This window comes from Rhyacophila brunnea, unplaced genomic scaffold (assembly GCF_057557595.1).
Source record: "Rhyacophila brunnea isolate RB1 unplaced genomic scaffold, BYU_Rbru_1.0 scaffold_13, whole genome shotgun sequence".
Taxonomy (NCBI): Eukaryota; Metazoa; Arthropoda; class Insecta; order Trichoptera; family Rhyacophilidae; genus Rhyacophila; species Rhyacophila brunnea.
Window position 1 is genome coordinate 28,982,879 of NW_028232785.1, and position 72,089 is coordinate 29,054,967.

Consider the following 72,089-nt stretch of genomic DNA (forward strand, 5'->3'; position numbering starts at 1 on the left):
GCAGCGATGTGAAGTTGCTGCACATTATTTCTATATCAGTTCATTTTATGAAGCTATCAGTGAAGTTTTACAAGCAAAACTGTATACAAAAAGTACCTATTTTATTAGAGGTTAAAGTCTTTTAGGTCTACGTTTTTGATAACTTTAACCCAAATTATGAGTTCCAGAAGTAAAAATGCAATTAGCATTGAAACCAAAGAGATTGAAGACTGTCAGAGGAGTCCAATCTCTTTGATTGAAACTAAATAAAAATCAAGAATTGTCGGTATGTATAAACCTATAATTTTAGATTCTGTTCAAGATAATGGAAATATTCTAGCGACTGAGATAATAGAAAGGTATATCAATGATGTAAAAAGAAACAAAAGCAAAGTGCATGGAAACGAAATATATCTGCAAATAATAGAATGAAAGAACAGGAATACCAGGGCCGAGTTAAAAGACAATATCAGTAAAAAACATTATGTAAAAATAAAAACAAACGAAAGCTTGGTCCACGTTGCATCTCACAAGCATGTGTCTCATCTGGAAAGCGGTTTTTCTCACAGATATATCAAGAAACCCAGGCACTTCAGCCACTTTTGGTTGAATATGTAATGGCCACAGAGAAAATCATACGTTTCTTTACTAATAGATTGTATAGACCCCAATCAGAAGCTATATAAGAACTCTGGAGGTAGGTAGAAGGGAGTATATTATCTATCATTACCATTTAAAGATGAACGAGGAAAGAAAATAAGTTTGCCGATAAATGTTCTGTAGGTAATACTTTCGCCATATGAGATTAGAGTGCTAGAAATCAAAACCAGCATTGCAAGGACAATGAGCGAAATGTTCATACTTGGAAAAAATATGCTGAAGAATTTATCGATTCACTACCACGAATGGAGTCACATTAATGCCATAAAGATCCATTAAGACTTTTTCTTGAACCGGTGTTTCGTAAGAAAATGTGCCTTTGTCGAGTTTACAAAGATAGATGTAATGAAACATCAAATAAGGCATTGTCATAGTTTACATTTGATGAAGTTCACTTATAAGAAGACTTACAAGCTCCGACATTTACATCTCTTGATTAATCACCTCACAAACCTCATACAAAATTAGAAACCGGTCTATTAAAATATTGAGCAATGGGTGCGTGTGTCAAAATAAGAAAAATGTTCTTGAAAATTTAATGCACTCCTCGAATTGGCAGTAAAATATCAATTCGAGATTAGGTAGGCACTTTCTCAAAAATATTTGGAGTTGGGCACAAGTAAATGGAGAAAGATTCTGTACATGCTGCAATCGAAAGAAAATTGAAAAACAGGGAAATTCATCTGCCATCTGATTATGCAGTGGCTAGGTACATGAAAAGCCATAAATATGTCATTTCCTTATAGAGCGGGCTATGCAACTCGTAATGTACTAGTGACTTCGGTACACGTTAGTAAGATCCAGAAACAAAATAGGGGATCCAATTGTTAACGATGTGTGTCACTTGGCTTACCTTCCAAATGGAAAAATCTAGTACAGAATTAATTTTAGTCATGATCTTAAAGAGATACCGAGACGACCGAAGATCATAACAGTTCCAATTGTTTATCCAAGATTGCACGGATCAAGAAGAAATATCGGCCAACAAGTTGAAACACCTGCAGAAACTAAAATGTGTGATTCCAAGAGACTATTTACCACATTTATAATTTAAATAATTATATAATGTATATTATGTTACAATTTAAAAAAATCTTCATACATAACTATGTTGGGTTTGATTCCATTGGTTATTTATAAACATTTACATTAGTTAAATATTCATTATTTGTATTAATTAATTAACTATGCAGCCATTAAATATTTAACTCGTATGTCACGCAAACTGTTTCATTATTTTTTAAATAAAACTTATTTACTTTTCTCATAAAATGTAATGTAAAGAAAAACCTCCTATGTCAAATATTTTAACAAATCTGAGTGCACAATACTTCTATGGCATGGTAAATGTAATACGGCTTATGTTAGTTACAAATAAAGTTATACAATCTATTAAAAATACAAAAACATTAGACTTTATATATTTTTTTTAAATAAAAGAATACATTATCAAATAAATCAGTTTTCACCTTCTCCTGTAAAATCGTATTTTTTGACTTGGAAGGTTAGTGATCTGCAACATGGATGTGCCACACTATCAAAGGTCCGGGAGGGGTACCAGATCCTACGTCAGACCCTCCCTCATTCTTTCAGAGATGACACTAGGTACCTATCTGATAAAAGGTGTTGTATACATAACTAACAAAATAATATATACCACTAAATCAATTATTGAATTGCCATCTCTACTTCAATGGTCAATATTGCTAGACCACAGTTTCAGATACATCAGGTACCTACATTAAAAAATACTACACCTGACAACTTTCAAAACTCGCGAGCGAATGACAAAAATATTTAGGTAAATTAAATAGGTACCTAACCATGTACCAACCTATTATTAAAAAATGTCCACGTGTCATTGCTCAGCTTGCTTGCACAACGGAAGTTAACTAGACGACGCGAACCCGTCAAAAATTAAAGTCTTGTTAAACCTTTTACCTATGTTAAGTTTGTTTCTAACCACTGGAATGAATTTTTTAATGGGATATTATTTTCATCTAAAGTTTGGGTAGGTACCTACCTATCGACCTGTTTCTATATATAGGTACCTAATGATTATCCTAGATTTGCCGCAGTATTGAATCAAATATGATTTTTGACACCTAGTAGACACGCATATAGAATCGTACAATTTCAATGATTTCAGATTTACTTACATAACATACAAGGTCTGTCAGAATATTTTCGTTGGTAGGTAATTTAGAAAGTTTTATAGAAAATGTGTGCAAGCCGAGAGAATACTATCCCGAAAGAAAAAAAAGCCCTTGACTTTATTTTAAAATGGATTTTATTGAATTCGCCATTGAGCAATTTTTGTCAGAAGTGATCCATAAATGCCCTCGGAATTTCGCAAAAGCTCTTTTTTGTGCGAGAAAAAAAAATAAACTCATTTGTACATTTTCAACAAAGATGGAAACGCGCACTATAATAATAATTGCCGAAATACTATAATTTCTTGGATGGGCTAAATAAATTTCGATGAGAAAAAGATGGCAACACTGCGCGAAAGTATCTATTGCTTGGAAAACGTTGGTACGAAAGTGTATGTCGTATGTACTCTCGCAAACATGGATGTAAAGCGAGAATATTGTGATGGAGACCAGTATAATGCAGAGGATAAACCTTGGATTGATGCAGCAATGATTAAGCATCCATATAATCCTGACGCCAGCACTTATGTAAAGCAAGAGAATAGAGACGATCCTATTTGCAATTTCGAGGTTAGTTTTTTTACTATTAATAACAATTAGCTTTATACCACGTTTACACGTAGGTACATTGATTTACTGCTGACAGTACCTATTATCGCGGCCATAAATAGAAAATGCTCATGTAAACATGTACTATCGTGCAAGATGCAAGATTCCTTGCATGAATTAAGTTCGCTTCTGAATTTTCACGCGACAGTTGAGATTTGTTTGACATCTTCGTCTACGCAGTAGAGCGACAGTGGCAAACTTGCTGAAAAAAAAAACAAATACACCGCTGAGTCTCATTTTGAGGTTAACCGATTTTGACGACATGCCAAAAAGTAGCATAAAATGACAACATCGCATCAATACAAATCTTGCAATCCATTTTTCACTAACTTTCCGATTAGCTAGACATTTGAAACTTTTATAATGTATCAGAACACGATTACAATGCATTATTTTAATACAGCCATCTTTAAGCAGAATTGAATTAATTTTCAGTTAATTCTGTTTTGTATGGAAAGTTATTTCGGAAAAAAATCGTTAAAAGTAATACACTTTTATTGTATGCGAAGAGGGTCCTAGCAACTAAATTATTAATATATACATGCGTTACTATGAAAATCAATAGGAAATGTCAAAATGACATTTCAGTATTCTATATTTATTCAGTACTTATATTATCTATCAAGTACAAAAAAAAGTATTTATTAATACATTGAATTGTCAAGTTTATATGATTCTACAGAAAATTTAAAACCGTGGTATATAAAAATTTCTTTTTATCTTGTAAGTAATTATTATGTATTTAATTTTATATATTGAACATATTATTCAAAACATTGATTTTGAAAACACTTCTGACAAAATATATAACAAACGGAAGAAATCTTTTTCAATGCCTACTTTGATTTAAAATACAAAAGCCGATTGGCAATAGTAACCCAATTTGGAAAGCGCTTATTATTAACTGCGACATTATGGTTTAGTTTAGGGAGGGTTTCATGGAATTTTGAAAAGTAATTTAATGAAAACAAAATATAAGCAGCACTCGAGCGGAGCGCTCGTTAATTTTCTGAAAATATTAACACAGTTATCTAATTTTGTGTTTGATTTTTTGTTAAATGGCCATTCTAGCTCAAACGGTAAAATTATTTTTTCCGCGAGACGCCGCGACAATGCTGCCGATTTTATGACCCGGAACGGCGCTCCGGTCCATTTCGATCCCTGTATATAAATATGCCTCATAATGTTTAGTGTGCACTATTTATGTTTGATTTGAACAGCCTACTTCCACCTAGATAATAAAACTTTAATTTGTTAAATGTAAATATTGACAACATGTTATATGAAACGTTGTTTATTTCAGTTCGCTGCGACGGGTGTCACTGGTATCAAAGCTGAGACTGACATAAAGCGCGAATTCACTGAAGATAAAATGCCACCATTTTCTGATGAAGATCCTCAACCCGGATGTGCGCATTCAGATTACACACAAGGACATGGGGTATATTCAATTTTATATATTGTATCATTTCTCTTCTCTATTCGCCGATTTTTATCGAAGGTTGACGCTTAAAATTTCAATAAATCTCCGTACTATTCCTAGCCAATCGTATCGGCTATGATTATATCAGTGGCGAAGTGTGGAGGTAGGCAGTTAAAATCCGTTATGAATAGTGGACATTTTCTTTTTTTTAATATTAATAACCAAGCCCTTGCTTTTTCGTGTAAGGTGGTTGGGTGGGTTAGTTGCATTGCCGTGGGGCTAATTAGGTTCCTCCATTTATATCTTTAATTTTCTTTTTGGCCAGGATTAAATATTTTGTGTAGTGTTCTATTGCTTAGTACTTCGTGAGGCTTTTGGAAGTCAATTTCATGATTATGCTGTCTACACCGAGTCCTGAGAGTCCATCGCTCCCTTTTTAGTATAGGGCAGTCGTTGATGACATGATACACAGTCTGAGATGTGTTGTCGTCACATGGACAACAGTCATCATCTCTCAATTTGAATCTTTTTAATGAGCTCGCACCGCTCCGTAGCCTGTTAGAATCTGTGTGATATTTTTAAGTTCCTGCCAAGAGTGATGGCAGAGTTTATGTTTGGAATAAATTTCTGCGTTATTGATCCTGTCGCGGATGTTGTGTTTTCGTTTAGTTTTTGTTTTGCGTAACTTAGAGGGAAATGTGTGTAGGTTAAAGGTCTATTATCTGTTGTGGCTTTTTTAGCGTATTTATCAGCTTCCTCGTTTCCGGCTATCCCTGTGTGACTTCTTATCCAGAAGAATCTAGGGTTTGTTCCTATCATTCGAAGCTATATTGATAGTGTTAAAATGTCTCTTACAAGTGGGTGTGTAGATGATGGATTTTGGAGAGGTACCAGACCGGATTGGCTATCTGAGAATATGTTAACATAGTCGTATCTGTGGAACTTTAACTTTTTCAGTGCCCACTCGAGAGATTCTTTGATAGCAAATATTTATGCTTAGTAAACAGTGCAGTAGCTTTCGAGCTTAAATTTTCGGGGGGTTATTAATGTTCCATTTTAGTAGGCTACAAAAGCTGCCCCTACTTTGTCATCGATTAGACTGCCATCTGTGTAGTAGATCTCCAATCCTGTGATATGGTATTTTGTTTTAGTGTCTTCGTCAGCTGTTCCTATGCGTTCTATATTTTCTAGATATCTGATACCAGGGTGTGGAAGTTGTGTGTAATGTATTTTGTTTTCGAATGTTCTATATGTAGGTAAGTGTCGGGGAAGTATGTGGCTTGTTTTAACTTGGTATATTCCTGTAAGTTCTTGTATTTTTATATCTAATGGCACTTTGCCTGCCAGGACTTGTGCTGACGTTAGTGATATGGTGCGATATCCCTTGCAAATTGATATTGCGAAAAGTCTTTGCGTGGAATTCAGTCTTTTTTGGATTGGATAGGTTGGCTCCACATCTCCATGATATATCATTGTCAAAACTTCAGGAGATGCCCCCCAAGTGGCTCTTGCTATTTTTAAAAAGAAGTTTCCCATTTGAGCTGCTTTCTTACATATGTAGTCGACGTGTTTCGCCCAATTGATGTGCCTGTCTAGTATTATGCCAAGAATTTTAACTCTTTCGGTTTTCCTTTCCACTGGATTTCTGGTGTCCGTATTTTTCTTTTGTTGATAAACATTACATTTGTCTTAATATCTGACAATGATAGTTTTGCGTTTTCACCCCACGAGTTTACTTTTTGAAGCACGCTATTCGTTTTTAATTCCAGTTTGTCGGTATCTTTTGCTGCTATCTATATAAATACATCGTCAGCAAAGGTTTGTATGTGTGTATTGTGGGGTAAGAGTATTGTTAATAGACTGTCTAAAGCGATATTCCATAGTGTTGGGTCACAAGTTTAGCCTTGGATGCAACCTTGGGTTTGGTCTTGTTTTATTTCTTCCCCTGCATACTTTAGTTTTACTTCCCTATCTTCTAGATAACTGTTCAACAGTTTGTACAAGTTAGGTGGTGTTGACTTGATTGCAAGGGCGTTTTTATGTGTGGCCACCATGCATTATCAAATGCACCTTGACTATCTAAGGAAATTGCTATAAGTGATTCTTTCAATTCGAGATGCGTTGAGATTATATGTACGGCTTTGTTAAGTGGGTTCTGTTGATGTCTGAGGGGTAAAGCCAAACTGTTTAGTGCTCAATTTGTTGTTTTTTGTAAGATGCCAGTGCACTCTCTGAATTGCTAGTTTTTCTGGCACTTTTCCGAATACGGGGAGGGGGCCGATAGGCTTGTATGATTTTGTGTCCATTGCATCCTTTCCAGGCTTAGGAACGGCCTTAATGATCTTGTGTCAGACATTTATTGTAAAGTAGTAGAATTTCTTCTGGGAAGTTTTTTGTGAAATTTTGGCAGATATCTAATGTGATGTTGTCGTGTCGTGTCCAGGTGCCATTTTTGGAGTCATGTTCTGTAAAACGGATAGAATCTCAGTAAGTGTGAATTGGATATCATCCTCTCCGCCTGGTATATGGTTGTCCGATGTGTATCTGATGTGGTGTTGTATTGGTGTATCTGTTGTTGGATCATCGTACGGAAAGAATTTTCCCATTAGGGCTTTTGCAGAGTCTTTTGCGGTTGAGTGGTTTACTCCTTCTGTGGTAAGTGTCGATTGTATGTTGCTTGCATTCGTTTTTTTTTTGTTATTTTGGTAAGCGAAGACCATGCTGTCATTGGCGTCTGAGATTCATAAAATAATTTGGCGCTTTTAATTTTGCTTCCTCAGTGGCCGTTGTATATGCTTCACTTTTGTCAATATGATGGTGTCACACATGATGTCACTTGAGTTTGTAATTTTCGTTTTGATCTGAGAGTTATTCTTTTCATTTTTGTTAATTCAGCGTTCCACCAGATTGGATTTTTCCTGATATCATGTTGCGTTTTTTATGGGAGTATTTTATGGCATGCGATAGAGATTGCCGAGGTGACCTTTTCCACTGCAGTGTCGAGTTCAGGAGTTGTATGTATGTTTTCAAGGTACTGTTTATCTATGTTAAGCTCGTCCATGTTTTCCCTTATCAATTCATTTATTTTTCTCCAGTCGGTTTTCTCATTTGTTTTAAAAATGCGACTTGAGTCGGTCGTGGGTGAGAGTACGCTAATTGTATTGTTCCAAGTAAAGGTGATTGGGTTGTGGTCTGAGATGGGATGGTGTTGGTCTTCTACTATCTAGTTAGCAATTTTGTGTGTTGTGTTGTGTTTGGTGAAGAGATAGTGATATCGATATGAAATTCCAAATGTTTCCCGTTCCGCCAGGTGCTGTAAGTTGGAACTGATCCTTCATCACATATGTGCCACCGAATACTGGCTAGGCAACTGATAACCTCTTCGCTTCTTTTGTCCTTTTTCGTGCTACCCCACCAGTTGCTTTTTGCATTGAAATCTCCTCCTATTATATATTCGCCTTTATCTTTTCCTAATTTTTCAATTTTTTCGAGTGTTGCCAATATTGAGGATGGTGATGGTATATAAATTGATCCAATCGTTAACTGCAAAGTTCATGATATCAAGGTTGCAAATGCATTGCACTGGTCAGATATGTCGCTTCTCCTAAGAAGGCGGAGGTTAGGATTGGAGATGATTATTACGGCTTTGCAGGGATTTTCCGCTATTCCGTCGGGGCCTGATATGTTGTTAAATTATGGAGAGATGTTACTCTGCCCATATTTCCGACGTAAGGCTCTTGAAGAAGTAATATACCATAGTATTTAGCCTGAGATATGACGTGGTCCATTGCTGAGCGGCATCGCTGAAGATTTTGTTGAAGAAAAATAATTTTGTATGCTGTAATATTCCAAGAAGTTTGATTTTTCTTTTGGTCTGATGTCCTTTGGTGGATTATTGCTCTCTGGCTATGACTGATATTGGAGTATACTAATTTTATTTTACAGCCATAAACGATTGAGTTGAGAGACTTTTTTAAATATGCTTCTTGTGCAGGGAATATTTTTTCCCCTGTCTTGTGAATAGCGGGCTTCCCGTAGCGTGTACAAGCTGCAAATGTTGGTGTTTTATTAGACTATGGACACTCGTTAGATATGAGGGTGGAAGGAGTCCGCAGACCAGTGAAATGTGTAAATAGCAGTTAAGACAGTTAAGAAAACCTAAAGATTACAACATTTTAATAATCACAATATTTTAATATATTTTATTTAATGTTTTAATAATCAGCAAAAACGCGGCCGTGCGAACTGACATATGATCGCCTCCCGCCGGCTGAAGAAATGCTTACGTGCCGGGTGTCAGTTGTCGCATCACAGGAATGAACGAGTAAACAGTGCATTCCTGTCTTTGTGTCGTGAGAAATCCATTGTTGAATTGATAACGTTTGTACCTTAATCAAATTTCGCAGACAAAATCCCAGGAATCAATCCGCAGTGTGGGAACAAAAACAATAAATTTACCCACGCTGTGGATAGCATTTTCTTTGTCTACTTTCAATATAAAAACAGACGTGACAATCCAACAAGAAATCAGTACCTTAAATTCGCTCGTCTTAATAACACGCCGCTCGCTTCAACGTTAAAATAACTTTTATCACAAACACTATCGTCGTAATCTAATTTATAAACTTTGTATTATTCCAGCTGTAAATTGAATTTGTAATTTGTGTTAAGGGATAATAAATTTGGGGCATTACTTTTATACGCATCAAAACCTTCTGATTCTATTCATCACCTACCCCTCATCACACCATCCCTTGCCAAAGATATGTGACCCTGTAATGCACAGTGGCAACAAACTTGAGGCTCTTTACAAAATTTGCTCGGATGCCTAAACATACAACACTGTGTGCTCAATGTTATACTGGTAAAATCCCGCACTCTGTCTGAAGACCATTCAAAATAGCACCGACCTTGTTCAATTAATAGGTGCCTTACTGCTGGTTGGACATAAAATACTCGGTGACATGTTGGGCCTTCTTGAGGTCCAGCAAGATGACTGCGGATGGTTGTTTTTGTGAACACTTCGTCAGGTTATTGTATTTTGCGGATTGATTGATAAATACCTTGTAGGAAGTCTACGTCCTCAACTTTCCGGGGTATGACGTAAAAGATTATACGTGGAAGTCTTTTGGGTGGGATTTTTGCTTCTAGTTTGTTTGATTTGAAACCTGGTGCGGCTGCTAGGCGTTCTGAGTCTGACTCTGTGGCAGTGTTTATTACGACCCCACGATTGTTTACAAATCGTACGCCGGTGATTTTCACTTCTCACTCTTTGGGGTTTATCGCTTCTTGTATGATGGCCTTTGTTGATGCGGAATGTTTTATTTGGTCATTTGTCGAAAAAACCAGTACCACAGGCTTGGTAGGACGTGCTGCAGCGCCTAGACGGGATATAGGTGGTGGAATTGTTGTTTGTTTTACAGCACCAGCATAGGATGAATTGGAATCTTTAAAGGCTTTCATTTTCATGAGTTCCATTGCTTGACGAACAGTTCCTTCATTCGTGGATAATTGTTGTGCTAGAATTCTAACAGATGCTAAATTTTCTGTTGATTCGGCAACTGTTGCGGCAAACAAATGCATCAGAGTATCCATCTTGTCTAAGATTATTGTTTTTTGTTGCGTTAGGTTTCTAGCTGACTGGGCAGCCAGTGCATCCTTGATGGAAATGACCAACCCATTTGCTTGGTTCAGCAGTTCAGTGGAATTTATTTTTGAGCATATCTTGGTACATTTTGCTTCTGAATAAGTTGGTGTTCTCTTAAGAAGCGTACTGGGGGTGAATGGTGAGTCTTCTCTCAATGAAGAAGAGTCATCCCGGGCGTCGCTATTTATGAGTCGGCGTCGTGGAGAACGCCGCTTCTTCAGTTCGGTGTCACTCATTTTTAATAATGCGTAATCGAGTCTGAGACCTTTGTAAGTGAAGTTGATAACCCTTGTTGTTCGACTGCTACTGCCCATTAAGTATTAAATTATTGACACTTAATGATACAACATTTTATTGCACTAGCACTTAATTGCAGATTAACACTGATTACTTAATCACACTAGCACGTTAGTAGTTTTGCTTGATATTTGCACTGTGATATATATTTTAGCTTTAAAGTTATTCAATTGTCATTAGTTTTTAACAGTTATATTGGCACTATTAATTGGTAATGATAATGGTTCACTAACGAGGCGTGGTATAACACAATGTACGTTCTACTCGCTCAGCATTTCGAACTCGAATCTAAATAATATTAAAAAATAATAATAAAAATAATAAAATAAAATAGTGGACATTAAACTTTGTCAGTCATACGTATTATTTGTTTTAATTAAACTAAAATTACGATTTGCAGATGGTGTTGGCTAGTTTTTAAAAATCAATCAAACCCTGCCTAAACCAAACCATAATAGTTTTGGTGGGCGATACGACAAAATTGTACACACGTTTTCAATCATACTTATTTGTTTTCGTTGGATTATGAATACATATTACACATATTGCCGGTTCATTTATTTTAATTCATAGCCCTGCCTAACTTAACTATAACAGATATAAAAATATTATTGTCCCTGTACAATATTCAAAGTTATGTATGATTTAATTGGATGATTATAAATATTTTATAGATAAGCGAATATGTGTTGGTATGTACTATTAACTATCGTGGCTTGGTTTCGCAGGGTTTAATTGAATCTTAAAAACTAAGCAACACCTTTATAAATTGTAGTATTATTTCAATGAAAACACATACATAGGTATATCTGTCAAAGTTAAGTGTGCTTATTTAAGGCGGATCGTAACAGCCTACCTCACCCTTTGCCACTGTAATATAATATGTTATATTGTCATTTTATACTTACGATATTATTAGTAATTTACACTATCATCTTCATGCTTTGTATATACACAAAGAACTAGTGTGGCCATGTAAATAGATTGAACATGAAGTGACGTCCCTTGACACAGTGCTGCCTTTGATATCCAGACTAACTGAATATTGCCGCCGATAAATGCTTATTTTACAACGTTTTTCTTAGCTCGTATTCTTATTTGTCCGGTACGAATCTTGCAATAGATTTTTAACTAACTAGCAAGACATTTGAAACTAACCTATATCAAAACACGATGACAATGCATTTCTTTAATACTTTTAGCCATATTTAAGTAGAATTGATTTCATTTTCAGTTAATTCTGTTTTGTCTGATGTCTTTTTTATCAATTTTTATACTATTGGTCGAGGTTACTTGATAAACTTTGAGTATAAATTCTCTCAATTTAAATATTGTTTGTGACATTGGTTTCGCCTTTCGACATCTTCTGACACTATGCACACTCTCCAATAATACACTAACACAGAAATTACTAGCTACTACACGAAGCTTACAATATGTTTAATCAAACAGGGTGCAAAACTACCTTATAGTATTTACGTTATTCTGGTGATCTTAAATTATTTTATCAAGAAATATTAGAAATAAACACAGTAAAGTGAAACCATCTCATTCAAATCAATCTAAAATGTTGCATTCAAACCTATAATAGATTTACACATATTACCAAGAGCAGTACCTACCACAATTGTGTCATTGTCTGTTTTACTTTTGATGTTACATGTAGGTGAATATTTTTAAAAACTATTTACGGATCATTCCGTAATATTGTTTGTATTTAATATCTATGTTTCTAATTTTACCATTTTTTAACGTCATTTTCATTCTCACCACGCTTTAATGTTTAAAAATACTGAAAGGCATACTCAAATAGAACAGTTTGAAAGCTAATTTATAATAATAATGGGATCAATTATTTTGGTCTTTCTAGGTTTCTACTAATGGCTTTTTCACAAAGCATCACGATGAAGACAGGTTTCAACAATCCTCGCCTGATGGAATCGAAGGTAGAATGATAAGGTATTCAAAAGTGACGATAGATGAACAAAACATCAAGAGAGAAATCTCAGCACGAGACACTCAGAAGGAACTTCGACTTATTCTGAGAAAAGTAGTACATTTCTCACGTAATTTGATTTGCAGCTTTTGCAATGCAGTTTTTGGGTGCGAAAGTGCTCTTATAAGTCACAAAGTAATTCACACGGGCTTTATTGCTGATCAAAATCAAGAAAATATATTCTCGCAACTAAATCATCTCAAAGTACATAAAATGGCTCATACAGGTGAAAAAATTCATAAATGCAAGGAATGCTCATATAGATGCTCACGACTTAGTAATATTAAACAGCATAAAATGACACACACAGGTGAAAAACCTCATAAATGCAAAGTATGCACATATAGGTGCTCGCGACTTGGTGGTCTTAAAATCCATGAAATGTCACACACAGGTGAAAAACGTCATAAATGCAAGGTATGCCCATTTAGATGCTCGCAACTTAGTAATCTTAAACACCATGAAATGATACACACAGGTGAAAAACCTCATAAATGCAAAGTATGCACATATAGGTGCTCGCGACTTAAAAATCTTAAGAGACATGAAATGACACACACAGGTGAAAAACCTCATAAATGCAAAGTTTGCACATATAGATGCTCCCAACTTTGTAATCTTAAAATCCATGAAATGTCACACACAGGTGAAAAACGTCATAAATGCAAGGTATGCCCATTTAGATGCTCGCAACTTAGTAATCTTAAACAGCATGAAATGACACACACAAGTGAAAAACCTCATAAATGCCTGTTATGCCCATATAGATTCTCGCGACTTAGTCGTCTTAAAAACCATGAAATGACACACACAGGTGAAAAACCTCATAAATGCAAGGTATGCTCATATAGATGCTCGCAACTTATTAATCTTAAACACCATGAAATGACACACACATGTGAAAAACCTCATAAATGCAAGGTATGCCCATATAGATGCTCCCAGCTTAGTATTCTTAAAAAACATGAAATGACACACACATGTGAAAAACCTCATAAATGCAAGGTATGCCCATATAGATGCTCGCAACTTAGTATTCTTAAAAAACATGAAATGACACACACAGGTGAAAAGCCTCATAAATGCAAGGTATGCCCATATAGATGCTCGCTACTTAATAATCTTAAAAATCATGAAATGACACACACAGGTGAAAAACCTTATACATGCAAAGTATGCCAATATAGGTGCTCGCAACTCAGTAGTCTTCAAAAACATGAAATGACACACACAGGCGAAAAACCTTATAAATGCAACGTATGCACATATAGATGCTCGCAACTGAGTAATCTTAAAAATCATGAAATGACACACACAGGTGAAAAACCTCATAAATGCAAAGTATGCCCATACAGATGCTCGCGACTTAGTAATCTTAAAAACCATGAAATGACACACAGGTGAAAAACCTAATAAATGGAAAGTATGCCAATATAGGTGCTCGCAACTGAGTCATCTTAAAAAACATGAAATGACACACAGGTGAAAACCCTCATAAATGCAAGGTATGCCAATATAGATGCTCGCAACTTAGTGTTTTCAAAAACATGAAATAACACACAGGTGTAAAACCACATAAATGCAAAGTATGCACATATAGATGCTTGCAAATTAGTTATCTTAAAATCCATGAAATGACAGGTAAAAAACCACATGAATTCAAGGTATGCCTATGTAAATCCTCGCAACTTAGTAGTCTTCAAAACCATTAAATGTCACACATATGCTCGCAACTTGTTTATCTTAAAAACCATGAAATGACACCTTAACTGAATAACCTCATAAATGCACATATAGATGCTCGCAACTAAGTGATTTTAAAACACATGAAGTGACATATACTGGTAAATAATCTTATTAATTCACCATTATGCTCATATAGATGTTTGCAAAGTAGTTCTTTTAAAAACCCAAAGAATGAAGTCGTATACTGGTGAAGACCTTATGACCGACGCTTATGTAGTTATTTGGGAAGATTTTCAGCTTTTGTATCGCAGTTTTTGGCTGCGGAAATGCTCGAAAAAGCTTTGAAATGATTCACAGCTGCGTTATTGCTTATCAATGTCAGGACAATGTGTTCTCGCGCAAATCAAATTAAAGAACACATACCTTTCTTTCTCATTTTGAAGTTCGTGAAATGACACTTTTGAAAACATTATAAATGCACTTTATGTCCATATCCATATCATGACGTTATTACCTTAAAAGACATCTAAGAGACCTTTTCGTAATTTTTTTTTAAATGCAATATTTTTCTCGACCATGTCCGATTCAAAAAAGATCATGTGGGCCTCCACAGAGTGGAGGTTGTATTAACAGATTTAGTTTTTACGAGACATGATGTTAGCTAGGATTCGAACCTGGGACCCACGACCCTATAGGTCGTGTCGTAAAAAATATATTACGATATTTTATATCGTACATGATATATATTCATAATATGAACGTTCGGGACGTTCTTTGCTTAAATAAATGATAAGATTCATCCTGTGTGTACCCTTATAAATGTAAGATAGGTATGTTCATATTATACTCTCTTGACTAGCGACCCCAGGGTTAGTGCATATCTAGAGTATTTTCATGAAATTGTTGTTTTCTCAGTCGCCGCCTTGTCCACCTCAATCGACTTAATAATGTCAGTAACTATTTTTTGGATGACCGGCAATAATAATTACGCAGGCATCTTTCAAATGTCAAACTTTCCCACCGCGGCCATCGGATCGCAAAAACGTACATCCTAGCGCCGCATCGCGGTGAATGGCGGCCCAGCCGCTGAACGGATAAGATGCTTAGCACCTATGTTAAGGGGGACGACCGTCAAAACGCTAAAACCAGAGAAGTCAGGTGGACGACATCCCAAAGGGCCTCCAGAATACCTTCGTCTGGTTCAACAATCCTGTCGAAATACCAGGCCAAAATAAAAACGGCGGATAGCGAAACCATGGGTCGCCATCAAAACATTCCTTACACCTCGGCGGCGCGAGAGGGGCTTTAAATCTCTCTCTTCTTCCCCGACGCCCTACGGACCACACCTGAGTCCCTGCAGAGCCTTTCTCCGAAGGTCCCGAAGCCATCAGCCCGCCGCCATACAACTTGATTACTCTTTATCTTATTTATCAATGTTTCTTTCTTTATTTTTAATCCTGTTTAATAATATCTCTCGTCGTTCCATTTTTTGTTTTACGTCAATTAATGTAAGTTTATTTCAAACTAATGCATTACATTGTGCTTGATTAATATTAAAACCGTGCCCTGTCAGCGTTAAAAATAATTCTAGTTGACATTATCTTTATTTTTAATTATCATTATTTAGTTATTTCATAGTTTATAGTTCCCTGTTAATTTTAAAGCATATTTTTATTTACTGTGTTCTTTGAGTGTTTCTCTTTTAATCGAGATCGATTTATCATCCCTAGCCATCCACATTCCGAGGAATACCTCGTGATTATTTGTAAATTAATTCTCGTCTAATTGTATTCATATCGCCGTTTACGTGTTTAGGAATTAAGATTGCCCTGTTAATGCGATGTTTAATTAAGACCCGTAATATTATAGTATGTTATATTGTGCCACGATGCGTTAATTGGTGTGTAAGTGAATAATCGCTGCATTGAATTCTCGTATGTCGTATTTATCCGGTTTGAATTTACCCCAGTAATTTTGATCTATCGAGTGTACTGCCATCTGTGAAAACCCGATAGAGGCGTATTAGCTGGGACGCACGGTTTTGTTTGTTTGTGTCTCGTAAAAAAATATTTCACTTTCATTATATTTTAATTCTACCCATTTCATTATTACATCCGGACAAATCTTCCTCAATAAATAAATAAACGACACATTGGACGAATCTCTGAGGGACTGTGCCTCTATTCCCGCCCGCAAAAGTGTATTTCATCGAACGTCATTGCTCTTTGATTGGCTAATTTTTGTGGCACCATATCTCATCAAATATAAATAGATATAGGTTTTTGTTTATTCCCGGTTGGCCTAATCGCCAATACAACCATACCTGTACGGCTAGCAAGCTTTTAACAGCTCCCAATCCTCGATTCTAAATTAATACAATTTTTCTTGTAAATATCACTGCCACCTGTGTTTTATTTACGTAACATAATAACCTTTAATATACTAAAATATTCTGCCAGAATACCAGGAAGTATCCTTTTCTCTGGAAAGGGGCTGACTTGTGGATTGGTAAGCACTTCGTGTAGCCAAATCCCTACAGGTTTGATCTGTGGTTGTCATACTGGGCATCATTGGCCCAGTATCCCCAAACAAAGCCCTGTATTGGGGCAATTAAATAGGATTAAATTACTGTATAATCTTTATAACAATAATGCTTTCTTTTTGTTTACTATTCGACGTGTCACTATTCAAATGTAATTTAATTTATATCATACCTGTGTTATTAATTGACTTTTTATGCCTGTTTAATTCCATGATTACATTTGTTTTGTTAATAATTGACTTTTTATGCCTGTATAATTCCCATTAAATTTATTTTTGTTAATAAACAATCTAACCCTATATTTCTGTCACCTATTGCAATAAACGTGTTCTTTTTTAACAGACCGAGCGTTTGATTTCTACACCCTCTTCACAGTACCTACCTATCTTCAAAATTGAAAAAAAATAATCTTGTAAATGTAGTTGGAAGCCCTGTTATATTATGAAATTTGGATATTAAAATAGTTTAAACCTTATAATATTATTCTTTTATTATAATCCACTGTAATATAACATAATCACACAACACTTTATTATTAAAAAGGTTGAATATTATATTATAATCATTAATTGTCTCCACAACCCTTTGTGGATCTTGCCCGCCTCACGAACAGGTATCATAACATTAGTTTTTACGAGAAATGGATGTTAACCACTTGTTCAACCTATTTGGTCCATACTCTGGATTTCAACAGACATGCAAAACAATATGTGAATTTTACCACACCCCGAATTTGAACACGAGACTCTCGACTTACCAAGCGGATACATCACCAATCGGCCATCGCAGCGCTCATGTTATTGCAGCTGCTATTATTGTTCAGACTCCAACAAGAGTGTCGATTTCAATCACTTTCCTAGACAAAATACCGCCCCATTTTTTATCATTTCATGACTTCAATACCCTCCTATATGAGAAAGATGTTGTATACATTACTAACAAAATATATACTAATAAATTTAATTAAAATGCCATCTCTACTTTAATGGTCAATATTAGGAGTCCACGGTTTCATTTCAACATTAAAAACACTACACCATCTGACAACTTTCAAAACTAAGAGTGATTGGCAAAATATATTTTGATAAATTAAATAGGTAAGCATGTACCAATCTATAATTCACATATATTAAGAAAATGTACACCTGTCACTGACGTGACGACTAGTGACAACGGAAGTAAACTAGACATCGCATACCGGTCAAAAACTTAACGTCTTGAAACCGTTTATGTTAATTAAAACACTTTGTTTCCAACCACTGAAATGATTTTTTTAATGGAATAATAATTCCATCTAAAGTTTTGAAAGGTTACCGACCTGTTGCTATTATATATAAGTACCTAATGATTATTCTCGATTTGCCGCAGTATTGAATCAAAAATCGTTTTTGACTATTAGCATATAGAATCGTAAAATTTCAAACGATTTCTGATTTACTTACTTGGCATGCAAGGCCAGTCAGAATATTTTCGTAGGTAGGTACTGTAGGTAGGTAATTTAGAGAGTTTTAAAGAAAATGTGTGCAAGCTGAGAGAATACTATCGTGAAAAAGATAAAAAACCCTTGACTTTGATATAAAATGGATTTTATAGAATTCGCCAGGGAGCATTATTGGGCGGTAGTGTCCATAAATGCCCTCGGAATTTCTCAAAAGCTCAGTTTTTTTGTGCGAGAAACAAAAAATCCATTTGTACATTTTCAACAAAGATTGCAACGCGCACTATAATATAATAATAGCCGAAATACTATAATTTCTTGGACCATTTAATAAATTTCGGTGAGAAAAAGATGGCAACACTGCGCGAAAGTATCTATGGTTTGGAAAACGTTGATACGAAGGTGTATGTCGTATGTACCGTCGCAAACATGGATGTAAAGCGAGAATATTGTGATGGAGACCAGTATAATGCAGAGGATAAACCTTCGATTGATGCACCAATGATTAGGCATCCAAATAATCCTGACGCCAGCACTTATGTAAAGCAAGAGAATAGAGACGATCCCATTTGCAATTTTGAGGTTAGTTTTTTTTACTATTCATAATTATTAGCTTTATACCCCGTTCACACGTACATTGATTTACTGCTGACAGTACGTATTATCGCGGCCATAAAAAGAAAATGCACATGTAAACATGTATTATCGTGCAAGATGCAAGATTCCTTGCATGAATCAAAAAAGTTCGCTTCTGAATTTTCACGCGACATTTGGTATTTGTTTGAAATCTTCGCCTGCGCAGTAGAGCGATACTGGCAAACATGCAGGAAATAAAACAAACTACACCGCGCAGTCTCATTTTGAAGTTAACCGATTTTGGCGACATGTCAAAAAGTAGCATAAAATGACAACATGGCGTCTCGCTTACTATTTAAGAATGAGATTGGCGACAGTCAGCACTTTTACGTGTAAACGGTTATTATCGCTAAATAAAAGCCCAATTCATCTGTATATTTTCAATGTTTCCCATTAGTTCTTAGTCGTTCCCTCATGGTAGAGGTCAGAGGATGGTAACCACCTTGGCATGTTAACATCTTTTGAGCGATCAAGAATTTCAGCTCCTCTCAATCCTCTGCTTCTATCAGGACAGAGTGAAGGCTGCCCTCTGTCAGCTCTTTTACTTGGTCGCTCTTCCTCCGCTTCATCTGCCTTGGAGGCTACCCAAAACTACCTGTCTCTCCAGAGTATCAGCTCCGTGCCGAACAATATGTAAAAAAACTGTAGAATTCGTTTCAGACATATTGTCGAGAGACGTTCCTTAACAGTCCCCTCTGATCGGCACCAACGATTATATGCCCCTCTGACGTCACACCTACTTGGGGGTGACAGCGTCTGATGTGTGTGGGGGTCAAATATGGCGAACTCCTATGTTCGACTAGCTCAAGTGTCGTGAGAGGAAACCACCTTAGTGAGGAATAGGAGTAGACGGTAGATGCACTCGTTGATGGTGCTCCAATATAGGCACTGATGTATGAAACTCGCTTTATTTTAATGACATTTATTGTCGATGACACGGCCCTCTTGTTTAGGGCCAAGGTCACAGTAAAATATAAAAAAAATATATAGTTTATATTAAGAATTCTACGAACTAACTTATTTAATCTTATAGACTTGTAAAAAGTCTTAATTAGTCACAGTAATAGGTTCACAAACAACCTATAGTTATTGTCTTTGGTCGGAGCATAAAGTTATAATTGAAAATAGTTCTATATGATTATTGTTAAAGTTTAAACTTAATAATACTATTTTAATTTGAGAGGAAAGCGTCTTGATTAAATTTAGAAGATCGTACGCGTATTTATTTTGTGTTCGTAGTAGAACAGCTGATCGCAACGTTGAGCACTAGTTTCGCGGTTACTGTGTGTGTGTGACGTCATAGAAGAGTGACGACTGTTTGGCGAGGAGTAAAACTCGTAGAGGTTTTTATTCGCGGGTACGTATTATACCGAAACTGTTAACGAAGAGTGCGTAGCAGACCAGAGAAGTCTTGCACGTGCTCGGAGAATATCACTGGGACGGAACTGATTTGTACAGAGATATTATCCTCTTTTATAGTGGCCCAGAGGGACATCGGGAGGGAGTTTTGCCAGAGAGGGAAAACCCTCCCGCCCCTTTTTACCGAGAAGAAAATTCGTGGGTAAATGCACCGGTTGTAATTTTCCGATATAAGGGGGAGTGATTAGATAGAGGCTGATGGCCTGTATGCATACTGCGAATTTCATATGCCTACTTCCACCATTTCTCACAGTGGACACTAGAATAATAGGAGAAGAGCTAAGAGCATACTCTTAGATGGGGGTCGGCAATTACGCAAAGATTTGCCCAAAAAAGGTATATACAAGATAGAATAAGTTTTCGAAAAAGATAGAAGATTTGGAAATAAGGTATTTTGATATCTTTAATATTCCATACAACTTCTCTCGCGATACGCGAGCCAATCAGATTTGATTAGGAAGAGTGAAGAGATACGTTGCGTCGATTAATATCTTACCTCTCAAACTCAGTGGCGCACCCAGGGGGGGGGGGGGGGGGGGCAAGAGGCCCTGTCACCCCCCAAACATTAAAATTATCATAATGATTAAATCTATCTAACACAAAGGGTTGTATAGCATCTGTTGGAACGAGAAGTCGCGCGACAATATTCGCGTGAATTTGCATGACAATAATAGTATTTGAAACGTACAGCTTTCACATGATTCTATACAATCGCAATTGCAGATTAAATTTGATCTGTGATTTCAAATTGATAATACGATAAAATATCTCAGATATATAATGATTCGCGATGTACGCGAGAAGTACCAACAAAATTTACGAAACTATTCCTATGTATTTTTTTCTATAATACCTTCTTATTTATGATTTATTCTTGACCGTTTAGGTCGACTTTCATCATCCACAGCTCACTCTGAGTAGTTGCTAAACTGATCAGTGTGAACTGCGGGACTTACTTCGGGAATTTTGTATCGGTTTTGTTGTGGGCGGTTAACGTCACTTTATTCAGCGAAAGGATTGACTACAAGGCTGAAATTTGCAGTTACCTATGTCGTTAAGATTCTACTTCTACAAACACCAACCGAAGATCAACGTTTTTGTGTTGATGTCATCCTTTATAAAATATTAACATTTTAATGGTATTTTATATATTGAACATACATAATTTTGAAAACACTTCCGAGCAGCGGCGGCTCCTCTAATACCATGCAAGTGCAACGCACTGCCTGCATTTTTGAAGACATCGCTCAACTTTTCATTGTTATTCATACGTGTATCACTCACTTCGCGAAGTAGAACATGTAGCAGTATTATTAACAATTCTCCGTTCATGAGCGCAACACGATTGCGTCCAAATAGATTTTCAGTTTGCACAGAATTACAATGAGATCATTGTATACTGCTTAAACGGTAACCGAATGTTCCTGTAATGGCGTTTTGTGTAGAATTTTTTACACACTTTTAGATCGGCGCACGAAACGTAGGACTCTAGAAACAAAAACGCTAGTTTCTGTTTTATAACTATGTTGGGGAGTTAATTTTTTATATTTTTACAGTTAAAATATTTAATGAATCGCCAACATTTTACGAAAATACAAACCTGCCGCGTTTATTTCTAAACCACTTAAATTCATTCAAAAAAACACATCAGCGATTATTTATTTGGCTAAAGCTTTGTTCGCTCAGAGCGTAAGCCATAAACTGTGACATTTATATTTCTTTATTGATATTAAATCATTCTTGCTGTTAAAATCTTTTTTGAGAAATAGTATAAATAAACAAAGACATATTTAATTTACCTTCTGAGAAGTCGGTAAGAGAACACGGTAGCCTTCGGTGATTGAGGCAATCATGAAAAGACGCTTTACGACCTTACGTGGCTAGGACACGTGCTCCGGATGCCGCCAAAAAGTGTGACACGTTGTACCCTTATGGCACAGCCTCAAGGGTTCCATCGCCATTGCCGGCCCTCACTCACCGTGCAGCGGTGCCACAAAAGCGACCTACGTGATGCAGGTCTGACATGGCGGAAGGCGCAAGAGTTGGCGATGGATCAAGGGAAGTGGCGCGAACTTGTGCTTGCCCTATGCTTGAATGCTGGGTAGTGACAGGGTGAAAGAAAAAGATCTTCTCTTTATAGAAGGTAAACCATTGCGCACTACCAGAAAATGCTATTCTGAAGACTACCGGCCGCCACTGCTTCTGAGAAAATATAATATAACAAACAAAATAATTTTTTTTAGAAAAAAAAGTAAAAAAGTACATAATTACAGTAATTAAGTCATTGGACGCTAAAGACGCACATGGTGCGTAATGACCAGGCGGCTTATCGATAGTAAATAACGTGCATTTTAAATTACCTTTAAAATTTACATTTTATAAAATCTACTTTGATAGGTACTAAAATACAAAAGCCGATTGGCAATAGTAAATCAATTTTTGATAGCGCTTATTATTAACCGCGATATTATGGTTTAGTTTAGACAGGGTTTAATGGAATTTTAAATACTAATTTAATGAAAACAGATAAGAATGCCTGATAATGTTTAGTGTGCACTATTTATGTCGGATCTGAACAGCCTACTTTCACCTAGATAATAACGTTTTAATCTGTTATATTAATAATATGTACTTATTGACAACATGTTATACGAAACGTTGTTTATTTCAGTTCTCTGCGACGGGTGTCACTGGTATCAAAGCTGAGACTGACATAATGCGCGAATTCACTGAAGACGAAACGCCACCATTTTCTGATGAAGATCCTCAACCCGGATGTTCGCATTCAGATTACATACCAGGACATGGGGTACATTTAATTTTATAATTATTGTAACATTTGCTTCTCTATTCGCCGAATTTTATCAAAGGTTGACGTTTAAAATTTCAATAAATCTCCGTACTCCTAGTATCTTAATTATTATGATCGGTTGATTAATACTGGGTAATTATTGAGTTTTGAAGAAAACACTCATTAAGGCCACGTTAACTGTTTGTATTGCTGCATGTATGTATTCATTAAATAATTAGGAGAACACAAACTAAGAGCCCGATGCTCAATTCGTACTTACAGTAAAATTGGTAAGTAACCGAAATCCATATGGTAACTATATAACTAAAGAATCCTTAAGGTGATGTCTCTAGGTAAAGTTGTTATCGAAAATAGCTAGAAAAGTTTATTAATCGGTAAATATATATTCAAAAGTAATGAGAAAAATAAAATAAAAAATTAAGAAGTATCATGGAGTTCTATATACCAAAAATAAGTGTCAAATTCGGTACATTTCTATCGGGTGGTAAGAATGAATGACATAAGATTTATTATCAAAATTACGATAAAAATGTACGTAAATCTATTACCCAGGGAAACGCTAAGCGAAAATTGGAATTTATTATATCCTTATATCTTTTTTTTCAAATTTAAAAAACATCGATTTAGAGGTTAGAAAGCACGCAATTAAAATCGAAAAATCTCGGCTTACACGCAATTTATCGCGAATAACGCTTAGCGTTTCTATTAAAAATATTATTTATTAATTTTTACGGCAGTTATTTAAATTTAATCTTGTATTTTTGTATATTAACGAATCGATAGAAATCGAAACCATAATAATTGCTCAAATTGGCAACATGTTTGTCTGTATGGTGCTGCCGTTGTGGAATTATTTGGAAACAAAATATCTCCATACAAAACACACATACCATAACATGACGTTGAAAATGAAACTCACACATAGACAAGACAAAATAACATTTCTCTGCATTTTGACAAAAATCAGTTTATCAGTTTGAGGCGAAATTGCCATATGAATAAAAATAACTTAATAATTGAAATTACAATATTAACTTAATTTACGTATAAACCTGCCTATATTCAAAATTTGAAACTGCGAATTATTTGCAATTAGTATTTGCTTAAATTACAACTGTTTTTTTATCATTATTTATGATAAAAATAATCAACAAAATAAACAAATCTCGCATTTTAACATATGGTAGCATTAGTCTATGGTAGCATTCGTGCTCTCGGTCGAATGTCGGATTTATGACAATTCTTCTTTATGTGGCCATTATTAGGTATATTGTTTGAAAACAGGAAGGAATCGACTCATCAGTAACATTTTTGTCAAGTAAGTAAACTTTTCAGTGTATAATAAATAATATTATTATCGTACATCAAAATGACAAACTATGTCTCGCAGTTTTGATTGTCAAACAAACATTCAAAAATTATTGAAAAGAGTTACATATACTGTATTTTCAATCACCATCATGCATTTATCATCAATATATATTATTTTAGGCGTAGACTCATCGTTTTCGTAAAATTATAAATACTTTACGTTAGTTTGAGGTTATGTTTATGACAAATGTCATCGAGCCCATCTTGTACGTTTTGTAAATTATCTGATAGTGAATTTCTTTCATTCGCATATTATGATTGTAGAACCGAATTTAATAAACTTACCTAGAATTTAATAAATACCGATTATAATCAAATATTTTATGTGCTTTCAAACACGTGTCCGTGTTTTTAATACAACATAATCGTAAATTGAAAACGTTATCTACAGTGATAAGTTTGACACGAGTATATGAATGTAATTAGGTTATGTTTTTTTGTTTACATATAGATAAATCTTTTAATACTGATGAACTCGACGAAATATTGGACGACAGACTGCGAAGTCGGCGACGGTTACGAGTCCGACAACAGCGACGACATTTACATTCGACATTTACAACCTTCGACATCACAATCCAGGGTGCTTCCCTGGCTCACAAAATGGTAGGTTTACAATTTTCTTAATAATATATTTATTGGTTTTATATACCATCCGGTCATACACTAGATTCATTTTCATTACATGCTTTGGCATAAAAACAAGAATTCATTCCATCTTGTACACATGATGTAGCGATTGTCTCGAATGAGGAGTTGATGGTTTGAATAGTAAACTTCAATCAAAACATATTATTACCCATCATTATTTGTATTTTTACTGCTAAATACTTGAATTAATGAGGAAATATGGATTATGTAATAATATTTTTTTCCTATTGTTTCAGTATGCCGAATGCTGGTCCGGAATTGGAGGAAGATTTGTTGGCGAGAGGGCATGTTGCTGACAATGTACTCAGCTCCTTTTTCGAATACTTCAACCTCGCTCTCTTCGAAAAAATAGCTGAGCAGACAAATTTATATTCAGCACAAAAAAGGGACTTGTGGTCGGTGAATACGAATTCAAAATTCGTATTCACCGGCATCCAAATTATGATGGGTACATTAAGGTTTCCGCAGACTCAAATGTACTGGTGTTATGATCTAAGCATTCCAATCATTAATCAAGCAATGCCCAGAGACGGGTACTTCGAACTGCGGAATCACTTTCATTTTGCAGATAACACCGCTGACCGCACGGGCTGCACAGATAAACTTTGGAAGATTAGTCCCTTTTTAAGTGAGGTTCTAAAAAATGCCATACTTTGCCCAGACCTGCTCATAACTCCATCGACGAGCAAATGATGCCGTTCACTGGCCGCTGTAGACACAGGCAATTTGTGCTTAACAAGCCAAATCCTGTAGGCCTTAAAAATTTTGTTCTCGCGGCCAGAGATGGATTAGTGATAGATTTTCACATATATGTAGGGAAGGGAACGGTATCAGATGGAGATGTGAAGCAGTTCGGTCTGGGCGCAAGTGTGGTCAAGTTACTCTGCCGGACTCTCCCCAATCCCCCTGCATTGTCTATACTGATCGTTTTTCACTAGTTTGAAGCTCGCCGATTCGTTACTTCAAGACAAAATATTCTTAACTGGAACTGTCAGAAGTAATAGAATCGGCGATGTGATTAAGAAATTAAAAAAACGATAAGGCAATGCAGAGGGGAGATTGGGATGAGAAGGTTCGGTAGGATGACAAAGTCTGTGTAGTCAAGTGGAAAGATAATAAATCCGTGTTATTATTTTCCACTGCGGTCGGCAGTACTCCTGTTGGTACCTGCATGCGATGATCAAGGAAGTAAAGAAGAAGATCAGTGCCACTCAGCCGGCCATTGTAAAGCACTACAATATGTCGATGGGTGGCATTGATCTTTGCGATCGGATAATTGCTTATTACAGGACTGCGATGAAGACATGCAAATGGCCTGTGAGGGTTTTTAACCACTTTGTGGACTTGGCGGTAGTAAACTGTTGGCTAATGTATATGCGGAATTGTAAACTAGAAAATGTACCCCGAAAGGATATTATGAGACTGTTGTCGTACTGAATCAGATTAGCGAAAGCTATGATTCGGTATGAAGATCGGGTAGCCAACATTTTAACACTGCCAGCACGAGGTCGGCCAAGAAACATGTCGACATCGCAGGTAGACACAGAGCCACCAGCTCGCAGGAGAACGGTTTTCCCCCAACCGATCGCTGAGGTACGTTTGGACAGCGTTGGCCACCATTCAGCATCCGTGTGCAGATACCCTGGATGCAAGTCCCGCACCAGGTATATTTGCATAAAATGCAATATATACGTGTGCACAAAATTTTGCTTTGAGCTGTATCACACAGTATAGGATGCAGCTCAAAGCAATTTTAAAGTACATATTTAGGCTTTTATTTCATAATTTTAACTAATTTTAAGTGTAAATATATTTAATTATCCTATTTATAATGTTTTTGTATTGTTTTTATTGTGTAATGTTCTATTAAAATTGACCATTCCTATGACAAGTTGTTTTCTTTACCTTCCCTAAGTTTATAGAGTAGGTAATATTCATCTGCAGTGTTACCTGGTATGTGCATATAGTATATTTTACTTTATAAAATAAAAAAAACGTAAAAAAAATTTTTTTGTCAATAGACTAATACTTCTCTTCCATAAAATCAAAGAAATATTTTTTTTGATGGCTGGTTCTCCCTCGGGTCTCAAGTGGTTATATTAGAATATATTATTATATTCTTAAATAATAATATGTAAATGAATTTTTGTCTAGCAATTTTTTTCATCTAGAATTCCATTCCATTGGCAACTTTAATTTACTTTTAAAATTAGTTATGGTAACTCACTGCCATCTGATTGAAACTGACCAAAGTTTTTAGTAACAGATTTTTAGAAATTCATGGTAGATGCCTTTAAATATAAATAGATGGCGTAAAAGTCACATTATATGTGTTATTTAGGCCGAAGACATCGCCTTAACCATAGACGACTGTTGTTATAAACACGCCCCCTTCTGTATTACCATTTACCACTGACAGCTGCTGTTAAAATAAATTCGCATATCTATAAAACAGTCTATACACTCAAATTCATTAACAATTATTGATCTCAATATGGATATTGATAGTTTTAATTCATTTGGCATGTACCTGCATGCAGAATATGCTTGTACACAGTTTGCAGTTATTGCAAACAGTGATGTACGCTTGGTAGAATTCGCGCCAAATGCCGATAATGTACAATCTCGAAAATAGAGAACAGAGATCTTTTGTTTTCGATTGAAACACAATACTTACAATAATATTATATTGTGAATAATTGTCAACAGTCCTTAACTCATTCATTAGGTACTCATTATTAGGTAGGTAGTATATATTATTATTATAATGTTATGAGTAGGTACAATTTCATAACAGTAGGTATACGATATTTTAATTACCTATTACAAATTAAAACTGTTGAACAACTATTAAATATCCGTGACATTTAATACGACATACTTTCCTTTACTTTCGTTGATTCTGTACATGTCTTAATTATTTAGTAAAACCGATTATCGAATTGAAACATCAGTGTCTATGAATTATGAATTAAATTTTCTTATTCAGATTTAGATACTTATGTAATATTAAACCAATAGATAGGTAGTTGAAATATATAAGTACCTAGTTACCTACACACCAACATGGTAATATGAGTTTTAATCATTTTATATAATTATTCTCATCATAGCAAATTTGTAATAATTGTAAAGGACATCATCTGACATTTATACGGCAAGTGTTACCGTATCGGGAAAAACATGGATCAAAAAGTATCTTATATTATTCACTAATTGCGGAGACATTAAATCATTTTAATTAAATATTAATTGTGTATGTATAGTTATTGAATTTATTTTGAACAGTTTTCATATTTTTGTCATCGTTTAACAATTATTACAAAATAATTTACCTAAATAATAAAAAGAGAATTTTTTTATATATGGTATTATTTTCAATAGAAAAACGGAACGAAGCTCTTGCAGATCTGGTGGACCATAGACAACTCGATCATAACTATGAAAGGCTTTCTGCATAGTGTTTTGTTGTAAATACATTTTAGTTATGACAGACGATTGAGCATCGGGCTCTATCTATGACTTAATTAGTAGAAGTTATCAGTATACATATTAAATATATCGATGACGCAATCACATTTTTTTATAATTTTCAAATAATAGCTTTATTGATATTTCAGTAAAGTTGTTATAAAACGCAAACTGTGAAAAACATTTTCCATATAAAAAAAATATCTACTTATCATAAAAATGTACTGCTTCTCATCACTTTTAAATATTCGGTCAAATTAAAAACAATAATTTCTCGTGCTTGTCTTTGTAAAGGATCTTTGTCATACCCCGATAGAGATGAGGTTTTCATTAAACACTGTTAGTATACTATTGTCTCGTGTAAAACAGAGTTTTCACACAAGGTCACAGCATTTATACACCTATTATATGCGCACGAAAGTAAGTGTGCTTCTGCGCAGGTCCGTTTTTAAGTTGTTTAGCTATAATACGACTCAGAGCATTATTTAAATATCAGATGTGCTCAACCGGTAAACTGAATTTATTATAAATTCACAAAATATTTATGCTATAACAATTTATATGTGTAAATTATATAAACCGAGTCATTCCTTCTCGAGACTGTCGCTATTTGGATAACTGCCGTCCCTATGCGACGCTTAGTATGCGTGGCCTCAGGAATTCAGAAGTATGATATATTAAAATATTGTTTAAACTGTTGATCGAAGTCGCCTGATGAAATTTGAATATAAATTCTCTCCCGCACTGTCATGTATAAATCTACGTCCCCGATATAGTATGTAACACTGCATACAACAGTTTTTAATTGTAGCCAAGATAAGATGGTTCTTTTTCTCTTTTCTTTCGACCATGTCCGATCCTAATAGGATCATATGAGCCTCCACAGAGTAGAGGATTGTCTTAACAGATTTTCTTTTTACGAGAAATGGTTGTCAGCCACTTGCTCAACGAATTAGGTTCAAACTCTGACTCACACATGGTACCCACGACGCAATACGATAACGCTTAAGCCGCGCGGCCATCGTGAGTTCTCTAGTTTTTCAAGATGGTTCTAGTATAATATATCAAATCATTTTTTTATACTGTTGATCGAGGTTACTTTGATGAAATTTGAATATAAATTCTCTCAATTTGAATATTGTTTGTGACATTGGTTTCGCCTTTAGCATCTTCCGACACTATGGACACTCTCAACTAATACACTGACACATAAATTACTAGTTACTACTCGAAGCTTACAATGTGTTTTTATTGAACAAGGTGCAAAACTCCCTCATAGTATGTACGTTATTCTGGTGTTCTTAAATTATTATTTTAAAATTTTGCATTCGAAATTATTATAGATTCATACATATTACCAAGAGCAGTACCTCAATAAATGTGTCATCGTCTATTTTAAGCATTTGCTTTTCGATGTTACATGTAGGTGAATTTAAAATAAAAATATTTATGGATCATTTCGTAACATTATTTGTATTTATATCTATGTTGGTACTATTACCATTTCTTAACGTAATTTTCATTTTAACTACACTTATAATGCCTGAAGATGCTGAAAGGCATAAGCTTCGAAAAAATAACTCAAATAGAACAGTTAAAAATCTAATTTAGAATAATATTGACGATTATTTTTGTTTTTTCTAGGTTTCTACTAAAGGCTTTTTCACAAAGCATCACGATATAGACAGGTGTCAACAATCCTCGCCTGATGGAATCCAAGATAGAATGACACAGTATTCAGAAGTGACGATAGATGAACAAAACATTAAAAGAGAAATCTCAGAACGATCGACTCCGAAGGAACTTCGACTTATTTTAAGAAGAGTAGTTCATTTCTCACGTAATTTGATTTGCAGCTTTTGTAACGCAGTTTTTGGATGCGGAAGTGCTCTGAAAAGTCACAAAAAGGTTCACACGGGCGTGATTCCTGACCAAAACCAAGAAAATTTATTCTTGCAACTAAATCATCTCGAAGCATATAAAATGACTTATACTGGTGAAAAACCGCATAAATGCAAGGTATGTCCATATAGATGCTCGCAACTTAGTTATCTTAAACTCCATGAAATGACACACACAGGTGTTGAACCTCATAAATGCAAGGTATGCACATATAGATGCTCGCACTTAAGTAGTCTTAAACTCCATGAAATGACACACACAGGTGAAAAACCTCATAAATGCAAGGTATGCACATATAGATGCTCGCAACTTAGTAGTCTTAAAAAACATGAAATGACACACACAGGTGAAAAACGTCATAAATGCAAGGTATGTCCATATATATGCTCGCAACTAGGTCATCTTAAAAGACATGAAATGACACACACAGGTGAAAAACCTCATAAATGCAAGGTATGCCCATTTAGATGCTCGCTACTTAGTAATCTTAAAATACATTTAATGACACACACTGGTGAAAAACCTCATAAATGCAAGGTATGCCCATTTAGATGCTCGCTACTTAGTAATCTTAAAAAACATGAAATGACACACACAGGTGAAAAACCTTATAAATGCAATGTGTGCCAATATAGGTGCTCGCAACTAAGTAGTCTTCAAAAACATGGAATGACACACACAGGTGAAAAACCTCATAAATGCAAAGTATGTCCATATAGATGCTCGCAACTTGGTAATCTTAAAAACCACGAAATAACACACACAGGTGAAAAACCTCATAAATGCAAGGTATGCACATACAGATGCTCGCGACTTAGTGATCTTAAAAACCATGAAATGACACACACAGGTGAATAACCTCATAAATGTAAAGTATGCACATATAGGTGCTCGCGACTTAGTAATCTTAAAAACCATGAAATGACACACACAGGTGAAAAACGTCATTAATGCAAGATATGTCCATATAGATGCTCGGATTTTAGTAGTCTTAAAAAACATGAAATGACACACACAGGTGAAAAACCTCATAAATGCAAGGTATGCCCATATAGATGCTCGCTACTTAGTACTGTTTAACAGCATGAATTGACACACACAGGTGAAAAACCTTATAAATGCAAGGTATGCCCATATAGATGCTCGCTACTTAGTAGTCTTAAAAAACATGAAATGACACACACAGGTGAAAAACCTTATAAATGCAAAGTATGCCAATATAAGTGCTCGCAACTAAGTAATCTTAAAAACCACGAAATGACACACACAGGTGAAAAACCTCATGAATGCAATGTATGCCCATATAGATGCTCGCGACTTAGTAGTCTTCAAAAACATGAAAGGACACACACAGGTGTAAAACCTCATAAATGCAAAGTATGATCATATAGATGGTCGCAACTAAGTAATCTTAAAAACCATGAAATGACACACACAGGTGTAAAACCCCATAAATGCAAGTTATGCTCATATAGATGCTCGCAACTTAGTAATCTTAAAAGACATGAAGTGAAATATACTGGTAAATAATCTTATTAATTCACCGTATGCTCATATAGATGTTTGCCAAGTAGTACTCTTAAAACACATACAATGTAGACGTATAAATACTGGTGAAGACCTTTTAACTTCAATATATGATTTTGTAGTTATTTGGGAAGATGAGTACATTTCTCACGTATTCTGATTTGCGGCATTTGTAATGCAGTTTTTTGATGCGCAAATTTTTGAAAAAGCTTAAAAATGATTCACACCTGTAAATGTCATGTATTCTTCTATAGTTTCTCGCATCATTATTATTTTAGAGTATGTGAAATGACACATTCTGGTAAAAAAAACCTTAAAAATGTAATGTATGTTCATATCGATGCTCGAAACTGTGAAAATGTACTGGTGAAAAACATTTTAAATGCACTTTATGTCCATATCCATATCACGACTGTATCATACTGACAGGCAGAAATACTTACCACTATACTACCGAAAAGGAATGAATCACTGGATATGCCGCCAATACATGTTATCATGGAAATCTCTTCTCAGCGGTCAACGCTCAGCATTACTTGCCCTCACTTAGGCTTATAAGACGACTTTTACCGACGCGTTTTTTTTTTTTATAGAATTATTAATAACCATGTCCCTGCTTTTTCGTACAAGGTGGTTGTTAGTAATTTTGAACCATCACAAACACCCAGGCTTTGAGAAAAACACATAAATGTTTGTGTCATGACCGGGAATCGAACCCAGAACTCTCGGGTGGAAGGCCAGCGCCTAACCCACTGCACCACGTGAGCAGCCTTTACCGACGCGTTGCCTGTCCTTGGATCCATGAGCCTGTGCGCTCGAACGGTTATTGTACGCGACCTGGCTTATAACACGGCGCTGCTTGCGTGGCAGGGGAAATGGACCACTTCTTCCAACGGCAGACAAACGCATTTGATTTTTCCTAATATAAAGTGGCGCATGGAGATAGCCAGATTGACTTTTCAGTTCTTAACCGGACACAGTGGTTTTGCTTCCAAGTCAGTTTGGCCTAATAGAATCTCCGACTTGCTTATGTGGCGAATTGCAGGATGCCGATCACATCCTCTGGGAGTGTCCCCATATTATGTCGGTTGAAAGGGAAGAGCTTCTCAAGTCGGTCCGACCCTCAGTTGAACCGGTCGGCCATTGCGACTTGGTAGGGTAAGCCGCCCAGTGAATGAACAAAACTCTATTATTTTAAAATCATAAGAATTGGGTGATACGGTGATTGGGTGATCTGGAGTAGGGATTTTTTTATACGTTGACAATACTTATATTCATATGAAAACAACTTCAGAAACCCCCTTCTGCCTCAGTAGCCAAGGAGGTGGGCTGATATTCGGCCGACTTTTTTGTTCATGAAGTTTTGTTCCTAGCTGTACTAAAGAGTGTGCGTGGTCCGAAATTTTAATTGTGACTTTTCTACCCTCTTCCCTGCATTACCCATTTATTGACTTTGCTGAAGTAACTGAAGATTATAAAGGTTAGATATCGTTTTATTCGTATGTTTTTTGTGCCGTAACGTTAAATATCAGTGTTCATTAAGTGGTCTTTCTAATGGAGGTTAATTCAATTAATAAACGGTGTGTTTATTCTTTAGATTAGTTATAATATATTTTTTTATTATTATACCCTTTAATGATTATAATATATAGCTGTAATGTCGATATTTATGTATGTAAATGTATAAAAAAGCTTAAAGCTAGTATTTGAACACTTTTTTGAACACTACGGTACCAATTCATTAACCAGCATTTTTAATCTAATGAATGGACCAAAAAATTTAATAATGTATTATGGTTGAAAAGTAGACCTTAACTATTTTATCTATGATTACTTCTCAAAAAGGAATATTAACAGTACAATAACAGTTTTTGTGATGTGGCGCAGATAAATGAGCAACTTTAATGTTTAACAAAATTTCGAAATTTTTGTATTTTTTCAGAAAAATCATCTTCAATGCCATTAAATTAGTAATAACATAGCTATACACAATTAATTGTACTGACATTTATGGTTGTCGTTGTTGAATAATAAATGCTTAATATGTTTAATATGCTTAGTTTATTTACTGGTTTTTCTCAGGTTCATACTTTAGATTCCGTGTTCAATTACTGGGCTTTTCTTTGTTAATTTATATATTATTTTTTTATTAAACAGATATGGTTTGCACATTATATCTATTAAATTAATTTTAATCTTCATAAGTTATAGATAAGTACAATATTTTTTAAAAGAACTATAAGAATACCTATGCTTTTTTAGAAATTTTACAATTATCCAAAGTCCTTAAGTGTGCATTCACTGGGCGGTTTACCCTACACGAATTTATCGGTTCATGCATGCATATTTTCATAAAAACCCACAAAAAATATGGTGACACGTAAATTACGATTATTTTAGTTTTATGTTATACCTAAATATATTATTGTTTTTGATGTGCTCATAATATGATATAATATAATTTGGTACCTATACTTTCTGTTTATTGTTGTTTTATTCGTACTTCATCCTGTCATTGATTACCCAGTGTTGGGATATAGTGCAAGAACAAGGTCGTCCGACATAGCTAGGTCCATACCTCCGAATCGCGACATGTGAAACAAGTTGCGCGTAGATCTCTTTTGTAGCATCGCTGTGGGGAAGGGAGGGTCGTCCATTGGTCGTCGGTCAGCCGGGTGGTGACGGAACTCTTGAGATATTATAGCAACGGGTTTGTTTCTAATGTTTTTATATACCTATATTCAATATTGAAAAAAAAATGTTAATGTAGTTGGCAGCCCTGTTATATTATGGGGTTTGGATAATAAAATAGGTTTCACTTTATAATATTATTCTTTTATTATAATCGATTTTTTAAAATTATCATAATCACATAACACTGTTAATAAAATTTGATTATCATATTAATAAAATTTATTGGCTCCACAATCCTTTGTTGATCTTGTCCGCCCCACAAACAGGTATCATAACATTACTTTTTACGAGAAATGGATGTAAACCACTTGCTCAACCTATTTGGTCTATGTTCTGGATTTAAACAGACAGATTTGAACAAACCGACAGAAAACGGACAGTTGTTATTATTGTACAGAGTCCAAAAAGAGTGCCGATTTCAGTGACATCCCTAGACAAAATACCGCTCCATTTTTTATCATCATTTCATGACTTCAATACCTACTGATACCGCCTAAAGCGTGGCATCCTCAGAAGATCCAAGACCATGACGAGGCCTGAATAATTCATGCAGACATGAGCCGATCAACTGCGAAAGAGACATTTCTAGCTTATAAGCTTAGATGTACGACAAATTATTGTCACCCTTTTGCAACTTCAACAAAATTTAATAGACTCATTCTAGCCCTTAATGCATATATAGGGTGAAGCACCCAATTATTGGCACTTTAAGGGAACTGAGCAGTTCAAGTTCGCACAGTATTCTATCAATTATCTTTCTAAGTTCCTATGTTTCTGATTTAAATAATATGTTTACTTAACTTTTATTTGAATACTTCCAATAACACTTTTGTATTGTGCATATGCACACAATTGTGATATTTTCTGAGTTTGGCCCTTACTCCAATTATTGGCATACTTTTTCCTATTATTGACACAACCTTTTCCAATTATTGGCACAGTTAATAGAGATCCAAAAAAGTGTATTAATCATGCAAATTAAACACGTTTTACACTAGTATTCATACATTTATTATTAGGTAACATTATTTTTAAAAAACCTCAAAAGAAATAATGATTATATTTAAATAAATTCAGGAACTAATTGAGATCAAAAATTCTCAAAAAATATTTAGGTGTCTAAAATAAATTACGTAAGTTCTTATGATGTTAACCGTTTAAATATTTAATCATCATCATTTAAAATGGCTTCAAGTTCTTCCACCGTGTATGATTTCTTACGACTGCTTAAAATTTTATCAAAAGGATCTCTAATCCCATCATTTTTCTTGTCTTCATCAACTATGGGATTCGAGACTTGTTGGTTAACTATTGGCACCAGAGGCTTGTTCAATCTTAACTGCACCGAACCAAGTCCGAACTGCACTTTCTTACTCTGTTTATTTATTAACGTTGCTGCTGTTTTTTTTGTAAGGTTTTTCTTTTCTCCTTGTTTAGTTTTCACTTCCTTTTGTTTTTGGATTCTCTCCTCTTTTCTTTTCTTGACTTGTTCTTCTTTAAGACCTTATTCTCTCCGTTTCTGGGTTTCCTTGCTTTGCCATTCGTCTGAAGTTAAGACAAAGGAAACTCTTTCACTTTGTTTAACGCCTTTTCTTTGAGGTGTTTTCGGTTCATCATAAAATACCTCTGCCTTCATCCATCCCGAATCGCTCAAACCAATACCCCAGTCTCCTGGCACATTTAATGTTATATCCTTAGGCAACCTTTTATTCGGAAATATGATCATTGGAGGCGTGGTATCTCCATTGGCAGAAAACGTGAATAGAACTGTTAGAGCAGATTTGGCAGATGCATGGTCTACTTCATAAACATCTTTCTCACCTCTCATTGCAATAACCTTTCCACTTTTTGGGCATAGCTGAAAGTTTGACTCGTCACCGTTGAACACGCGACTTGGATCCGAGAGAATGGTAAAGTAACTGTTGTCTTTTAAGTAGGTTTCAATTCCAATGAACCAGTTTCTTATATCTTGCTCTGACACTGCCGCACTTGATGCTGTGACTGCCTCAGGTGCACGTATACTTAATCCGGGATGACGATACAAAAAGAGTTGGTACCATTTATTACCAGGTATTCCATCTTTGAATGGATTCTTTCTATTTGCTTTCTTTATGAAATGTGCAACACTCAATTGAACATCTAGTTTTCTTCTAGGGAATCCTTTGCGGCAACAGTCTTTAATCCATTTCACCAAAGTCTCTTCCTCGTTTTTGGTTAATACTGTACTTGGTCCTGGAAGGTCTTGATGATCTACTTTCCGTAACCTGAACTGAATAGTTCCTCTCGGTACATGAAAGGTTTTTGCGGCCAGTTTTTTACTCATACCGCACTTTACAGCCTCAAGTGCTTTTACCAAGTTATCATGGTTGTATATTTTTCTTTTTATTATTGTGTTGTCGAGAGTCTTCTTCTTCTCTTTCCTCTTTTTCACATTAACTGGATCCATTTTGAATACTTCAGTCTGAAAATAAAGACACAAGCTATAATTTAACCCTATTATTGGCACAAGCCAAAACCAATTATTAGCATGGGGCTAACATTTGGAAAAAACGAGTGTAACATATTTTTATCAATGGAATTACTTAGAGCCTTAATGATATAGGCTATAGAAATTAAAATCTGTTAAAAATAATACTTTATCAAAATAACCAATTATTAGCACATGTGCCAATAATAGGAAAACTACTCAATCACGATACCAAATGTTGGCACCCTTTAAACATAGACAACGAACAATTAACCTTAAATTAAATTTTAAATTCAAATGCCTGGCTCTATCCCGCAATCATTTAAATCGTCAGTTTATTGATAAACACTTAGATGTAGACAAAATAGCAAGGCTATTGAAACATTTTCTTACCGTAGCAGAAAAAAAATGGCGGAAAAAATCACAAAACACAACGGAGCACTTTTGACGCACTATTTTCTCGCTATTTTGTTAATCCTGGTGTGATGAATGTTGCTTGTCGTAAACAATATTAATTGCTAAACACATTTTTTATACTTGGCAAACTTAACTATGCTTACATATCTTATATTTTTACGTTAACTTGAAGGGTGCTGATAATTGGTGGAGTGCCAACAATTGGGTGCGTCACCCTAATTCTTCATTTTTTATACCTTCATTAATTCTAAAAACAAGCCAAGTAAACCCTAGCATTACTCTCATTCTCCTAAACTCTAAAGCTTTATTAAATTCATACTTAATATATATCATAAAAGCATTTATATTATATTCATTTGCATAATAATTGCCATAGCAGCATTGTTAAAGTAAAGTCAATGCATAATAATTAAATATAAATAATTCATTCATCTCAAGCCATACAATATACCTAATCGTATCAATTAGTCTAGTTTCACTCAAAACTGTTTCATATTATTTTGTAAAAATATGTCTGATCGAATTTGCCCAGCAATAATTATTCCCCAGCCGCCGAAAATTCAAAAAAATACGCACGCATCTTCCAAAACGCCGACGATGTACTTAGCAAAGAAATATTTTAAAATTATACCTACTAGGTACGAGGGTGGGTCAATAATTCCTTAGAAAAAAGCATTAAAACAGTTTTTATTCTTGTATTTTTTTTTATTTCTCAACATAATCTCCTTGGAGCTGTCATGTTGAAGATTTTGACATGTGGATTTAGGAAGGATGGGATGGGGATTTAGGGAATATGGGATAGGGATAAGCATGAGACTCGGGGAAATAGGATGCAGGGTCGTGGATGGTTTGACTTATTACCTCTAAGACCTCAGTTACCCGTCCGGTTACTACACTCATTCGTTGGATGTTCCTGTATAATAATAAAGTACATAAAGATGGAATAAATATAAATATCTCGGATTTGAGCGCCACTCTATGTTGATGCATAGAGACAATAGTGAAGGATAATTAAATGAAACGCAAGTAGAGAAATTTCAACAATTGTATATTAATAAATAAGATAACTTGCGGGCTACAGTGTATAAAAATGTATAATTACTTAAGTGAATCACGAGCACCTAAAGCGATACAATATTTAAATAAATAAGAACAAAAACCCAAAAGCTAATTCGAAACAAAGACTAGTTCGGTCGGTGGACCGTAACATAAAATAACAATAAATACCGATTACACAAAAGACTCTCCAGCCTATTCGCTGCCCTCGATTCCTTCCAGGACGGAATCGAGGAGTGCGTCTTCGAACGTGTGGGGACCGTGGAGTTCCTCCGATCTCCTGGCGTGGGGGGGGACATCCTTCAGAAGGCCATCGTCCTCGTCTCCAAAACGTCAGGAAATCGAAAGCCCTGTGCCCAGGGTCCGAGGCTCGGAACTGGCCAAGACGTCTGCTTCCTTCGAACGATCAAGACTGAGAGATCGACTCCCGCTTCGCCTTCGTGTAAAAAGCCCGCTATCTCCTATAGCGCCGGAAATAGTGTCACGAACTCCGTACAAACTATCCCGTGCGCAGGCGCGATCCGGTCGTACTTTTGCGTAGTGTTGCCCTCGTAAAGACTTCCTTGGCTTAGTGTGTTATGTTATAAAATAACATGACATTACCTCCAACCTCGGTAAGAGAAGGACAAGCCATAGCGAGGACTTCGACTGTCAACTTCTCGGGGGGGTCTTCTGATAGCATCAATCCTCCCAGGGGTTGGGCATCATGGACGGCATGCTTAGAGATAGCGCGGCTACAGGCGAAGCGAAGGAGACATATAGATGAAATTTCCACTCTGTTATTTGGTGACAGAGGGAGAGGCTTATGAAGAATCCAAAAAAACGAAGAAGATTATTTGCTGAAGAGTGAAGAGCTGGGAGAGGTCTCGTAGATTTACCCTACCTAACCGGTCCACCAATAATTTATAAATTTTGAAAAAGATCTAATAAATATAAAAACACCTAAGCTCGTGTATATAGAAATATATAAAATATTATAATTTATCACAGATAATTCACATCATAACAAATAGTGGGGATTCAACCCAGCAGTGTAAAACTGCAATATTTAGAATATATAAAAATTGATTTAGATAAAGCTTCCAAAAAGATAGGAAGAGTTGTATAATGATTATTAGTTTGAAAAGATTTGATATCAGTATAAAAAATGGAAATAATAGCCAAAAAATTTACATAAATGCACCTCAGATAATATATAAAATGGTATAATAAATTAATATATTGTATATAAATGAATTAATATTTTGGTTCAAGAAATTTAATTCAATTCATTAAATTGATAAAATTGCAGAGATAGTATAATATAATAAAGTAATTAATAGAAATTAAAATTGCTTCCATAATTTGAGTAATAATATAAGCATTGAGTAATTAAGTTGAAAATAATAATAGATCAATGAATGATTTAATAGATTGATTTCGAATAATATTAAGTTATTGAAAAAAAGATGAACCTTTAATAGTTGGCAAAAGTTATAAAGTGCACAAAGCAAAAAATATAAATTCTCAATCGTATATGCCGTGGTTTTTGGCAAGTATACATAATACAAAATAATAAATACAATAAATTCACCAACTTGGTTCGAACAAATAACATAATAATTAATAAACAATGAGTGCCAGTTTGCTTTTGCGTGAGGGCGTATCTGTCGGAAAGTAATAAATACTGTGCGTCAAGCACCGTCCGAATATTTAAAAAGAACATTACTAAAATATACTACTTTCAGATGTCTAATCTGAATAAAAATAACAATGTGGCTAACAACCAACAGCTGTGATGTGGATTCTCTGTTAAGCCTGAAAGAACAAATGACGTGTGATGGAATTCCAAGCCATGGTCCGGATCCCAAGCAGCGCTCCCACAAATAAAATAACGCGAACAAGGAGGAAACTAAGCTAGAAAAGAATTCCTAGTACAAAATATAACATTAAAATTAATCATCGATTTTAGTATACTACGTTAAAGTCTACAATGGTGTAGCAAGATATCGTCCGTTCCAGAATATACGGCTCTGCTTCAAACTACTCTAAAACCTCGCGATAGCAAAACTAGCCATATCCCTTTCATACACACTTAAAGCTAACTACTTAAAATACTCCGCCGCAGATTCTGGACCAACTCAATCCCGCCAAACCCGAGACGCCATCTCGAGACAACTCCCTCCTTGCTGTTAGCAATCCAGCAAGAAGAGACCTGATCCGGATGAGCAAAAAAAAAACGAAGTTAAGGAAGCACCACACGAAAACCAGGCAACGACGAGGAAACCATGAACACATCGGAAACTAAATGTAATTAAAGAACAACATGGTTCGCAACTGGTCCGACATTCAAGTTGGGGCTGCAAAAAATAAAGAATGAAAGGCTAAAGAGATCGTATAATAACGTCCACTTTCTTCCCTCAAGGAATTTTGATAAGTAGGTTGATTTCCTTCATACAGTCCAGGCCGCTGCACAACATCATCAGTGTTGACAGACGATCGCTTCTATTATTCGCATCACGCCTGCCAACTCACCACCATAAACATCAGAGTGCGGTGGAATCCACACAATCAGCGGCAGATTCCAACGCCACAAAGAGAGGGGACTAACGGGACCGTCTTCAGCACCGATAGTTCAACCCAAATACCAAGAGGGTTGACTGCTAGAGAAAAAAAATCAGACGCGTCCGAGGAACATCTTCGGCACCCCGGATCACTAAAACAAACCGGACAGTAGTGAGACACCTTCAGTTCCCACGACTTCCAAGGAGCTAGCAGCCAACAAATAATAATAAAATCTCCCCGCAACCTGTACCGACAAAGATACATTGACAGAACAAGTATAACCAATCACTACAATCAATAAAAAAAAATATATAATAAAAATAGCAAACAAAACCGTCACGCAAAAACAAGTACAAAGGCAACTGGTATAAATAAAGATCACACGATCACCAGCGCGATGTACTTAATTAGACAATTGTAGGTAATTTTAAATATAGATATTTTATCACTAGGTAGCTAAACTGACAGGCCCTTCGAAACGCTAAGACAGCGGTTGCGTCTTCCGGGAACACCATAATTCTCATCCTGGCACTATGGTAGTATTTTAGAACTATGCTTGTTTACCAAAAGTAGGTCCAGATGCTGAATGTGTGGTATGAATTGAGTAGGCCTCCTTCCCGAAAGGTCTGCAACCACCACCTTTGCGATGGACGTTCACCGGAACAAGGGTGTATTGCCATGTGCAGGAAAGAAGTCAGTAACTGAAATAGTTTACCATAGGTGAGTAAAAATTCACAAAGAAATTGAAATAAAGAAATATAGAATTTTATAATAGAAAATATTACTCAATGACATAATATATGTATAAAATTTGCGATAATTAATTCGATAAAAAGAAAATCAATCCAAAAAAGAAGCTTGTAAAAGAGCAAAAATAATAATTATAATTTAGAAATATCTGAGGTGTGTAATAGACAAAAGACAAAACAGTACAAAATTCCTTCACGAAAGAATTGAATATTAATAAATAGGCATTATTAAAATGCGGCCCTGACAAAATTCAAAATAATTTGTTGAGTGTCATTAGCACGGAAACACACCTTTCCATAATAATCAAAGAAAAAATATTTGACAGAGTGTGTGTCATAATGAATGAAGGTTTGATAACTCCTAAAGGTTTCAAACATAGTTGATAATAAATTAAAATATCAGCATTTTTAAAAAAAAAATTGCCCATTTAAATAAGCATGGTGAACAAGCAAAAAAAAATAATCAATAATTAAATTCAAGTTAAATTGAAAGAAAAAATAATTTAGTTATTTCAAATGTAAATGTAGTTAAATATCAAATTCCAGATTGTATTTGAAAGAAAAATATTTTAATACTCAAAGAAAATTTTTTTAAATATCAATGAAAGAGAATATTCAAAATTAAAATGTACTCTAAATGCATATATGGAAGTTTTAAATAATAATTATTTATTTATATAAAAAAATTGCAAAATCAAAAAGAATGTAATTAATAATTTAAGTGAAAGTAAATTGAATGTTTATGAATAATAAATAGCGGATGCTAGGATTTGAAAAGAGAAAAAAAGAATTTAAAAATATTAATTAATGTTAGCTTATATGCTTTAAAAAAATTAGGAGAGGACGGAAAGTTGCATATAGTTGAGTGAAAGCATCTAGAATGAAATCAAAAAGCTTTAAAAAAAAATATGTCTTTAAATTAGAAAGGATTGTGACAGGAGAGAAAAAATTAAATTGATTCAAAAAAATATGTAGACGGAAGTTTTATATAGGAAACGAGAAGGAAAATTTTATTAAAAATATTCACCTGTAAAAATAATTATTTATGTATAATAAATAATCATTCATACGAAAGAACAGAATCTTGAAATTAAATATTTCAAATAAATTCTACGAAGGTGTCATCTATCGACTGCAAATGTAAGCGCGCTTGACGTTTAAAGTTTTACCCAGAAATCAATTTGGAATATGAATAATTGAATAGGAATTAAAAATGACTAAATTTATTTCAATGAACGAAAGGTTATTTCAATTTTATCAATAATGAACGCGAAATTAATAATTTCAATTGTCTACATTATAAAAAGAACAGATTTGAAAAACTAATATCGAACTGTCAAACTAGTAAGAAAAACAATGTAAAAACATATTATCCGAAATAAATGTAATCTACCGTCGCAAATAATTAATTGTAATAGCAAAATAAAATGAATAGAAAGTTAATAATTAAGAAGAAATGAATTCAGAATAATTTAGTGTCAAATTTTAACAAGAATGAAAATATATCACTCATAATCGATGACAGCGCGACTGCCGACTAAAATGAATGACCCGATATTGATTTTATTTGAGATAGAAAAATTATTAATTATTCACAATATAGAAATGGAACGAAAGGACCTTTTGTAAACTCCATTCCATAATAAGGTTCATCCAGCTGTCCAATTGATTTGGTGTTACATCCACATAGTATGTTTCAATCCAATGGTTCTATCAAATTTGAGGTTAATAATTCTTGTCATCCAGTAGGTATATAAATGTTCATGTCGATCTCGTCCAAGTTTGACATCCTTCCTTCTCCTTTGGAACTTTATTAAATCACTTATAGCACCATACTAAACATAAAACAAACTTTTTGCTGAAACAATCAATGGTTAACACAAATTCCGATGCCCAAATATTGACATTTCCATACCAATAATGTGGGTATCACATAAATTATAGAAGAAATATGTATTGATGATAAATGTGCAAATTGTATTTCAAAATTAGGTGTAAACCATATAACACTCTTAATATTAATTTGCGAAGGAATAATTGTAGCTTACAACACAAAATTAAATTAATTCCACAAGGACAATAATGAAATTGGCGTGACGTATTGATCTATCATTTAGATCCGTCCTTCTTCGCGTACAGCATCGACTAGTCTCCCGTCTGTTGCAAGTACCGCGTAAGTCAATAAAAGACTATATAAATATATGAAAAATATAACACACATAGTTACGACCACCGAACCAGAAAAATTTAAGAAAAAATATTAAGCAAATAATACGTTTTAATTTGTCATTAATTAATTTATAAGTTTAATAAGTTATAACAAATAGAATAATTATCAAAGTGCGTCTAAAATCACGCCCGATACGGAAGCGCACGCAAGCGATGTCACACGACGGTAATAAAAAAATTTAAAAGTGAGCCGGCAAAAATCGGTATAATTAGAACTAATGACTCTGAAAACAAAATACAGTTACGGTAACAATTATTGTATGAAATCGTGACTAGCAAAATTTAGATTTTTATTATCGGAACAAATTAAATTTAGAACATTAGGACAAAATAACGAACGAGTTCATAATCCGAAACAAATAACTGTAAGAGTTAAGAGGTAAGTCATCGTGTTTTGGAAAAGAAATATTCAAAAAGAAACACGATGCTTGTTGGGTGCCAATGTCATATAATGCGATACAATATTTAAATAAATAGGAACAAAAACCCAAAAGCTAATTCGAAACAAAGACTAGTTCGGTCGGTGGACCGTAACATAAAATAACAATAAATACCGATTACACAAAAGACTCTCCAGCCTATTCGCTGCCCTCGATTCCTTCCAGGACGGAATCGAGGAGTGCGTCTTCGAACGTGTGGGGACCGTGGAGTTCCTCCGATCTCCTGGCGTGGGGGGGGGACATCCTTCAGAAGGCCATCGTCCTCGTCTCCAAAACGTCAGGAAATCGAAAGCCCTGTGCCCAGGGTCCGAGGCTCGGAACTGGCCAAGACGTCTGCTTCCTTCGAACGATCAAGACTGAGAGATCGACTCCCGCTTCGCCTTCGTGTAAAAAGCCCGCTATCTCCTATAGCGCCGGAAATAGTGTCACGAACTCCGTACAAACTATCCCGTGCGCAGGCGCGATCCGGTCGTACTTTTGCGTAGTGTTGCCCTCGTAAAGACTTCCTTGGCTTAGTGTGTTATGTTATAAAATAACATGACAGAGCTCAATACACTTGGTTAGACGTTTCTCAATTTTTTTTAAACCGTCAGAAAAATAAGTTTTCGGAAGGTCCTCAAAATAAGCATTTGTCCGATCGATGACTTCTTCATTTGAAAAAAAACGTTGTCCACTTAGCCATTTTTATAAGTTTGGGAAAAGGAAAAAGTCACTGGGGGCTAAATCTGGCGAATACGGTGGGTGGTCGACCAATTCGAACTTCAATTCTTCAATTTTAGCCATTGATCGTAAACATGTGTGAACACGGGCATTGTCCTGATGAAAGAGGATTTTTTTCCTGTTTAAATGAGGCCGTTTTTCTTCAATTTTGTTTTTTAGCTGGTCCAATAAAGATGCATAATAATCCCCTGTTATTGTTTTTCCTTTTTCCAAATAGTCAACGAAAATAATTCCACGTGCATCCCAAAATACAGTAGCCATAACCTTACCAGCTGATTTTACGGTTTTCGCCTTCTTTGGACATGGTTCGCCTTTCGCAATCCACTGCTTTGACTGTTCTTTCGTCTCGGGAGTATAGTGGTGTATCCATGTTTCATCTACAGTCACAAAGCGACGAAAAAATTTATCCGGATTGCGTTGCATGAGCGACAACAGGGCTTTAGAGGCCACCACCCTATTGCGTTTATTGTCGACTGTGAGCAAACGCGGCACCCATCTTGCAGAAATTTTTTTCATGCCCAATTTGTCATGTAAAATAGAAATGACGCTACCTTTTGAGATCCCTGTAACCTCAATTATCTCACTCAACTTTAATCTTCGGTCACTTAACACGATATCGAGGATTTTATTGATCATTTCTGGTGTAGTCACCTCTACAGGACGTCCTGAGCGTGGTTCATCCTTTGTTGATGTACGACCACGTTTAAATTCATTTAACCAGTTATAAATAGTTTTTTATCTCATTTTTTATTTCCTCTGCTGTTAACCTTTTTATATTAAAATGTTTAATAACAGCTCTAAACTCAATTTTCCATTTTTCCATTTTCCACAAGCATTTTTCCATTTTTTTTTAAATGTACGAGAAACACACAACAACCCGACCAATCTGATTGAAACTTCGCAGCATACTGAATCGGTAGTGCCGCTGCATGAAAACAAACCGCTTACAGTACTAGTCGCGCCACCTGTCGGCTTTTCTAAGGACTTATTGACCCACCCTCGTACCTAGTAAGTAATAATTTTTGATAATGCTAACAGACGCGCAGCGAAGGGTCTACTTCGGCTTCGAAACCCAGGTGCCTAACCACCTACAAGCTTTGGGTATGTTGCGAAGCGTGCCTTTTTGTCATTTTTCAGTGAAGGAATTTGTAGTAGGTATTATTTTTATCTTGCCTGGAGCTGACCTGTGTCCCAAAATGTTGAGTCATTCGGTTTTCGTACTCTCGAGCGAGACGTCGGCCGCGTCCGGCGTCGAAGTCTCCGCCAATAAAATTTATTATTTTTTTATAAATATTCTTGTTAACCCGATCGCCGCGGATGGGACATATGTTGTTTTTTACATAAGCTCTGATACTGGGCGGATGTCGCAACTGTTGATATCGAAAATTGAAATGTCGGTAAAGTAGGAAATACTTCACGCATAGTATTAATTTTTGTATTGAAAAATGCTCTGATTCGTGTTCGTACCGCCATATCGATAACTTTGTCAAAAATATGTTGTTTTAATTTCATAAACATCGATCTTTCGAACCCCCTCGATCTATCGAGATTCGCCGGTACGATTGCATCAGTTCAAATCTACGCGGTATTTTTCGCGGCTGCGCAGTAGGTATACAAAATATATTTCATTCGAGTTGAGTGTGCGCCGAGTATTTACCGTGTAAAGTTGAATTCACCGCGATTTTTACATCATGTGCGGGAATACGAAAAAGACAACCAAAAAACGAAAAGAAATTTGTTGTAATATTTCTAAAAATGTACTTGAACTTGTGTTCTGGATTATGTCATTTATTACTCATGTGTCTCCCTAATTGTTTCAAAGTCATAAATCGAGCTCATTATTGCAAGTCGTAAATATTTAGTAAAGCTGCGTCCACACGGAATGAAAAAATATATATTATTATATTTTAGAGGATTGCAAGTTTTACCAATAAATTACGAATTACTATGAAGGAATATATAAAACGTATAAATTTTTGCTAAAAAAACACACGGGTAGGTATAAAATATAATATAAAATATAAATCATGGAATATTGACTTTTCAACTATATTACATATTATCTTCGCGTACAATTTAATGCTTATAAATTTTTTAAACCTTACCCAAAAAAAAGTTTTTATAGCACTTTGAAAAATTTACGCAATTCAAAAAATAAATATTGTTTTTTTTACAAAACATAAAATGACAATCACTAACATAATACAATGCTCAATAAAACTGAAAAGTAATCTACAAAATCCAAGTTTCACTAAAAAAAAAAAAACAAAAAAAATATTATAATATTTTCAACCAGTGTGGACTCACCTTTACGCTTAAATTAGAATGGCCCATAAAACATGTAAAATGCTGACACAATCTATGCCACGAAATAAAACTGGTGACTACCATCCAATTTTAATGGATTTGTCATCAATAAAACTTACACTAATTAACAATAATTCATAAGTCACACATAAAAGCTATTATTTTCAATAATTTTTATGGCATTTTTAAGTGTTTTTAACACGAGTAAAATAAAATTAGTCAGTGATTAATTGCCTTCATCGGCGCACTTGTTTTGAAGTCGAGTGCTTTGTCATAGAAAATGGCTACAGAGTTTATCCGAACAAAGCAATACGGTAGTTTTGTTAAAGTAAACACAGTGAAATTCAACACTCCATTATGTGTTTTAGTGTGGCACTTGGATCCTTATGTATCTAGGCATGATAACAGTTGTAGCCACAATTTTTAACTGCCGTATTTATTATAATACAGCGAAGAATAACATTTCGAAAAACCTACCGCGGACAGCACATCTTTTGTATGGAAACTTAACGCGCCGATCGGGTTAAATGTACATATACGCTGTAACTTGCTGTAATCAATGTATTCTTGTCTAATAAAATACGCCGTTATTCTTGAAATCCTTGTTGTCACTCAACAAGCATGTCCCCGAAAGAAAAAGAAGACGTAATATAACCCATGTCGATGTTGCAGATCACAAACCTTATATGTAAATTTTTACGATTTTGACTTTATGGTATCAATAAATAGACAAAAATTTAATGGATTGGTAAAGCTCCTATGTCAAAGAGAAATATAGCCCTGTTTATTGATATTTTAATTAAAACTCCTATATGTCATATTCATCGTATTATGTTGCACAAACCTCCCTCGCGACGTGAGTTAAGAGTTTTGTGAATACATGTTAACGCAGCGATGTGAAGTTGCTGCACATTATTTCTATATCAGTTCATTTTATGAAGCTATCAGTGAAGTTTTACAAGCAAAACTGTATACAAAAAGTACCTATTTTATTAGAGGTAAAAGTCTTTTAGGTCTACGTTTTTGATAACTTTAACCCAAATTATGAGTTCCAGAAGTAAAAAGATCATGCAATTAGCATTGAAACCAAACAGATTGAAGACTGTCGGAGGAGTCCAATCTCTTTGATTGAAACTAAATAAAAATCAAGAATTGTCGGTATGTATAAACCTATACTTTTAGATTCTGTTCAAGATAAAGGAAATATTCTAGCGACTGAGATAATAGAAAGGTATATCAATGATACAAAAGCAAAGTGCATGGAAACGAAATATATCTGCAAATAATAGAATGAAAGAACAGGAATACCAGGGCCGAGTTTAAAGACAATATCAGTAAAAAACATTATGTAAAAATAAAAACAAACGAAAGCTTGGTCCACGTTGCATCTCACAAGCATGTGTCTCATCTGGAAAGCGGTTTTTCTCACAGATATATCAAGAAACCCGGGCACTTCAGCCACTTTTGGTTGAATATGTAATGGCCACAGAGAAAATCATACGTTTCTTTACTAATAGATTGTATAGACCCCAATCAGAAGCTATATAAGAACTCTGGAGGTAGGTAGAAGGGAGTATATCTATCATTACCATTTAAAGATGAACGAGGAAAGAAAATAAGTTTGCCGATAAATGTTCTGTAGGTAATACTTTCGCCATATGAGATTAGAGTGCTAGAAATCAAAACCAGCATTGCAAGGACAATAAGCGAAATGTTCATACTTGGAAAAAATATGCTGAAGAATTTATCGATTCACTACCACGAATGGAGTCACATTAATGCCATAAAGATCCATTAAGACTTTTTCTTGAACCGGAGTTTCGTAAGAAAATGTGCCTTTGTCGAGTTTACAAAGATAGATGTAATGAAACATCAAATAATAAGGCATTGTCATAGTTTACATTTGATGAAGTTCACTTATAAGAAGACTTACAAGCTCCGACATTTACATCTCTTGATTAATCACCTCACAAACCTCATACAAAATTAGAAAACGGTCTATTAAAATATTGAGCAATGGGTGCGTGTGTCAAAATAAGAAAAATATTCTTGAAAATTTAATGCACTCCTCGAATTGGCAGTAAAATATCAATTCGAGATTAGGTAGGCACTTTCTCAAAAATATTTGGAGTTGGGCACAAGTAAATGGAGAAAGATTCTGTACATGCTGCAATCGAAAGAAAATTGAAAAACAGGGAAATTCATCTGCCATCTGATTATGCAGTGGCTAGGTACATGAAAAGCCATAAATATGTCATTTCCTTATAGAGCGGGCTATGCAACTCGTAATGTACTAGTGACTTCGGTACACGTTAGTAAGATCCAGAAACAAAATAGGGGATCCAATATTGTTAACGATGTGTGTCACTTGGCTTACCTTCCAAATGGAAAAATCTATTACAGAATTAATTTTAGTCATGATCTTAAAGAGATACCGAGACGACCGAAGATCATAACAGTTCCAATTGTTTATCCAAGATTGCACGGATCAAGAAGAAATATCGGCCAACAAGTTGAAACACCTGCAGAAACTAAAATGTGTGATTCCAAGAGACTATTTACCACATTTATAATTTAAATAATTATATAATGTATATTATGTTACAATTTAAAAAAATCTTCATACATAACTATGTTGGGTTTGATTCCATTAGTTATTTATATACATGTAAGTACATTAGTTAAATATTCATTCTTTGTATTAATTAATTAACTATGCAGCCATTAAATATTTAACTCGTATGTCACGCAAACTGTTTCATTATTTTTTAAATAAAACTTATTTACTTTTCTCATAAAATGTAATGTAAAGAAAAACCTCATATGTCAAATATTTTAACAAATCTGAGTGCACAATATTTCTATGGCATGGTAAATGTAATACGGTTTATGTTAGTTACAAATAAAGTTAGACAATCTAATAAAAATACAAAAACATTAGACTTTATATATTTTTTTTTAAATAAAAGACTTACATTATCAAATAAATCAGTTTTAACCTTCTCCTGTAAAATCGTATTTTTTGACTTGGAAGGTTTGTGATCTGCAACATGGATGTGCCACACTATCAAAGGTCCGGGAGGGGTACCAGATCCTACGTCAGACCCTCCCTCATTCTTTCGGAGATGACACTAGGTACCTATCTGATAAAAGGTGTTGTATACATAACTAACAAAATAATATATACCACTAAATCAATTATTGAAATGCCATCTCTACTTCAATGGTCAATATTGCTAGACCACAGTTTCAGATACATCAGGTACCTACATTAAAAAATACTACACCTGACAACTTTCAAAATTTGCGAGCGAATGACAAAAATATATAGATAAATTAAATAGGTACCTAACCATGTACCAACCTATTATTAAAAAATGTACACGTGTCATTGCTCAGCTTGCTTGCACAACGGAAGTTAACTAGACGACGCGAACCCGTCAAAAATTAAAGTCTTGTTAAACCTTTTACATATGTTAAGTTTGTTTCTAACCACTGGAATGAATTTTTTAATGGGATATTATTTTCATCTAAAGTTTGGGTAGGTACCTACCTATCGACCTGTTTCTATATATAGGTACCTAATGATTATCGTAGATTTGCCGCAGTATTGAATCAAATATGATTTTTGACACCTAGTAGACACGCATATAGAATCGTACAATTTCAAAAGATTTCAGATTTACTTACATAACATACAAGGTCTGTCAGAATATTTTCGTTGGTAGGTAATTTAGAAAGTTTTATAGAAAATGTGTGCAAGCCGAGAGAATACTATCCCGAAAGAAAAAAAAGCCCTTGACTTTATTTTAAAATGGATTTTATTGAATTCGCCATTGACCAATTTTTGTCGGAAGTGATCCATAAATGCCCTCGGAATTTCGCAAAAGCTCTTTTTTGTGCGAGAAACAAAAATAAACTCATTTGTACATTTTCAACAAAAATGGAAACGCGCACTATAATAATAATTGCCGAAATACTATAATTTCTTGGATGGGCTAAATAAATTTCGGTGAGAAAAAGATGGCAACACTGCGCGAAAGTATCTATTGCTTGGAAAACGTTGGTACGAAAGTGTATGTCGTATGTACTCTCGCAAACATGGATGTAAAGCGAGAATATTGTGATGGAGACCAGTATAATGCAGAGGATAAACCTTGGATTGATGCAGCAATGATTAAGCATCCATATAATCCTGACGCCAGCACTTATGTAAAACAAGAGAATAGAGACGATCCTATTTGCAATTTCGAGGTTAGTTTTTTTACTATTAATAACAATTAGCTTTATACCCCGTTTACACGTAGGTACATTGATTTACTGCTGACAGTACCTATTATCGCGGCCATAAATAGAAAATGCTCATGTAAACATGTACTATCGTGCATGATGCAAGATTCCTTGCATGAATTAAGTTCGCTTCTGAATTTTCACGCGACAGTTGAGATTTGTTTGACATCTTCGTCTACGCAGTAGAGCGACAGTGGCAAACCTGCTGAAAAAAAAAAACAAATACACCGCTGAGTCTCATTTTGAGGTTAACCGATTTTGACGACATGCCAAAAAGTAGCATAAAATGACAACATCGCATCAATACAAATCTTGCAATCCATTTTTCACTAACTTTCCGATTAGCTAGACATTTGAAACTTTTATAATGTATCAGAACACGATTAAAATGCATTATTTTAATACTTTTAGCCATCTTTATGCAGAATTGAATTAATTTTCAGTTAATTCTGTTTTGTATGGAAAGTTATTTCGGAAAAAAATCGTTAAAAGTAATACACTTGTATTGTATGCGAAGAGGGTCCTAGCAACTAAATTATTAATATATACATGCGTTACTATGAAAATCAATAGGAAATGTCAAAATGACATTTCAGTATTCTATATTTATTCAGTACTTATATTATCTATCAGGTACAAAAAAAAAGTATTTATTAATACATTGAATTGTCAAGTTTATATGATTCTACAGAAAATTTAAAACCGTGGTATATAAAAATTTCTTTTTATCTTGTAATTATTATGTATTTAATTTTATATATTGAACATATTATTCAAAACATTGATTTTGAAAACACTTCTGACAAAATATATAACAAACGGAAGAAATCTTTTTTAATGCCTACTTTGATTTAAAATACAAAAGCCGATTGGCAATAGTAACCCAATTTGGAAAGCGCTTATTATTAACTGCGATATTATGGTTTAGTTTAGGGAGGGTTTCATGGAATTTTGAAAAGTAATTTAATGAAAACAAAATATAAGCAGCACTCGAGCGGAGCGCTCGTTAATTTTCTGAAAATATTAACACAGTTATCTAATTTTGTGTTTGATTTTTTGTTAAATGGCCATTCTAGCTCAAACGGTAAAATTATTTTTTCCGCGAGACGCCGCGACAATGCTGCCGATTTTATGACCCGGAACGGCGCTCCGGTCCATTTCGAGCCCTGTATATAAATATGCCTCATAATGTTTAGTGTGCACTATTTATGTTTGATTTGAACAGCCTACTTCCACCTAGATAATAAAACTTTAATTTGTTAAATGTAAATATTGACAACATGTTATATGAAACGTTGTTTATTTCAGTTCGCTGCGACGGGTGTCACTGGTATCAAAGCTGAGACTGACATAAAGCGCGAATTCACTGAAGATAAAATGCCACCATTTTCTGACGAAGATCCTCAACCCGGATGTGCGCATTCAGATTACACACAAGGACATGGGGTACATTCAATTTTATATATTGTATCATTTCTCTTCTCTATTCGCCGATTTTTATCGAAGGTTAACGCTTAAAATTTCAATAAATCTCCGTACTATTCCTAGCCAATCGTATCGGCTATGATTATATCAGTGGCGAAGTGTGGAGGTAGGCAGTTAAAATCCGTTATGAATAGTGGACATTTTCTTTTTTAAATATTAATAACCACGCCCTTGCTTTTTCGTATAAGGTGGTTGGGTGGGTTAGTTGCATTGCTGTAGGGCTAATTAGGTTCCTCCATTTATATCTTTAATTTTCTTTTTGGCCAGGAATAAATATTTTGTGTAGTGTTCTATTGCTTAGTACTTCGTGAGGCTTTTGGAAGTCAATTTCATGATTATGCTGTCTACACCGAGTCCTGAGAGTCCATCGCTCCCTTTTTAGTATAGGGCAGTCGTTGATGACATGCCACACAGTCCGAGATGTGTTGTCGTCACATGGACAACAGTCATCATCTCTCAATTTGAATCTTTTTAGATGAGCTTGCACCGCTCCGTGGCCTGTTAGAATCTAGGTGATATTTTTAAGTTCCTGCCAAGAGTGATGGCAGAGTTTATGTTTGGAATAAATTTCTGCGTTATTGATCCTGTCGCGGATGTTGTGTATCTGTGGTTCCATAGCTCTATTGTGTCTTCGTTTAGTTTTTGTTTTGCGTAACTTAGAGGGAAGTGTGTGTAGGTTAAAGGTCTATTATCTGTTGTGGCTTGTTTAGCGTATTTATCAGCTTCCTCGTTTCCGGCTATCCCTGTGTGACTTCTTATCCAGAAGAATCTAGGGTTTGTCCCTATCATTCGAAGCTATATTGATAGTGTTAAAATGTCTCTTACAAGTGGGTGTGTGGATGATGGGTTTTGGAGAGGTACCAGACCGGATTGGCTATCTGAGAATATGTTAACATAGTCGTATCTGTGGAACTTTAACTTTTTCAGTGCCCACTCGAGAGATTCTTTGATAGCAAATATTTATGCTTAGTAAACAGTGCAGTAGCTTTCGAGCTTAAATTTTCGGGGGGTTATTAATGTTCCATTTTAGTAGGCTACAAAAGCTGCCCCTACTTTGTCATCGATTAGACTGCCATCTGTGTAGTAGATCTCCAATCCTATGATATGGTATTTTGTTTTAGTGTCTTCGTCAACTGTTCCTATGTGTTCTATATTTTCTAGATGTCTGATACCAGGGTGTGGAAGTTGTGTGTAATGTATTTCGTTTTCGTATGTTCTATCTGTAGGTAAGTGTCGGGGAAGTATGTGGCTTGTTTTAACTTGGTTTGTTGTAACATAGATAAATAATGCATGTATGTGTGTACCTATAATGTTAAAACATCCGACTAGCTCAGAAACAAATGCAGCGGTAAAGCCTATGACCCCAACTCCCTGTAAGAAGCAAACCTACTTATTTACTTGGTCGTGGAGACCGTTGCATATGTTCATAATGTTTTCAAGCTTCCAGTGCTCCCTTTAAGAATGTTTGGTAATTATAATGAAGAATGATAGGGCGCCATCGATGCTCAAATTCCTCCAACTGCGCGTACCGTACACGGGGGACAAATCAAGGCAAAGAATTAAAATAATAAGATTGGTTTAATAGGTTCCGAGACTGGACACTTAAGATTTATTAAAAAACAAGAAGAAGCAATATTATCACGTGGCACAACTGCCAAAGTATATTAATAAAGGGTTCCAATTGAGATTCAAACAAATGCCATACCTAATACAACGAGAACTAGAGTTTCTGTGGGGGGTTATTAAAGATTAAAAACAAGAATCTAATCGTAAACAAGGTGATACGATAAATACCGGTTGAGAATCGACTTCCATCTTGTGCGGCCGGTGCCCGAGACCGGCACGCATGCCTCGTTCAAAACTGGACTTCACTCGTTCCCCTCCGGATGTTGACTGTCCCGATCCACGGACGCATTTTAACGTCACGGCACAGAAAAGCCAACTTAAAGATGCATGCCTTGCAGTCTGGCATGTTAACGACGATAAATTTCTGAGGCAAAATGTTGCCATAATGTTCATAACGTATTTTATTCTAGGGTACGAGAATAAATATCGTTACAATATTCCTATAAGTTCTTGTATTTTTATATCTATCGGCACTTTGCCTGCCAGGACTTGTGCTGACGTTAGTGATATGGTGCGATATCCCTTGCAAATTGATATTGCGAAAGGCCTTTGCGCGGAATTCAGTCTTTTTTGGATTGGATAGGTTAGCTCCACATCTCCATGATATATAATTTTCAAAACTTCAGGAGATGCCCCCAAGTGGCTCTTGCTGTTTTTAAAAAGAATTTTCCAATTTGAGCTGCTTTCTTACATATTATGTAGTCAATGTGTTTCGCCCAATTGATGTGCCTGTCTAGTATTATGCCATGAATTATAAAGGAATCAACCAACTCTTTTGGTTTTCCTTTCCACTGGATTTCTGGTGTCTGTATTTTTCTTTTGTTGATAAACATTACATTTGTCTTTATATCTGAAAATGTTAGTTTTGCGTTTTCACCCCAAGAGTTTACTTTTTGAAGCACGCTATTGATTTTTAATTCCAGTTTGTCGATATCCTTTGCTGCTATCAATATTAATACATCGCCAGCAAAGGCTTGTATGTGTGTATTGGGAATAAGAGTATTGTTAATAGACTGTCTAAAGCGATATTCCATAGTGTTGGGCCAAAAGTGATCAGTATTCATATTAAATATATCGATGACCCAATCACATTCTTTTATAATTTTCAAATAATGTCTTTATTGGTTTTTTTATTAAAGTTGTTGAAACTAAATTGAATATCAGTTTATAGGCACTCCTGTAAAATTCATTATTTGGTCTTTGTATAGCTTTCATTCTCATGTCTTCAATTATTTTATCAAGAAATATTAGAAATAAACAGAGTAAAGTGAAACTATCTCATTTACATTAATCTAAAATTTGGCATTTAAAACTGTAATACATTTACACATATTACCAAGAGTTGCACCACAATTGTGTCGTTCTCTGTTTTGTGCATTTGCTTTACGATGTTACATGTAGGTGGATTTTTTATATAATATAAACGAAAGAGATCAGAATACTTAAATAAATGTACATATAACCATATCTAAATTACAGTGGTTCCGTAGATTCCAGTTTCCTTTCTTGGACGTTCCCTTATAGCTGACCACCCTGAAATGCAATCATATTTTGAGCATCTAAAACTCTCCACCCCTCACGGTCATCCGATTATCACAGGGCAGAGGCAGAGTGAAGGCTGCCTTCAGCAAGCTCATTTCTTGATTATGTTTAATTCAAAGTAAGCATTATATCAGACATCCCTCCAACTTTAAACTGTTACCAAAGTGAACGGTCACAATATTTAAAAACGAGCAAGTGGACTGTATGAATATCGGGTAGTATTGCGGCTACATGTAAAAGGAGTTAGCGGGGAATATCGAATAACGGTGCACGATGCGCTGGCACCATATAATAGATTCTTATTGGTCGTTCCCTCATGACTGCAGATCGTGACGAGCCTGAAGTGCAGTAATCTTTTGAGCATCTAAAACTCTCCACTCCTCACGGTTATCTGCTTATCTCAGGGCAGAGTGAATGCTGCCTTCAGTAAGCTCCTTCATTTAGTTGCTTCAATGCGCCGATGCTCTATATATAATATCTATGTTGGTACTATTACCATTTCTTAACGTAATTTTCATTCTCAATACACTCATAATGTCTGAAGATGCTGAAAGACATAAGCGTCGAAAAAAATAACTCAAATAAAACAGTTAAAAACCTAATTTAGAATAATATTGACGATTATTTTTGTTTTTTCTAGGTTTCTACTAAAGGCTTTTTCAAAAAGCATCACGATATAGACAGGTGTCAACAATCCTCGCCTGATGGAATCTAAGATAGAATGATACAGTATTCAGAAGTGACGATAGATGAACAAAACATCAAGAGAGAAATCTCAGCACGAGAAACTCAGAAGGAACTTCGACTTATTCTGAGAAAAGTAGTACACTTCTCACGTAATTTGATTTGCAGCTTTTGTAACGCAGTTTTTGGATGCGAAAGTGCTCTAAAAAGTCACAAAATAATTCACACGAACCTAAATTCTGATCAATATCAAGAAAATATATTCTCGCAACTAAATCATCTCAAAGCACATGCAATGACACACACAGGTGAAAAACCTCATAAATGCAAGGTATGCCCATATAGATGCTCGCGACTAAGTAGTCTTAAAAAACATGAAATGACACACACAGGTGAAAAACGTCATAAATGTAAAGTATGCACATATAGGTGCTCGCGACTTAGTAGTCTTAAAAACCATGAAATAACACACACAGGTGAAAAACCTCATAAATGCAAGGTATGCCCATATAGATGCTCGCAACTTAGTCATCTTAAAAACCATGAAATGAGACACACAGGTGAAAAACGTCATAAATGCAAGGTATGTCCATATAGATGCTCGACACTTGGTAATCTTAAAAGACATGAAATGACACACACAGGTAAAAAACCTCATAAATGCAAGGTATGCCCATTTATATGCTCGCAACTTAGTCATCTTAAAAACCATGAAATGACACACACGGGTGAAAAACCTCATAAATGCAAGTTATGCTCATATAGATGCTCGCAACTTAGTCATCTTAAAAACCATGAAATGACACACACAGGTGAAAAACCTCATAAATGCAAGTTATGCTCATATAGATGCTCGCAACTTAGTCATCTTAAAAACCATGAAATGACAAACACAGGTGAAAAACCTCATAAATGCAAGTTATGCTCATATAGATGCTCGCAACTTAGTCATCTTAAAAACCATGAAATGACACACACAGGTGAAAAACCTCATAAATGCAAGTTATGCTCATATAGATGCTCGCAACTTAGTAATCTTAAAAACCATGAAATGACACACACAGGTGTAAAACCTCATAAATGCAAGTTATGCTCATATAGATGCTCGCAACTTTGTAATCTTAAAAGACATGAAGTGACATGTACTGGTAAATAATCTTATTAATTTACCGTATGCTCATATAGATGTTTGCAAAGTAGTACTCTTAAAACACATACAATGTAGACGTATACTGGTGAAGACCTTTTAACTTCAATATATGCTTATGTAGTTATTTGGGAAGATGAGTACATTTCTCACGTATTCTGATTTGTAATGCAGTTTTTTGATGCGCAAATGCTTGAAAAAGCTTCAAAATGATTCACAACTGTAAATTTCATGTATTCTTCTATAGTTGCTCGCATCTTTATTATTTTATAGTACGTGAAATGACACATTCTGGTAAAAAAAAAAGCTTATAAAAATGTAATGTATGTTCATATCGATGCTCGAAACTGTGAAAATGTACTGGTGAAAAACATTTTAAATGCACTTTATGAGCGGAATGCAGAAACATTTGTCATAACTAAAATTTCCTTAGCAGAAAACACTATGCAGAAACACTGTCCTTAGTTAAGATCATTTTTATTGAAAATAATACCATATTTAAAAATTCTCGTTAGGTAAATTAGGTAAATTATTTTATAATCGTTAAACGATGACAAAAATATGACAACTGCATTTTATAAATGCAATAACTATAAATACATTTATTAATATTTAATTATAATACTCTTATGTTTCCGTTATAAGTCATTATACGTGATTCCACAGGCACCACAAGATTTTTTTTTTAACATGGTAACACTAGCATCAAGTGTCATTCTTCATCTGGTATTTTGTATTTCTCCGGGCTGGCGTATAAAAATAAAATAATATTCTGCAAGTACATGCCAAACGAATTAACACTATCAATATCCATATTGAGATACATTGTCAAATGAATTTGAGTGTATGGACTGTGTTATAGACATGCGAATTTATTTTGACAGCAGCTGTCAGTGGTAAATGGTAATACAGAAGGGGGCGTGTTCATAACAAAAGTTGTCTATGGTTAAGGATTCCTTAACTCTATACTCAGGATTGTCTATAGTTAAGTCATCCTTTTCGGCGACTTATCCTTAGGAACGAAATCTTAGATTGTGCATTCCGCTCTATGTCCATATCCATATCACGACTGTATCATACTAACAGGCAGAAATACTTACCACTATACTACCGAAAAGGAATGAATCACTGGATATGCCACCAGCACATGGTATCATAGAAAACTCTTCTCAGCGGTCAACGCTCAGCATTACTTGCCCTCACTAAGGCTTATAAGACGACTTCTACCGACGCGTTGCCTGTCCGTGCTAAAGTGCTTCTGCTAGACCTGCACATTCAAATCCGTGGTGCCACGACTGCCTTGCTCGGCGATTGGGGGGCGGAGGTTGGCGGTATCTTCATATCGCTGCCATAACGTCTTGGATCCATGAGCCGGTGCGCTCGAACGGTTATTGTACGCGACCTGGCTTATAACACGGCGCTGCGTGCGTGGCAGGGGAAATGGACCACTTCTTCCAACGGCAGACAAACGCATTTGTTTTTTCCTAATATAAAGTGGCGCATGGAAATAGCCAGATTGACTTCTCAATTCTTAACCGGACACAGTGGTTTTGCTTCCAAGTCAGTTTGGCCTAATAGAATCTCCGACTTGCTCATGTGGCGAATTACAGGATGCCGATCACATCCTCTGGGAGTGTCCCCATATTATGTCGGTTGAAAGGGAAGAGCTTCTCAAGTCGGTCCGACCCTCAGTTGAACCGTTCGGCCATTGCGACTTGGTAGGGTAAGCCGCCCAGTGAATGAACAAAACTCTATTATTTTAAAATCATAAGAATTGGGTGATACGGTGATTGGGTGATCTGGAGTGGTTTTTTTTATACGTTGGCAATACTTATATTCATATGAAAACAACTTCAGAAACCCCCTCCTGCCTCAGTAGCCAAGGAGGTGGGCTGATATTCGGCCGACTTTTTTGTTCATGAAGTTTTGTTCCTAGCTGTACTAAAGAGTGTGCGTGGTCCGAAATTTTAATTGTGACTTTTCTACCCTCTTCCCTGCATTACCTAATTATTGACTTTGCTGAAGTAACTGAAAATTATAAAGGTGAGATATCGTTTTATTCGTATGTTTTTTGTGCCGTAACGTTAAATATCAGTGTTCATTAAGTGATCTTTCTAATGGAGGTTAATTCAATTAATAAACGGTGTGTTTATTCTTTAGATTAGTTATAATATATTTATTTATTATTATTACCCTTTAATGATTATAATATATAGCTGTAATGTCGATATTTATGTATGTAAATGTATTAAAAAGCTTATAGCTAGTATTTGAAGACTTTTTTGAACACTACGGTACCAATTCATTAACTAGCATTTTTAATCTAATGAATGGACCAAAGAATTTAATAATGTATTATGGTTGAAAAGTAGACCTTAACTATTTTATCTATGATTACTTCTCAAAAAGGAATATTAACAGTACAATAACATTTTTTGTGATGTGGCGCAGATAAATGAGCAACTTTAATGTTTAACAAAATTTCGAAATTTTCGTATTTTTTCAGAAAAATCATATTCATTGTCATAAAATTAGTAATAACATAGCTATACACAATTAATTGTACTGACATTTATGGGTGTAGTTGTTGAATAATAAATGCTTAATATGTTTAATATGCTTAGTTTATTTACTGGTTTTTCTCAGGTTCACACTTTAGATTCCGTGTTCAATTACTGGGCTTTTCTTTGTTAATTTATATATTATTTTTTTATTAAACAGATATGGGTTGCACATTATATCTATTTAATTCATTTTAATCTTCATAAGTTATAGATAAGTACAATATTTTTTAAAAGAACTAAGTATAAGAATACCTATGCTTTTTTAGAAATTTTACAATTATCCAAAGTCCTTAAGTGTGCATTCACTGGGCGGCTTACCCTACACGAATTTATCGGTTCATGCATGCATATTTTCATAAAAACCCACAAAAAATATGGTGACACGTAAATTACGATTATTTTAGTTTTATGTTATACCTAAATATATTATTGTTTTTGATGTGCTCATAATATGATATAATATAATTTGGTACCTATACTTTCTGTTTATTGTTGTTTTATTCGTACTTCATCCTGTCATTGATTACCCAGTGTTGGGATATAGTGCAAGAACAAGGTCGTCCGACATAGCTAGGTCGATACCTACGAATCGCGACATGTGAAACAAGCTGCGCGTAGATCTCTTTTGTAGCATCGCTGTGGGGAAGGGAGGGTCGTCCATTGGTCGTCGGTCAGCCGGGTGGTGACGGAACTCATGAGATATTATAGCAACGGGTTTGTTTCTAATGTTTTTATATACCTATATTCAATATTGAAAAAAAAATGTTAATGTAGTTGGCAGCCCTGTTATATTATGGGGTTTGGATAATAAAATAGGTTTGACTTTATAATATTATTCTTTTATTATAATCGATTTTTTAAAATTATCATAATCACATAACACTGTTATTAAAATTTGATTATCATATTAATAAAATTTATTGGCTCCACAATCCTTTGTTGATCTTGTCCGCCCCACAAACAGGTATCATAACATTACTTTTTACGAGAAATGGATGTAAGCCACTTGCTCAACCTATTTGGTCTATGCTCTGGATTTAAACAGACAGATTTGAACAAACCGACAGAAAACTCATCAAATTAATGCAATGTATGCTAATATAAATGCTCGCAACTTGGTAGTCTTAAAAAACATGAAATGACACACACAGGTGATAAACCTCATAAATGCAAGGTATGCCCATATAGATTCTCGCAACTAATTAATCTAAATATACATGTAATGTACAATGATACACACTGGTGAAAAACCTTATAAATGCAAGGTATGCACATATAGATGCTCGCACCTGAGATATCTTAAAAACCATGAAATGAAACATAGAGGTGAAAAACTTCTTAAATGCAATAAATACACATATAGATGCTCGCAACTGAGTTATTTTAGACGACATGAAGTGACTCACAGGCGAAAACGCTCATTAATGCAATGTATGCTAATATAGATGTTCGCAACTGAGTTATCTTAAAATCCATGAAATGACACACACAGGTGAAAAACCTCATTAATGCAATAAATGCAAATATAGATGCTCGCAACTGAGTGTTCTTAAAAGACATAAAATGACACACACAGGTGATAAACCTCATAAATGCAAGGTATGCCCATATAGATTCCAGCAACTTATTAATCTCAAAAAACATGTAATGACACACACTGGTGAAAAACCTTATAAATGCAAGGTATGCAGATAAAGATACTCGCAACTGATATATCTTAAAAACCATAAAATTAATCACAGAGGTGAAAAACTTCATAAATGAAATAAATGCACATATAGATCCTCGCAACTGAGTCATTGTAAAAGACATGAAGTGACACACTGGTGAAAACCTTCATAAAGGCAATGTTTGCTAATATAGATGTTCGCAACTGAGTTATCTTAAAATCCATGAAATGACACAGGCGAAAAACCGCATTTATGCAATAAATGCAAATATTGATGCTCACAACTGAGTGATCTTTAAAGACATAAAATGACACACACAGGTGATAAACTTCATAAATGCAAGGTATGCCCATATAGATGCTTGCTACTAAGTAGTCTTAAAAAACATGAAATGACACACAGGTGTAAAACCTCATAAATGCAAGGTATGCCCTTATAGATGCTCACAACTTCGTAATCTTAAAAACCATGAAATAACACACACAGGCGAAAAACCTCATAAATGCAAGGTATGCACATATCGATGCTCGCAGCTTATTAATTTTAAAAGCCATGAAATGACACATACAGGTGAAAGTCTTCATAAATGCAAATTATGCACTTATAGATGCTCGACACTTAGTGATCTTCATAAACATGAAATGACACACAGGTGTAAAACCTCATAAATGCAAGGTTTGCTCATAATATAGATGCTGGCAAAATAAATTAATTATTTATATTAAATTAAACTTTAATTATGTACCAATCTTCAATTTTGAAAAATAAAAATATATTTTTGTTTTGAAACTGTAATTGGCAGCCCTGTTATGTTATGGGGTTTAGATAATAAAATAGGTTTCACTTTATAATATTATTCCTTTAATATAATCCACTGTAAAAAACATAATCATATAACACTTTATTTTTAAATAGTTAGAATATTATATTATAATTATAATTGGCTCCACAATCCATTGTGGATCCTGCCCGCCCTACGATTATTTTTTACGAGAAATGGATGTTAACCATTTGCTCTACCTATTTGTTCCATGCTCTGGATTTAAACAGACATGAAAAAATACATGTGAATTTTACTAGACCCTGGATTTGAACCCGAGACCCTCGACTTACCAAGCGGATACATTACCACTCGGACATCGCGGTGCTCATGTTATAGCAGTTGTTAATATTGTGCAGATTCCAACAAGAGTATCGATTTCAGTGACATTCCTTGACAAAATACCGCCCCATTTTTATAGATTTAAATAAATAATTAAACAATAACTACGAAGACTTTTAATTTAAATGGATCCGCGATCTATATTACGAGAGCCACAATACGGCTCGTAAGCTCGGTGACATTGAATTCAGATCACCAGCTGTTCTTTGACGTTTCACGTAGTAACCGTGAAATAATTTTTAAATCAAATAAATAATATATCCATTAGATTCTGACGTCATCCTAACATTATTAGGTGGCGTTTCTAAGCCATTACATCGCAGTATTGCTATGGTGTGTTCAAAAGTGTCGTTTAGAACTCTTACTTGACTAACCTCTCTGACCCCGTGCTGAGCTAGCCTAAAGCAGGGGCTCTCAATCTGGTCTAGGGACAGGGCTGGTTGAGAATTTAACGTCCTTGCATCATCACCAGGACCGGGGTATCGTCACTGTCTACCCCCACGGGACGTCACTGGTCGATTTTAATCTAAGAATTCAATAATAAACATGGTATCCTCTTATATCTTGTGTCACAACAGCGTCTGAGTAAGTGGTTTGAAGTATTGAGTCAAATTCATTTCTGACCACTAGTAGATACATAGCATAATTTGCGTTAGCGCATATTGAAACCTAAAATTTCAAATGGTTTCGGATTTACTTACTTGGCATGCGAGACCAATCAGAATATTTCCTTAGGTAGTTAGGTACCTGCTATATTTTTAGTTATACGTGTTGTTATGATTGGAATTTCCTCCTCGAATAAATATTGAAGCTAGGAGAACAATGTTATCTTAAATTTATTAAGAATTGACAATTAATTCAAACCAATATTGTTTCGTAAATATAATGATGTATGCATGTTTTTATTTGGTTTTATGATTACCTACCTACTAAAACTATTTTATGTCCGAGGTCGTGACAGTAGGTACGTGGTTTTCAGTGGCGAAGGGTGGAGGTGGACTTTTAAGGTCCAATATAAATAGTGCACAATAAACTTTGTAAGTCAAGCGTATGTATGTTCATTTTATTCTGTGACCATGACTACAATATGTAGATAACTAGTTTTTTTTAGTTTTCAAATTCAATTCAACTCTGCCTAATCCAAGACATAGTAAACAGTAAAAAAATATTCGTTTATCTATAAAATATCTAAAATTGTGCCATTAAATCATACAAAATTTAAGATATTTTGTAGATAAAGGAATATTTTTATAGATTGTGGTATGGTGAGACAGGGTTTAAAATAAAGCTAACACGATTATAATAATGTATTCTCAATTCAACGAAAACAAAATATAAGTATGACTGAAAAAGTGTGCACTATTTTTGTCAGATCGCCCACAACATACTTATCTAAACTCTTATGGTGGCAGGGTATAATTGAGTTTTAAAAACTAACCGGTTCCATATGCAAATTATATTCTTAGATCAATAGAAAACAAATGAAGTCCACAAGCAAATATCATTCTATGTCACATCTGTATAATTTTGAGTAAATCGTAAAGTTTCAAACTCTGAATAAGTGTTGGGTACAATTTATCTATTACCAGAATTTTTTAATGATTTTTATTTGTTATTATATTGCATAATAGGACATTCTCTTAAAAATATTACCTGTAAAAAGTATATTTTTTCCGGTTTCTGAAAAAAAATCTTTTTACATTCAAGTCATTTTTTGTGGGAAAACATATTCCATGTGCTGTTGTTGTGGTCAGACCAGAGTATCTTTATTATTATAAATCCTAGACTTTTAAATTTGCAGATCAAAATAATGGACAATCATCTCTAGATGTAGGTACCTACCTACTTTATTCCAAATGTGTACATAAAAATATATTTATTATGCATAATAAAAAAGTTCACATTCGTCAAATCAATGACATTAATATGGACGAAGCATCTAGAAAATAAAATGACACTCACTTTTTTGTCGGGTCTGCCGAATGGCATAATCTGTTCTAATGCCATTACAATAAAGGTGATATTGCTATAAATTGTCGGGTCTGCCGAATGGTTCGGTTCGAACAGGTTCGTTCAAACGAACATTGATACTAGAAACACTGTTCTAACGCCGTTACAATAAAGGTGATATTGCTATAAATTCCCGATGCGTGATATCGCATAATGGATATTGCGTGTCGTCTACTTATGCACGTGCGAATGTCACTATGGGCGAATTTACTTGCTAGCTACTGTACTGAGTGCGTCGTCCATTAATAATGTCATTGCGTCAAATTAAATATTAATTGTTTATTATTCAATAATATATGTCATAAATGTATGTAGGTATATTATTTTATGAAAATTTTCTCAGTTTGCTTGGGTGTGCTGAAGTTCTGCGGTGCATATGGACGAGCCGCCACTGGATACAATGATAAATTAACATTAGGACTGATTAATAATTGATTAATATAGGTACACAAACATGCTCCGTAGGTATTCAAATCTGTCATGACGTACATAAACAATAATAGGTGGGTAATATACGAGGGTGGGTCAATAAGTCCTTAGAAAAGCCAACAGGTGGCGCGACTAGTACTGTAAGCGGTTTGTTTTCATGCAGCGGCACTACCGATTCAGTATGCTGCGAAGTTTCAATCAGATTGGTCGGGTTGTTGTGTGTTTCTCGTACATTTAAAAAAATAACTACTTAAAAAAAAAAAAATAAGCTTGTGGAAAATGGAAAAATGGAAAATGGAGAAAATTGAGTTTAGAGCTGTTATTAAACATTTTAATATAAAAGGGTTAACAGCAAAGGAAATAAAAAATGAGTTGGATTTAGTTCACGGCATATCTGCTCCTTCACTTGCAACTATTTATAACCGGTTAAATGAATTTAAACGTGGTCGTACATCAACAAAGGATGAACCACGCTCAGCACGTCCTGTAGAGGTGACTACACCAGAAATGATCAATAAAATCCACGATATGGTGTTAAGTGACCGAAGATTAAAGTTGAGTGAGATAATTGAGGTTACAGGGATCTCAAAAGGTAGCGTCATTTCTATTTTACATGACAAATTGGGCATGAAAAAAATTTCTGCAAGATGGGTGCCGCGTTTGCTCACAGTCGACAATAAACGCAATAGGGTGGTGGCCTCTAAAGCCCTGTTGTCGCTCATGCAACGCAATCCGGATAAATTTTTTCGTCGCTTTGTGACTGTAGATGAAACATGGATACACCACTATACTCCCGAGACGAAAGAACAGTCAAAGCAGTGGATTGCGAAAGGCGAACCATGTCCAAAGAAGGCGAAAACCGTAAAATCAGCTGGTAAGGTTATGGCTACTGTATTTTGGGATGCACGTGGAATTATTTTCGTTGACTATTTGGAAAAAGGAAAAACAATAACAGGGGATTATTATGCATCTTTATTGGACCAGCTAAAAAACAAAATTGAAGAAAAACGGCCTCATTTAAACAGGAAAAAAATCCTCTTTCATCAGGACAATGCCCGTGTTCGCACATGTTTACGATCAATGGCTAAAATTGAAGAATTGAAGTTCGAATTGGTCGACCACCCACCGTATTCGCCAGATTTAGCCCCCAGTGACTTTTTCCTTTTCCCAAACTTAAAAAAATGGCTAAGTGGACAACGTTTTTTTTCAAATGAAGAAGTCATCGATCGGACAAATGCTTATTTTGAGGACCTTCCGAAAACTTATTTTTCTGACGGTTTAAAAAAAATTGAGAAACGTCTAACCAAGTGTATTGAGCTCCAAGGAGATTATGTTGAGAAATAAAAAAAAAATACAAAAATAAAAACTGTTTTAATGCTTTTTTCTAAGGAATTATTGACCCACCCTCGTATTATCTTTCATACATCGCAGATTAGGGCTGCCAAACTAATTTTTAAAACAAAAATATACACCTACCTACTTTTAATTATTTATTTATTTAGGTCCGTAGAAGACAACAATAATGAGTATACCAAATTTGATTATATCATATGGACACAATTTTATAGGTACAATAAAAATAGATGTGTTAAGACATGGTTAAGACACTCGTTTTTTTTTTTTATTAAATTACTTAATTCCTAAATAAAATTATAGAAGGAACATGAAACCGAAATAATCACAAACCACCAGTGGCCAATGGTGGGAGGTATGCTGTTAAGATTCAATATAAATAGTGCACACAAAACTTTGTCAGTCATACTTGTTTTATATGAACCACAAGTAAATAATATTCAAGTCCATTTTTTGTATAAAATTAACTGTTAATGCCATATTGTGGAGAATTCCTAACATATTTTTTTACTGTTGATAAACATTTTCAGAAAATAAATATTTGTCCTATAAAAACGTATTCTAATAAAGGTGGTCAGGAAAAGTACATTCAATACGCATGAATGAATACCGAGTGATAATAATATGTATTGTATTTTTTCAAATAAATGGTACCTACCTAGTGTATATTAATCATATTTTTATGTTACCTTATCATCTTTTAAACCTAATGGTGAGGCGGAGTTGCGAACTTTGTTGATTCTACTTGGCGCTTGGGGTTAAAATGTCGGCGAGTTCTGTTTTAAAGGTGGTACCTACCTAGGTATGGGCAATGGGCTGCTGGTGTCCTTCCGAAGGCCCTGGTTTTTTGTGCCATCAAGATGTATTATTTATACGTCATGACATTTATAGATAGGTAGGTACGTTTAAATTGAAACGCTCGTGTTTGTGGCGCATTCTATTATTTCTATGTAAGTTAGTTTAATATCAATCAAGATTCTAGAAATGGCACATAAAATCATGATATCTTTTTTGTTATAATATTATTATATAATAAATAAACTAGGTAGGTACCTAAATCTGATTTTATGTTACACTAAGTAATTACATTGTTTGGCTTAAAGTTACCCCTTTTTACAAAAATCCCAAAGGTAGGTATGTCCCCAGTTATAGATCTTTACAGCATTAAGCTCTGTTTATATTGGTAGTTACTGATCAATTCAATATTGTCAGTATTACCACTCTGCTTTGTGGTCGATCTCCTGATGTCTATGGTAAATTGGTAGAAGTCATTTTGTCTATGCCATTGTATATTATCTATTAAAACACGACGCACGTGGTCGTGAAGCTATTGACAGATTCTGATATCAAATACCGCATAAAATGGAAGTAAAAACTGAAACAAACGATGAATTATTGCCTGACAAAACAGCGGAGATAATCGGCGACCGTGCATACCAACGGATAGACGTCAATCACTTCAAGGGCAAGGGTCGATTTGACGTGTCAGTTAAACAGGAAAATATCGAGGACGACAGCAATTCACCCTTAAAAGAGGTAAATAGATCCTTTATTTGGTTAAGCAAAGGTATTCATAATTTTGTCGACAAATGCGCAGTCAATTAAGCAAAAAATTAATAATTGGATGTTCTAATGTCAATACCCCGTATCCGACCTATATGACGAAAATGTCTTTTTGATGTAAGTACTAAAAACAACAACAATACTGTTCATCGAATGTGAAATTCCCATATCTGTAATTATTTTAGCGAAAATGGTACAGTCATTATAGTAATTTCCCGTATCTGAACATTCCAGGAATAAACCTTTAATAGCCCGTATCTTGCCTCTAAGCTGTTAAGCGTATTGCATAACGTGTGTTGAGTTCAGCTCCAAAATGTCAGTTTCGAATTATTTAACAGGTAAAATAGTAAGTAATAATATAACAAATTTGGATGTTTATTTTTATACGTTATAGGTATGTCACATTTTATTGGCTTTTATCATTAAACTAGTCGTTTTGTGCCTTTGCTTTACCACTTTTACGTTACGGGTTATTCATTTTTTTTCATTTCAATATTCAATATTAAGTTTTTTTAGCGGCCTTCGCAATTTGTAAAAAGACACTTACGGGATATTAACATTAGGCCATCAAAATGCTAGTCTTCTCTTGCTGGACAATATTATTTTTAAATCGGAAGGAACAAAAAGGTTTATACCTGCAGTGGTCTTTTCTTCGAATTAACAAAATGGGTTCTGCAATAATACGTACCTAATACGTACTTATGTTTACAATTTCACATCGTCCTATAGCGTCGTGGGTCACAGGTTAGAATCCTGGGTCTAGCATGTTGGTACACATATTGTTTTTCAATTTGTGTATTAGTCAGATTATGGACTTAATAGGTTGAGCAAGTGGCTGACATCCATTTCACGTAAAAATAAAATCTGTTAATACAAATACAGCCAATGCCATTAATATGGACGAAGCATCTGGAAAAAAAATGACACTCACTTTTTTGTCGGGTCTGCCGAATGGCATAATCTGTTCTAACGCCATTACAACAAAGGTGATATTGATATAAATTCCTGATGCTTTTTGTCGGTCTGCTGAATGGTTCGGTTCGAACGGGTTCGGCCAAATGAACATTGACACTAGAAACACTGTTCTAACGCTATTACAATAAAGGTGATATTGCTATAAATTTCCGATGCGTGATATCGGATAATGGAAATTTCGTGACAACTACCTATGCATATGCCAATGTCGCTATGCGCGAATTTACTTGCTAGCTACTGTGTTGAGAGCACTGTCCATTATTAATGTCATTGGTGGAGGCCCATATGACTCTATTAGGATTGGACATAGTTATATTATATTATGGGGTGGTTGACAATAATTATTGATCAAGTCCTATTTTCATAAAATTCGATTTAATGAAAACAAATAAGTATGCCTGATAATGTTAAGTGTGCACTATTTATGTCGGATGTCAACAGCCTACTTCCACCTAGATAATAACATTTTAATTTGTTATATTATGTAAATATTTACAACATAAAACGTTGTTTATTTCAGTTCGCTGCGACGGGTGAAGATCCTTCTGATGAAGATCCTCAACCCGGATGTTCATATTCAGATTACACACCAGTAAATGGGGTACATTCAATTTTATATATTGTAACATGAGCGTAGTTATACGCAAACCAGCCAGTCCACACAAACCTCAAACAGAGATAGGAGCACTTTTATGTAAAGCGTGTTTCTTTAAATCCACAAAGCCTTTGTATACTGTCTATACCTTTCGAATGATAGATAGTATATAATATATATATATATATATATGAATTTGTGTAACTTATAAAGAGATAAAAGCATGACATCTATGAAATTCTGGTGTTTTAGCAGTCCAGGCTGTTTTGTGCAAAACGGGTTTTTTAGAGTGTTAATTCTTGAATGCAGCTAACTCTTATTTTTGTAGAAAAAGGGTTATTTTTCATCTATTTTCTTAAAAAAGTTGTACAAGTATTATGTAAATTTTAAAGTTCTGAAAATAGTCTGAAAACCTTGTAAATCATACATTAGTATTTAGCTGCCTGGCACTAATTTTAACTTAAAAAAATATATATATTATTTTATATTATGTGTTATATATAATAAAATGAAAAACATATAATGTAATTGAGAAAATAATGTATATTAATTGAATGTAGAAAAACACACCTTACAGTCAGGTTTTTAATAATTAGGTAAGTACATAATATTACCATGTGGCTGCTTTTTGCAGATCTAATGTGGCTTATTTAAGAACGCATTTATAGGACATTTTTGTATGAGAGCAGTTTGGTTGCTTTATGCAAATCGAAAATGTCATATTCTGCGATTTGCAAAATCTTTAAAACGCATTTATATGAGATTTTTGTATGACAGCAGCTTGGCTGATTTGTGCAGAATATAAAACAAACGTGTGAAATTATGGAAATCACAATAATTCATTTATTTTTCAAAATTGTGGCCTGGCTGTTTGTGTATAACTACGCTCACATTTACTTCTCTATTCGTTGATTTTTATCAACATGAAGTTGACGTTTAAAATTTCATTAAATCTCCGTACTATTAATAGCCAGTCGTATTGAAAAAAATAATTAAGGTAATCAATACCTACCTACTTTGATTTAAAATATATAAGCCGATTGCCTATGGTCACTTCATTTAGAAAGCGCTTCACTATTGTGAGAGCCATTAATTAAAGTCTTAACTTCTTTAATATGATAGGTTGATTAATACTGGGTAATTATTGAGTTT

At 34.8% G+C, this 72,089-nt stretch overlaps 2 protein-coding genes and 2 long non-coding RNA genes across 4 annotated transcripts; all 4 read left to right on the plus strand.

Moving 5' to 3' along the window:
• Positions 1-3,237: 3,237 nt before the first annotated feature.
• On the plus strand, positions 3,238-13,564 carry LOC147077192 (uncharacterized). The gene is made up of 3 exons (XR_015069424.1): positions 3,238-3,362; positions 4,705-4,842; positions 12,639-13,564. It is a non-coding gene; the product is annotated as an uncharacterized LOC147077192 (long non-coding RNA).
• A 5,255-nt stretch (positions 13,565-18,819) lies between these two features.
• LOC147077193 (uncharacterized) lies at positions 18,820-41,569 on the plus strand. Its single transcript, XM_085941021.1, has 4 exons — positions 18,820-19,012; positions 23,157-23,294; positions 30,435-31,290; positions 41,298-41,569. The coding sequence occupies exons 1-4, from the start codon at positions 18,860-18,862 to the stop codon at positions 41,567-41,569; spliced, it is 1,419 nt and encodes a 472-aa protein (XP_085797147.1). The 5' UTR covers positions 18,820-18,859.
• Positions 23,676-27,344, plus strand: LOC147077194 (uncharacterized). The gene is made up of 3 exons (XR_015069785.1): positions 23,676-24,615; positions 25,120-25,274; positions 25,556-27,344. It is a non-coding gene; the product is annotated as an uncharacterized LOC147077194 (long non-coding RNA).
• Positions 41,570-51,879: 10,310 nt separating the features above from the next.
• LOC147077195 (uncharacterized) lies at positions 51,880-58,912 on the plus strand. The gene is made up of 3 exons (XM_085941532.1): positions 51,880-52,096; positions 53,441-53,578; positions 57,426-58,912. The coding sequence occupies exons 1-3, from the start codon at positions 51,944-51,946 to the stop codon at positions 57,498-57,500; spliced, it is 366 nt and encodes a 121-aa protein (XP_085797658.1). The 5' UTR covers positions 51,880-51,943; the 3' UTR covers positions 57,501-58,912.
• The last annotated feature ends 13,177 nt before the right edge of the window (positions 58,913-72,089 follow it).

What these genes read in the sequence shown, in the direction of transcription:
- LOC147077195 (XM_085941532.1), top strand. Translation starts at nt 51,944, where the DNA reads ATGGATGTAAAGCGAGAATATTGTGATGGAGACCAGTATAATGCAGAG. An exon ending in ATCCTATTTGCAATTTCGAG is followed by an intron (nt 52,097 to 53,440) that starts GTTAGTTTTTTT and finishes TGTTTATTTCAG; the next exon opens with TTCGCTGCGACGGGTGTCAC. An exon ending in ATTACACACAAGGACATGGG is followed by an intron (nt 53,579 to 57,425) that starts GTACATTCAATT and finishes TGTTTTTTCTAG; the next exon opens with GTTTCTACTAAAGGCTTTTT.
- LOC147077193 (XM_085941021.1), top strand. Translation starts at nt 18,860, where the DNA reads ATGGATGTAAAGCGAGAATATTGTGATGGAGACCAGTATAATGCAGAG. An exon ending in ATCCCATTTGCAATTTTGAG is followed by an intron (nt 19,013 to 23,156) that starts GTTAGTTTTTTT and finishes TGTTTATTTCAG; the next exon opens with TTCTCTGCGACGGGTGTCAC. An exon ending in ACATGAAATGACACACACAG is followed by an intron (nt 31,291 to 41,297) that starts GTGAAAAACCTT and finishes CATACAGTCCAG; the next exon opens with GCCGCTGCACAACATCATCA.